At 39.3% G+C, this 72,089-nt stretch overlaps 2 protein-coding genes and 1 pseudogene across 5 annotated transcripts in view; all 3 read left to right on the top strand.

The window, feature by feature from the left end:
- Positions 1-19,373: 19,373 nt before the first annotated feature.
- On the top strand, positions 19,374-34,379 carry Clec6a (C-type lectin domain containing 6A). Of its 3 annotated transcripts, XM_032905727.1 has the most exons (6): positions 19,374-19,398; positions 19,855-19,944; positions 21,425-21,526; positions 24,668-24,819; positions 32,420-32,535; positions 34,235-34,379. In XM_032905727.1, exons 1-6 carry the CDS (start codon positions 19,374-19,376, stop codon positions 34,377-34,379), a joined length of 630 nt encoding a protein of 209 aa, XP_032761618.1. The 3 variants fall into 3 exon arrangements, with proteins under 3 accessions (XP_032761618.1, XP_032761619.1, XP_032761620.1); XM_032905728.1 differs by lacking the exon at positions 21,425-21,526; XM_032905729.1 differs by lacking the exon at positions 19,855-19,944.
- Positions 34,380-38,731: 4,352 nt separating this feature from the next.
- On the top strand, positions 38,732-39,662 carry LOC116904591 (annotated as a pseudogene).
- Positions 39,663-69,642: 29,980 nt separating this feature from the next.
- Clec4d (C-type lectin domain family 4 member D) overlaps positions 69,643-72,089 on the top strand; it is a 9,017-nt gene continuing 6,570 nt past the window's right edge. Inside the window, exon 1 of one of the 2 annotated variants that reach the window (XM_032907387.1) lies at positions 69,643-69,701. In XM_032907387.1, coding sequence (XP_032763278.1) covers positions 69,674-69,701 — 28 coding nt within the window. In that variant the 5' untranslated portion in view covers positions 69,643-69,673. The remainder of the gene's footprint in view (positions 69,702-72,089) is intronic. The other variant, XM_032907388.1, reaches the window with a different exon arrangement.

A 72,089-nucleotide genomic window follows, 5' to 3' on the forward strand; every position in this document is an offset into this window, starting at 1 on the left:
CCAATCCTACATTGGATAGAGGGCTAATATCTAAAATATTCAAAGAACTAAAGAAGTTAGACTCCAGAGAGCCAAATAGCCCTATTAAAAATGGGGTACGGAGTTAAACAAAGAATTCTCAGGTGAGGAATATCGAATGGCTGAGAAGTACCTAAAGAAATGTTCAACATCCTTAGTCATCAGGGAAATGCAGTTCAAAACAACCCTGAGGTTCTACCTCACACCAGTCAGAATGGCTAAGATAAAAATCTCAGGAGACAGCACATGCTGGCAAGGATGTGGAGAAAGAGGAACACTTGTTAATTTTTGGTGGGACTGCAAACTGGTACAACCACTCTGGAAATCAGTCTGGAATTTCCTCAGAAAATTGGACATTCCTCTACCTGAGGACCCAGCTATACCTCTCCTGGGCATATACCCAAAAGATGTTCCAACATACAACAAAGACATAAGCTCAACTATGTTCATAGCAGCCTAATTGATAACAGTCAGAAGCTGGAAAGAACCCAGATTCCTTCAACAAAGGAATTGATACAGAAAATTTGGTATATCTACACAATGGAGTACTACTCAGCTATTAAAAATAATGACTTCAGGACTGACCCTGGGCTCCAATTGTATAGCTAGCAATGAACAGCCCAGTAAGGGCACCAATGGAAGGAGAAGCCTTTGGTCCTGCCAGGGTTGGATGCCCAGTGAATGGGATTCTTGGGGGGGCAGCTGCAATGGGGGGAGGATTGGGAGGGGAACACCCATATAGAAGGGGAGAGGAAGGGGTTGAGGGATGTTGGCATGGAAACCGGGAAAGTGAATAACATTTGAAATGTAAAAAAGAAATACCCAATTTAATAAAGATGGAAAAAATAATGACTTCATGAAATTCATAGGCAAATGGATTGAACTAGAAAATGTCAACCTGAGTGCCCAACCCAATCACAGAAAAACACACAGGGTATATGCTCATTGATAAGTGGATATTAGCCCAAAAGCTTGAATTACCCAAGATACAATGCATGAACCACATGAAACTCAAGAACAATGACCAAAATGTGGACGCTTCACTCCTTCTTAAAAAGGAGAACAAAAATATCCATAGGAGGGGATATGGAGGCAAAGTTTGGAGCAGAGACTGAAGGAATGGCCATTCAGAGCCTGCCCCACATGTGACTCTTATGTATACAGCCACCAAAACTAGATAAGAAGCTAAGAAGTGCATGCAGACAGAAGCCGGATATAGCTCTCTCCTTACAGGCCCAGCCAGAGCATGTCAAATACAGAGGTTAATGGCAGCAGGAAACATTTAATTGAGAACATGATCCTCTTGGAAGAATTAGAGAAAGGATTGAAAGAGCTGAAGGGGCTTGTATTCCCATAAGAACAACAATGCCAGTCAACCGGAGCTCACAGGGACTAAACCATTACCCAAACACTATACATGAACTGACCCATAGCTCTAGCTGCATATGTAGCTTAGGATTGCCTTCTTAGGCACCAATGGAAGGAAATGTCCTTGATTCTTCCAAGGCTGGACCCCTAGGTGTAGGGGAATATTGGGGGGGGGGCGGGAACGGGGATGGTTGGTAAGGGGAACATCCTTACAGATGACGGAGAGGTGGATGGGATAGGGTGTTTATGTTTGGGAAACTGGGAAAGGGAAAACATTTGAAATGTATATAAAAAAATCCAATAAAAAAAGAAATTCGGGAGAAAGAAGGTAGAAGCCCTTAAAGAGGAAACACATACATGCCTTAAAGAAATAAAGGAAAACATTACCAAAGAGGCAAAGGAATTGAACAAAATCACCCAGGATCTAAAAATGGAAATCAAAACAAAATAAAATCACAAAGGGAGAGAACCTTGGAGATGGAAGAGCTAGGAAAGGGATCAGGAGTCGTAGATATAAACATCACCAACAGAATACAAGAGGTTAAATAGAGAATCTCATGTGTCAAAGATACCATAGAAAACATTGGTACAATAGTCAAAGAAAAGGCAAAATGCAAAATGTTTGTTTGTTTTAGCTCCTTTGTCAAAGACCATATGACCATGTGGGTTCATTTTTGGGTCTTTACTTGTATTCCATTTATCTCCCTGCCTGTCTCTGTACCAATACCATACAGTTTTTACCATTAATGCTTTGTTGTAGAGCTTGAGGTTAGGGATTGTGATTCCTCTAGAAGTTCTTTTATTGTTGAAAATAGTTTTCAAATTTATGGCTGAAAGAAATCTACAGATTGAATGCAATCCCCATCAAAATTCCAACTCAATTCTTCATAGAATTAGAAAGAACAATTTGAAAATTTATTTGGAAAAGCAAAAAACTCAGGCTAGTGAAAAATATTCTCTTGACAAAGGAGCTAAAACTATCCAATGGAAAAAAGACAGCATTTTCAACAAATCATGCTGGGTGGAACTGGAGGTCAGCATGTAGAATGCAAATTGCCCCATTCTTATCTCCTTGTACAAAGTTCAAGTCCAAGTGGAACTATTATTTTCAAAACATCATATTCTCTTTACCAAAGGCAATTTTACTCAAATCCAATGAAATATTCTGCTAGCCCTTCACATTTTGAATTCTGATGTATGAATAAAATCATGCTACAGGTTAAAATCATGAGACAATGGGTTTATAGTAAGTAGACAGTGGATACTAGTCACTTGTAGTCTCTTTAAGGCAAGACATTAAGTTCACCTTTTAATGATAGCAAATGTCACTATTGTTCAAGTGATGACCAGATTTTCCATCAGCATACCCTTCCCAGAAGATATCTTTGTGCTTAGTGACATTTGTATGAGGTGATTCAGTCCAGTGTTATACTTCCTTTCTTTCCCACAGAAGTCCTAGGCATATATGTGGTGGTATGAATATGCTTAGCCCAGAAGGTGACACTAGTTGGAGGTGTGGCCTTGTTGGAGTCAGTATGGCCTTGTTGGAGGAAGTGTGTCGCTGTGGGCATGAGCTTTAAGACCCTCATCCCAGTTGCCTGGAAACCAGTCTTCTTGCAGTCTTCAGATGAAGAGGTAGAACTCTCAGCTCCTCCTCCACCATGCCTGCCTGAACCCTGCCATGCTCCTATCTTGATGATAATGGACTTAACTATTGAATCTGTAAGCCAGCCCCAATTAAATGTTGTCTTTATAATACTTGCCTTGGTGTCTTTTTACAGCAGTAAAACCCCAAGACAGCTATTTCTAAGCAAAAATCTTCTTTCTCAATAAAACATTTATTATTATTATTGGTATTTATTATTAGTGTTTTGAAATATAGTCTTACTATGTATGTAACCTGAGAAAGCCTCACTACATAGACCAGGCTGTACTCAAACTCAAAGAGATCTACCTACCTCTACCTCATTGGTGATAGGATTAAAGGTGTGTACCAGCATGCTTTGCTAAATCCATTTTAATGAGCTTTTCTTTCACTAACACCATAAACATTACCAATTGGAAGCTGGGCTGTCTCTATAGTCCATTGGATGTTGGTATACATTGCCATGGTACCTATTTGTTGAAAGTCTTTAAAATTATGTACATGTGCTAAGTTTCTCAGATACATTTAATAATTTATCAAGTTATTTTCCTCTTTCATCCTGTTAATGTAGTTAATTGCATTGTCTGGTTTTCATGTGCAATTCATTTGCGCCTGTTAGTGATAAATCTTATCCGATCATAGAGTATAGTCTTTTAATGTCTGCTAAAATCAGTTTTCTGGTTTTTATTTATTTTTTTAAATTATTGCACTTATATCCAGCAAGGATACTAGCCTGAATTTGAAGTATGTTTCCTTATAATATATCCTTGAATCACTTTGGTATTTGTGCCATGTAAGTCTTATAAAAATGACATTGCAAGTATATTCTTCTCTTAAAAATTTCCCTTTATTTTATTTTACTATTTTATTTATTTTTCTTGCAGTCTTTACTAAGCAGGCAACCAGAAAGTGTACCTTATGGGAATACAGAAATTCACTGTCTGGAATTACACAGTGAGAAGAGGTACACAATCCCGCACAGCCCCCTCTCTTGGGAAAACAAACTCAATCCAAGATATTTGTGTTGACTTTACCTTACTATTTTCTAGAATATATAATTTCTATCAGAAGTGTCCTAGAGTTGAAGAAGCCCTAGTTTTAAAGTTTTAAAAAATTTAAAATGAATGATTCTAATTCTCTTGGAAACACTTTTTAATTCATCAGTGAAATCATGCTTTAAAGCTTCCATTTTAATAGTTATTTTTAACTGATTCAAACTCCTTGCTCATTGATTTATTCTGAGTTTCTACCTATTCATGATTAAGTCTTGGAAATTATAATTTCCTTTTCCCCTCTCTCTCTTCCTTTGTCTCTTTCTTTAATTCTATCTTTCTTTTTCCTTCTGTTTTGGAATCTCCATGTAATCCAGGATAACCTTGAAGATATTAGATAGCCAAGTATGACTTGTAACTCTTGATCCACTTGCCCTAATTTTCCACATGCTGAAATTGCAAGTATGTCCCATAACACCCGGCAGTAGGTTGTATACATACATAAATTACTAATTATTTATGGATTATCCAATTTAATGTATACAGATAGTATTTCCTACTATATATTTCCATAGAAAAATATACTGTATTTCTATATATATGATAGCATTTCCTTATGAATTTTGTTTTTATTTTATTTATTATGTTTTGTTGCCTTTTGGTTTCAATCTGTGCCCCAAGCTAAGGCTGTCCCACAGCACTCCAGACCCAAAACCTGCCCCAAGAGAGCTAGTCTCCCAGGAGCACTCTCACTCCTAAGACCACAGGTGAGAACCCATTTTCACTTCACTGTCTGTCTAAAGAAAGACCTGCCAGGAGTGGACATGACACAGGAACTGAAGAGCAGTTTGGGACAGGACCCTTCCAGTTTCCATCTGCATCCAGAGCTAAGGCTGTCTGTCACTCAGACCTCTGGAACCAAAACCTGCCCCGAGAGAGCTAGTCTTTCAAGAGTGCTCTCACTTCTAAGATCACAGTCTCACAGGCCCACAGGAGGAACAAGCTCCAGTCAGAGACAGCAAGACTAACTAACTTCAGAGTTAACCAGACAGTGAGAGGCAAGTGAAAGAACCTAAGCAACAGAAACCAAGAATGCTTGGCATCACAAGAACCAAGTTCTCCCACCACAGCATCACCAAAACAAGTTCTGGATACCCCAACATACTAGAAAAGCAAGATTTGTATTTAAAATCATATCTCATGATGATGATAGAGGACTTTAAGAAGTACATAAATAACTAACTCTTTAAAGAAATACAGGAAAGCATAAGTAAACAAGTAGAGGCCCTTAAAGAGGAAACACAAAATTCCCTAAAGAGTTACAGAAAAACACAAACAAACAGGTGAATGGAACAAAACCATCCAGGTTCTAAAAATGAAAATAGAAACAATAAAGAAATAACAAAGGAAAACAACTCTGGAGATAGAAAACCTAGGAAAGAGATCAGGAGTCATAGATGTAAGTATCATCAACAGAATACAAGAGATAGGAGAGAGAATCTCAGGTGTAGAAGATACCATAGAAAATATGGACACAGCAGCCAAAGAAAATGCAAAATGCAAAAAGCTCCTAAAACAAAACATCCAAGAAATCCAGGACACAACAAGACGAACAAACCTACAAATAATAGGTATAGAAGTGAGCAAAGATTCCCAACCAAAAGGCCCAGTAAATATCTTCAACAAAATTATAGATGAAAACTTCCCTAACCTAAAGAAAGAGATGCCCATAAACATACAAAATGCCCACAGAACTCCAGATAGATTGGATCAGAAAAGAAATTTCTCCTGTCACATACTAGTGAAAACACCAAATGCACAAAACAAAGAACATTAAAAGCAGTAAGGGAAAAAGGTCAAGCAACATATAAAAGCAGACCTATCAGAATTACACTAGACTTCTCACCAGAGATTATGAAAGCCAGAAGATACTGGGCAGATGTCATACAGACCCTAAGAGAACGCAAATACCAGCCCAGGCTACTCTATCTAGCAAAAATCTCCATTACCATAGAAAGAGAAACCAAGATATTCTATGACAAAACCAAATTTACATAATATCTTTCAACAAATCCAGCCCTACAAAAAATAATGGATGGGAAACTCCAACACAAGGAATGAAACTACACCCCAGAAAAAGCAAGAAAGTAATCTCCTCACGACAAACCCAAAAGAAGAGAGCCACATAAACATAATTACACAAAATTACTGAAAACAAAAATTACTAATCCTCAATATCTCTTAACATCAATGGACTCAATTCCCCAATAAAAAGACATAGAATAACAGACAAGATATTTAAACAGGACCCAGCAGTTTGCCACATACAGGAAATGTGCACCTCAGTGACAAAGACAGACACTATTTCAGAATAAAAGATTGCAAAAAGTTTTTCCAATCAAATGGTCTCAAGAATGCTTGAAGCTGGAGTAGTCATTCCAATATTGAATAAAATGGACTTTCAAACAAAAGTTATCAAAAAAGATAAGGAAGGATACTTCATATTCATCAAAGGAAAAATCTACAAAGATGAAATCTCAATTCTGAACATCTACGCTCCAAATGCAAGGGCACCCACATTCATAAAAGACACTTTAGTAAAGCTCAAAGTATACATTGCACCTCACAGGATAATAGTGGGAGACTTCAAAACCCCACTCTCAGCAATGGGTAGATCATGGAAACAAACTAAACAGAGACACAGGGAAACTAGCAGAAGTTATGAACCAAATGAATTTAACAGATATCTATAGAACATTTCATCTTAAAACAAAAGAATATACCTTCTTATCAGTACTTCAGGGTACCTTCTCCAAAACTGACCATATAATTGGTCACAAAACAAGCCTCAACAGATACATCAGATCATCATGGACTAAAGCTAGTCTTCAATAACAACAAAAATATCATGAAGACCACCTACCCATGGAAGTTGAATAATGCTCTACTCAGTGACAACTTGGCCATGCAAAAATTAAAGAAATTAAGGATTTTTTAGACTTTAATGATAGTGAAGGCACAATGTACTCAAATTTATGGGACACAAAGAAAGCAGTGCTAAAAGGAAAACTCACAGCTCTGAGTGCCTCCCCAAAGAAACTGGAGAGAGAATACACAAACAGCTTGACAGGACACCTGAAAGTTCTAGGACACAAAGAAGCAAATATACCCAAGAGGAATAGAAGACTGGAAACAATCAAACTCAGGGCTCAAATAAATCAATTAGAAACCAAAAAGGACTATACAAAGAATCAACAAATCCAGGAGCTGGTTTTTGAGAAAATCCACAAGATAGATTAAACCCTTAGGCAGACTAACCAGAAGCCACAGAGAATGTATCTAAATTAGCAACATCAGAAATGAAAAGGGAGACATAACAACAGAAACCAAGGAAGTCCAAAAAAATTATTAGATCCTACTACAAAATCCTATTCTGAAGAAAACCAAAAAAATCTGATTTAAATGGACAATTGTTTAGACAGATACCAGGTATCAAAGTAAAATCAGGATCATATTAACCATCTAAACAGTCCCATAACCCCCAACAAAACAGAAGCAATCATTAAAAATCTCCCAACCAAAAAAATCCCAGGACCAGGTGGGTTTAGTGCAGAATTCTATAAGACTTTCAAAGAAGACCTAATACCAATACTCTTGAAACTATTCCACAAAACCAAAAAAGTAAGAACACTGCTCAATTCATTCTTTGAAGTCACAATAATACTCATACATAAACTACACAAAGACCCTATAAAGAAAGAGAACTTCAGAACAATTTCTAATATCAATGCAAAAATACTCAATAAAATTCTCACAAACCAACTTCAGGAACACGTCAAAACAATCATTCACCATGATCAGGTAGGCTTAATCCCAGGAATGCAGGGATGGTTCAGTATACAGACATCCTTCAATATAATTCAGTATATAAACAAACTCAAAGAATAAAAAAAAAATCTCATGGTCATCTCATTACATGCTGAGAAAACCTTTGACAAAATTCAGTACCCCTTCTTGATAATAGTCTTGGAAATATCAGGACCTCAAGGCCCAAACCTGAACATAGTAAAAGCCATATACACCAAACCAGTAGCCAACATCAAACTAAATGGAGAAAAACTTTTGCAATCCCACTAAAATCAGGTAATAGAGATTGCGGCTCACTCTCTCCCTACCTATTCAATATAGTACTTGAAGTCCTAGCCAGAGCAATTGGACAACAAAAAGAGTTCAAAGGGATACAAATTGGAAAGGAAGAAGTCAAAATATCACTATTTGCAGATGATATGACAGTGTACTTAAGTGGCCCCAAAAGTACCACCAGAGAACTACTATACCTAATAAAAAACTTCAGCAAATTGGCTGGATATAAAATTAAGGCTAAAAATCAGTAACATTCCTTTACTCAAAGGATAAACTGGTTGAGAAAGAAATTAGTGAAATGACACCCTTTGCAATAGTCACAAGTAATATAAATACCTTGGGGTGACTCTAACCAAGCAAGTGAAAGATCTGTATGAGAAGAATGTCAAGTCTTTGAAGAAAGAAAGTGAAGAGGATCTCAGAAGATGGAAAAATCTCTCATGCTCACGGATTGTCAGGATTAATACAGTAAAAATGGCAATCTTGCCAACAGCAATCTTCAGATTCAATCCAATCCCCATAAAAATTACAACTCAATGCTTTATAGAGTTAGAAAGAGCAATTTACAAATTCATTTGTAATAACGACAAACCCAGGCTGGTGAAAACTATTCTCAACAACAAAGAACAAGAACTTCTGGAGGAATCACCATCCCAGACCTCAATGGTATTACACAGCAATTGTGATAAATTTTTCATGGTATTGGTACAGAGACAGGAAGGTAGATCAATGGAATAGATGGAAGACACAGAAATGAACCCGCACACCTATGGTCACTTGATCTTTGAAAAAGGAGCTAAAAGCATCCAGTGGAAAAAAGACAGCTTTTTCAACAAATGATGCTGGTTCAACTGGAGGTCAGCATGTAGAAGAATGCAAATTGATCCATTCTTATCTCCCTGTACAAAGCTCAAGTCCAAGTGAATAAAATACCTCCACATAAAACCAGATATACTCAAACTAACCGAAGAGAAAGTGGGGAAGATCCTTGAACACATATGCACAGATGAAAATTTCCTGAACAGAATACCAGTAGCTTATGTTCTAAGATAAAAAAATTGACAAATGGGACCTCATAAAACTGCAAAGCTTCTGTAAGGCAAAGGACACTGTCAATAGGGCAAAATGGCAACCCAACAGATTGGGGAAATTTCTTCACTAATCCTACATCCGATAGAGGGCTAATATCTAATACAAGGAACTCAAGAAGTTAGTCTCCAAAGAACCAAATAATCTTATTAATAATGGTACACAGAGCTTAACAAAGAATTCTCAACTGAGAAACATTAAATGGCTTAGAAGCACCTAAAGAAATGTTCAACATCCTCAGTATTCAGGGAAATGTAAATCAAAACAACCCTGAGATTCCATCTCACATTATTCAGAATGGCTAAGTTCAAAAACTCAGGTGACAGCAAATGCTAGCGAGGATGTGGAGAAAGAGGAACACTCCTCCGTTGTTGTTGGGATTGCAAGCTGATAACCCATTCTGGAAATTAATCTGACAATTCTTCAGAAAATCAATACTGCACCTAGGCATATACCCTAAAGATGCTCTAGCATATAACAAGGACACATGCTCTACTATGTTCATAGCAGCCTTCTTTATAATAGCCAGAAGCTGGAAAGAATCCAGATGTCCCTCAACAAAGAAATGGATACAGAAAATGTGGTACATCTACACAATGGAGATACTACTCAGTTATTAAAAACAATAACTACATGAAATAGTTAGGTAAATGGATGGAACTAGAAAATATCATCCTGAGTGAGGTAACACAGTCACAAAGAACACAGATTATATTGCACTTACTGATAAGAGGATTGACAAATCTTTACCTGAATTTTGGTCCAGGGATGTCCAAATTTACAAAGTGTGAGATGAAAAGGGTGACATTACAACAGACAATGAAGACTTTCAGAGTCACTAAACTGTTAAATTTAAGAGGAATAGAGAAATTTCTAGATGTTTCTGACCTACCAAAGTTAAACCAAGATCAAGTAGACAATTTATAGGTTACCACAACTGATGAGACAGAAACAGCAATTAAAAATTACCTACAGAGACCTTACAACCACCACTCTGTTAAACCAGCACAGTCCCTGTCTTAGACAATGTTTTACTGCTGTGAAAAGATACCATAACCAATAGAACTAGTGTAAGAACATTTAATTGGGGCTGGCTTAGAGGTTCAAGCCATTCAATACAGTATCATCAAGGTGGGAAAATGGCAGCATCCAGGCAGGCATGGTGTAGGAGTAGCTGAGAGTTTTACATCTTCATCTGAAGACTGCTAGTATAATACTTGCATCTAGGCAGCTAGGAGTAGGGTCTTAAAGCCCATGCTCACAGTGACATATGTACTCCAAGAAGGCCACACCCTGGTGGCCATTTTCTTGGTCAAGCTTGTACAAACCATCACAGTCCCTAACTATACCCTAAATATTTGTCCTTGCACCCATAGATAAGTGAAGTCCTTACCACTTACTTCTCTTAGCATCCAATGAAAATGTAAGTTGTCGAATCCAGTCTCCAAAGATATATCTTCAACTCCTACACCCAAGGCCCAGTAATCACTGTGGAAGAGGGGTTTTGTATATATTGTAAGAGTGAGAGGAACAGGAAGTATGCTGTTAGATTGTGTCTACTAGGAATTTCAGAGGCTACACTCCATAAAGTCTTACCAACATGGCTGCTTATCATGAGCTGAACAAGGACAGCAATAGAAATGCATACAAAAAGAATTACAGTCAACTGATGAATACTGAGGTCAGTAGAAATAGTCTTCTCAGGAAAGATCAATTGGTTATCCAATACCAAATGGCCAAACAACCACCAAATATATATACAAGACCCCGTATTATGGTCCCTTAATAATTTTATGACCTCTTGGTGTATTCCAAATGAAAAACACATACTTGAAATCCAAAGCTAAAACCTACAAATGAGCAAAAATGATGCTAATTTTTCTTCCTGGTCCAGGGCAAATACAATACACTTTTGTTATCCATTTGTTATTTGATGGATATCTAGGCTGTTTGCATTTTCTGGCTTTTGTGGATAGAGCAGCAATAAACATGGATGATCAGAGTTAAAATGGAGTTAATCTACAGCAGAGTCACTGTGCCTCTACTGGACGTATAGGCTGACAAAAGCTTGGTGCCAGGAATGTGTTACCTCTTATAGAGTTGTTGGCCAACGAAGCCTGATAGACTGCCTACCAAACCCGACAAACTGTTGCAAGTCTTTTGACATTCCTCCAGGACTTAACCATAAAACCATATTACTTAAGGCACCACACACTTGAGTCATAGGTCATGGGGGAAATCATGATGGTACTCATTTGGAAACATCATCTCTACTGGATAACTCTCATATTTCTGGAAGGGGTTTTACACAGTACCAAGAGAGAAAAATAATCTATCTTATCCAGTTGTGAACACTGCATGCTAAAAGACTAATCAGGCTGGAAAGACATGTCCATTGGTACAGTGGTGGAATAAATCTTGGGGGGAGTAACCAACCATTTTCTTATAGTATTTAAAACCAAATCCATAAGTTGAAATCTATACCTGGCACCATTATCAGACCTAAGACCACATGAATAAATAGGTCACAGGTTCTAGAAGGAGAACCTACTCCTAATATTTTGTTTGAAGTAGGCTTCATCCCAGGGATGCAGGGATGGTTCAATATGTGGAAGTCCATCAACTTAATCCACTACATAAACAAACTCAAAGATAAAAGTCATATGATCATTTCATTAGATGCTAAGAAAGCATTTGACAAAATTCAACACTCCTTCATGATAAAAGTCCTGGAAAGATCAGAAATTCAAGGCCCATACCTAAATATAGTAAAAGCAATATACACCAAACCAGTAGCTAACATTAAACTAAATGGAGAGAAACTTGAAGCAATCCCACCAAGAATCAGGGACTAGACAAGGCTGCCCACTCTCTTTCTACTTATTCAACACAGTACTTGAATTCTTAGCCAGAGCAATCAGACAATGAAAATAGATCAAAGGGATACAAATTGGAAAGGAAGAAGTCAAAATATCACTATTTGCAGGTGATATGATAGTATACTTAAGTGACCCCAAAAGTCCCACCAGAGAACTACTAAGCCTGATAAACAACTTCAACAAAGTGGCTTTGTATAAAATTAACTCAAATAAATCAGCTACCTTTCTCTACTGAAAGGATAAACAGGCTGAGAAAGACATTAGGGAAATGACACCCTTTAAATTAATCCCAAATAATATAAATTACCTCATTGTGACTTTAACCAAACAAGTGAAAGGTCTGTATGACAAAAACTTCAAGTTTCTGAAGAAAGAAGTTGAAGAAGATCTCAGAAGATGGAAAGACCTCCCATGCTCATGGATTGGCAGCATTAATATAGCAAAAATTGCCATTTTGCCAAAAGCAATCTACAGATTCAATGGAATCCCCATCAAAATTTCCACTCAATTATCCATAGAGATAGAAAGAGCATTTTGCAAATTCATTAGGAATAACAAAAAAACACAGGACAGTGAAAACTATCCTCAACAATAAAAGAATTTCTGGGGGAATCATCATCCCTCATCTCAAGCAGTATTACACAGCAATAATGATAAAAACTGTATGGTATTGGTACAGAGGCAGGCAGATAGATCAGTGGAATAGAATTGAATATCCAGAAATGAATCCACACACCTATGGTTACTTGATCTTTGACAAAGGAGCTAAAACCATGCAATGAACAAGAAGATAGCATTTTCAACAAATGGTCCTAGATCAACATGAGGTCAGCATGGAAAAGAATGCTAATTGATCCATTCTTATCATCCTGTACAAAGCTTAAGTCCAAGTGGATCAAGGACCTCCACATCAAATCAGATACACTCAACCTAATAGAAGGAAAAGTGGGGAGGAGTCTCAAACACATGGGCACTGGAGAAAATTTCCTGAATAAAACACCAATGGCTTATGCTCTAAGATCAAGAATCGACAAATGGGATCTCATAAATCTGCAAAGCTTCTGTAAGGCAAAGGACACTGTGGTTAGGACAAAACGGCAAGCAACAGATTGGGAAAAGATCTTTACCAATCCTACAACAGATAGAGGCCTTATATCTAAAATATACAAAGAACTCAAGAAGTTAGACCACAGGGAGACAAATAACCCTATTAAAAAATGGGGTTCAGAGCTAAACAAAGAATTCACAGCTGAGGAATGCCGAATGGCTGAGAAACACCTAAAGAAATGTTCAACATCTTTAATCATAAGGGAAATGCAAATCAAAACAAGCCTGAGATTTCACCTCACACCAGTGAGAATGGCTAAGATCAAAAACTCAGGTCACAGCAAATGCTGGCGAGGATGCGGAGAAAGGGGAACACTCCTCCATTGTTGGTGGGGTTGCAGACTGATACAACCATTCTGGAAATCAGTCTGTAGGTTCCTCAGAAAATTGGACATTGAACTGCCTGAGGATGCAGCTATACCTCTCTTGGGCATATACCCAAAAGATGCCCCAACATATAAAAAAGACACGTGCTCCACTATGTTCATAGCAGCCTTATGTATAATAGCCAGAAGCTGGAAAGAACCCAGATGCCCTTCAACAGATGAATGGATACAGAAAATGTGGTACATCTACACAATGGAATATTACTCAGCTATCAAAAACAATGACTTTATGAAATTCGTAGGCAAATGGATGGAACTGGAAAATATCATCCTGAGTGAGGTAATCCAATCACAATAAAACACACATTCTATGCACTCACTGATAAGTGGATATTAGCCCAAATGCTTGAATTACCCTTGATGCATAGAACACATGAAACTCAAGAAGGATGACCAAACTGCGAATGATTCACTCCTTCTTTAAAAGGGGAACAAGAATGCCCTTGGGAGGGAATAGGGAGGCAAAGTTTAGAACATAGGCAGAGGGAAAACCCATTCAGAGCCTGCCCCACATGTGGCCCACAGATATAGGGCCACCAAACTAGATAAGATGGATGAAGCAAATAAGTGCAGGCAGACAGGAACTGGACGTAAATATGTCCTGAGAGACACAGCCAGAATACGACAAATACATAGGTGAATGCCATCATTAAACCACTGAACTGAGAGCGGGAGCCCCGTTGAAGGAATCAGAGAAAGGACTGAAAGAGCTTGAAGGGGCTTGAGACCCCATATGAACAACAATGCCCACCAACTAGAGCTTCCAGGGACTAAGCCACTACCTAAAGACTATACATGGACTGACCCTGGACTCTGACCTCATAGGTAGCAATGAATATTCTAGTAAGATCACCAGTGGAAGGGGAAGCCCTTGGTCCTGTCAAGACTGAACCCCCAGTGAACTAGATTGTTGGGGGGAGGGCGGCAATGGGGGGAGGATGGGGAGAGGAATACCCATAAAGAAAGGGAGAGGGAGGGATTAGGGGGATGTTTGCCCGGAAACCGGGAAAGGGAATAACACTCGAAATGTAAATAAGAAATACTCAAGTTAATAAAAAAAATGGGGTTCAGAGCTAAACAAAGAATTCACAGCTGAGGAATGCCGAATGGCTGAGAAACACCTAAAGAAATGTTCAACATCTTTAGTCCTAAGGGAAATGCAAATCAAAACAACCCTGAGATTTCACCTTACACCAGTGAGAATGGCTAAGATCAAAAACTCAGGTGACAGCAAATGCTGGTGAGGATGGGGAGAAAGAGGAACACTCCTCCATTGTTGGTGGGATTGCAGACTGGTACAACCATTCTGGAAATCAGTCTGGAACTTCCTCAGAACATTGGACATTGAACTACCTGAAGATGCAGCTATACCTCTCTTGGGCATATACCCAAAAGATGCCCTAGCATATAACAAAGACACATGCTCCACTATGTTCATAGCAGCCTTATTTATAATAGCCAGAAGCTGGAAAGAACCCTTCAACAGAGGAATGGATACAGAAAATGTGGTACATCTACACAATGGAATATTACTCAGTTATCAAAAACAATGACTTTATGAAATTCGTAGGCAAATGGATGGAACTGGAAAATATAACCTAATAGAAGGAAAAGTGAGGGAAGAGTCTCAAACACATGGGCACTGGAGAAAATTTCCTGAACAAAACACCAATGACTTATGCTCTAAGATCATGTGAGGTAACCCAATCACAGAAAAACACACTTGGTATGCACTCATTGATAAGTGGATATTAGCCCAAAAGCTGAAATCACCCAAGATGCAATGCACAGACCACAGGAAGCTCAAGAAGAAGGATGACCAAAAGGCAGATGCTTCACTCTTTAAAGGGGGGAATAAAAATAGCCATAGGAGGGGACATGGAGGCAAAGTTTAGAGCAGAGACTGAAGGAATGACCATTCAGAGTCTGCCTCGTATTTGACCCATATATATACAGCCACCAAAACTAGATAGGACTGATGAAGCTAAGAAGTGCATGCTGACAGGAACTGGATATAGATCTCTCCTGAGAGACACAACCAGAGCATGTCATATACAGTGTTGAACCCTAGCAGCAAACCACTGAAATCAGAACAGCATCTCCACTGGAGGAATTAGAGGAAGTATTGAAAGAGTTAAAGGAGCAACCCCATAAGAACAACAATGCCAACCAACCAGAGCTTCCAGGGACTAAACCACTACCCAAAGACTGTACATGGACTGAACCATGGCTCCAACAGCATATGTAGCAGAGGATGGCCTTGTTGGGCACTAGTGGAAGGAGAAGCGCTTGGTGCTGCTAAGGTTGGACCCCCAGTGCAGGGGAATATTGGGAGGTGGTGGTAAGGGGGATAGATGTGGGGGAGAAACACCCTTATTATGGAGGGGTTAGGAGAGGGTATAGGGGGCGTATGGGCAGGAAACCAGGAAAGGGAATTACATTTGAATTGTAAATAAAGAAATGTATCTAACAAAAAGAAAAAAGAAAAAAATCTGTTAAGTCAAAGCTTTCATTGAAATTTGAAATAAATTTCTGGTCCACTGGAGCATAATTGTGGGCTTATTTTCATTGTTTTCAACTTACCAAATCTTTAGCTATACTGCTTCAACAATCTGATAAAGATTAAGAAAAATCATTCAAAGTCACCAGTCAAACAGATCTACTGGCTGCAATGTCAAGTCAGCTTTATTTTAGGCTAATGCTCATGTAAAGAACAGCTGTTAGGACAAATTTTGTATCACAGCCGATGGGAAGGTATCATGAATTGAAGATTCAAGGCATACATGGTATAACTTAATTCTTAAGTAGTTATTAGATGCTTCAATCTCCTTAGTCTCTTGCCTTTGGCAAGCCCTAGTATTTTGATATTATCCCAGGTACGGAACCTCAAGCGTCATTTGTAAGGAGTTCTACTTCGCTGAGTTCAAAAGAAGTATTCTTTAAAAAAAATAACAAAAGAGATTCAGTCATAACATCACTATTTGTGTCTCCAAGTATATTCCAGGCTTCTAGTTTAATCCTTAGTGGCTATTATATATTCTGATAGTGAGATTTTGCACTTTTTCCTTGAATAGACTCAGATATTTTACATTTGTCTGCACATCTGATTGGAGCTCACCCACAACTCTGCTCACGCTTTTCCATTTTCTCTCCCAACTTTCTTTCTTCTGTTAAATGTTTTTTTATTATTTTTTATTTATCTATTTATTCATTTATTTTTTAATGTATGGATGCTCTCTCTGCATTGCATATGCCAGAAGAGGGCATCAGGTACTGTTATAGATGGTTGTGAGCCACCATGTGGTTGCTGGGAATTGAACTGAAGACCTCTGGAAGAGCAGCCAGCATTATGAACCTCTGAGCCATCTCTACAGCCCCTTTTCTGTTTGACGTTACGGTTTATTTCAGGACATTCTTCAGTTGGACTTTGTTCTATCAGTTTATCATTGTTTACTGCAAGGCATGTCAGGATAACTTGGAGATTGAAGGGAGTAGAGACTAATGGTCCACATGAAAATCAGAGATGGGTAAGGTGGAGCATATACTGGAGATGGGTAAGGGGGTGCATTGTTGGGGATGGGTAAGGAAGCAGAGAACAGTTTGCTTCTGGCCATCTTAGGGGAATGCTTTCTCCTCTTGGAAAGTCAGTCAACTCAACACTATATTTTGTGCTTCTTCATCCCTGAGGGGAACTGGAATCAGATGGTAATGCCTCAGTGGTAATCAGCACTTCCTCCTTCTCTTCTTATGATGTAGTACATCTCAAAAATGATGGAAAAATCTTTGGGTATTTTCAAAATTACTAAATCTATTCCATTATTATCTATAGTCACCACTATGCTATTATTGGAAAACCTTCCTTGTATCTAATTTAGGTTTAATGTTCCCTGCAGGTCAGTAATTTGTTACTGGTGAGTGAACTCAATTTCCAGCCCTTCTCCCTTTCTGAAGGATTGAGGGTGAGGGTTTCAACTGTCTGATCACATGGTTGGTCCCATTTTGAAACAACCTTGTGTACTGACAAGAGTTACCTCATTAGTATAATGTAAGGCCTAGCTAAAATAGAACTGTTATATATTAGAAAAGCTGTTCCTTTTATATTCATTGCCCTGGAACTTTTTCTGGAATTTAAAAAGTCTCCACAAAATTTCTACAGAATATGTCCTATGATCAAAAGACTGTTCAAAGTTCTGTGCTAGGAATTGAGAGTAGGGGCTAGATGTGTTTATGTTCTGTATTCCAGTGTCATAAATTTCCCACTGGAGATTGCTTCCTTATGAATGAGGAGGTGAGGATAGTGGAGGGAAGGTTCTAGAAAATGTGTGTGAGGAGGAAGAGAGAACAGACTCTATGGGGGCTTGCCTCTGATTGCGTAACACCTCTTCAATTCTCCTAATTGAGAGAACTCGTAAAATGTTACCAACCAACTTTTGCCCAATATGAGTCAGATTTTCTCATATTGGACCAACAAGGTCAGTCTGGTCCCTTGGCACCTGCGAACAATTTCAAGCATAAGGATAAATCCTGCCAGAGGAGTGGGCTTCAATCAAATGAGAAGACAGGACTCACATGAAAACAGGCCACAAATCAGTTTGTTTCAAGGAACACAAAGGGAGAGCATGCAAAAATAAGGGAAAGGAATATGTAAATATATATGCAAAAATAGGTCCAAGGAAATTAGTTGAGTACACAGCATTAGAAACGAATGAAATATACACTCATGAATGAAATTCTATGGATGGTTACTGAGGTCAGCCCCTTCCATGACAACAGTGGAAAAAGTCCAGAGTGCTCTCAAGGAATCAGCATTGAAGAGAAGGACTCATTTGTTCCAGTAGAGTCTCCACATCTACAGTTGAGAGAGAACTGTAGGGACAAGAGATGTGTCACACATGGCAAATCTGAATAACTGGTTCATATGGTCTAAGGAAATGTCACACCTAAAAAGCCTAGATCCCATGAGTCTCCTTTGCATATTGACCTACAGTCATCAATGTGATTGCCTATGTGTTGTCAAGATGATAGAGCAGTTATTTGCCTTAGTTACAGCTTATGTGATAAGAGGGATATCTAAATGGAGTTTTTCCCTTCAAAATATAGTCACAACAATCATAATTATAATACTAGCTTGCTTCCATTCCAAGGAGCCACAATACAGCAAAATACACACCACCACACCCTTTACATCTTACAATACCACTTCTGAATAATGCTTACATGTCTTGCTTTAATGTATGCATGTATGTGCATGTGCATACATGTGTGAAGGGGTAAGGACTGCTAGATGTCCAACCCAGGACGAACAGCTAACCATTCAGCCATTCAGACTTATTGCTTCTGAGAATTCTGTTTCATATACAAGTTTTGCCTTATATCAACAAAATAACTCACATGTAAAGAACATTTAATGTAAATACAGTTTATAGATAAATTTATTTTGATGTGGGGGAGATTTCCACATTAGGAACCATGCAAGTGATAAGAACATTCTTGTCAGAGTTTTTAGGAACAAAATTCGGTATATTTCTCAATTTCCTCTTTTCCTATGTCTTTAAATCACTGGAGAGCAGTTCGGACTCTGACTTCTTGGTTTGCAGCATTAGCCATCTCTGTGGCATTTAACTCAAGTGTGTGTGTGGAAGCTGACTCTGAACTCTGGTTGCTTTGACAGAATCCAGGTCCCTGAGTCATATTTTGGAGAGACAAACATAAGAAGCCCTTGACCTTCTGAACATAGACCTCAACAATGGTGCAGGAAAGACATCCCCAAGGTGAGATGGGCTCTCCTGTCTGGTTCCAGAGGAGAATGTAGGGTGTATAATGTGATGAAGAGCTTCCTAGGTTAATAATACAGTCAAGTAGGCAGGCTGAAGTGATGGAGTGGACCAAGACAGCAAAAACACAAGGATTTGAAGGAAGTGTAATATCTCAGAGCCAGAAGCCACGAATAAATAAGAGACCAAATATTGAATGGGGATATAAACAGATAGGACATCAATGGAAGAATTTGACATTTAAGATGAAATGAAATTTCATGTAAATTGCAGGTGCCTGAGAATAAATTATTTTAATGTGTGTGTGTGTTTCAGAGTTGATTTTTACATTTATTCTAGAGCTTTGACACCTATTTCCTGCTTCGTTTGTAAATCTTCTGAGCATTTTTACTGATTGCCAATTTCTCTAAGCTTTTGGTCCTGTGGTGAGTATATCTGCTTGCTATCTGACAGGTAAGGGAGTCTGCTGGACCCTGAGACTCTGGTCAGCTGCTGTGATTTCCATGTTACTCCTCAGCACCTGTTTCATCGCGAGCTGTATGGGTAAGTTCTTCACTGACTGGTGTCTCTTTTGGGCACTGTCTAGTCTATGTTCCATAGAGACTGTCAGAGTCCCTTTTGTTTTGTTTTGTCTTTTAAAGATAGGCTTTCTATGTGTAAGAAGTCATGGCTTTCTGGAACTCTGTAGAGCAAACTGGATCTGAAGTCACAGATATCCTACTGCCCCTGCCTCCCAAGTGCCGGGATTAAAGGCATGTGCCACAATCACCCTGGGGTTGTTATTTTAAGCCCATTATCTGGTCTGACTTTACATGTAATTACATGTTTTCCTTGCCTTCTTTTTCTTGTCCCCCCCCCATATTTTGACTAATGATTTATCTAAGGTTTCTTCACCTGCTTTGTTAGCTTATGCTATTTATAACCATTGTCTGTGACAGTGCCGTCCAGCATTGGGTTCACCAGCAATCGCAGTCTCTGCTCATACCCCTCTATTGGGAGCACAAGCCCAATTGACTTTCTAATGTCAGCAGCTTAGAGTCTTTGATTCGCATGGTTTTATTCTCAATAAAAGAGGAGAAAGTCACCAAATGAGATAGTGATGATTGAGGAAATAAAATATTTCCCACCTGTTTCATCTGCTCAGAAGGCCACGTGTGAAGTCTGTTACCTGAGAAGCTTTGATGGTGTTCTTTGCAGTCAACAGTCTGCTTCCCCATTTGTTGTGAGGGTAGTCACAGTAATTGCTGCACAGTCCAGGAAATAGTGGGGGTGACTTACACCAAGTGCTTCATGTTGGCAGTCTGCTCTGTGATGAGACAAACCCATCTTCACACTGAAGCATCATCTGCTCTAATTGGCACAGTCAAACCTAAGAGACCAGGTTGTGGCCATTAAGGATAGTTATTTCACTGGTCAAGAAGAAACAGATGGTCAGGACCCAAAACATAAACTAGAAACATTTGCTTAGGACAGTGAAAAGAGTCTCTCTTTGCTAACATTGTTTAATATGCACACTCATAAAAATGCTAATTAAAATAATTTTTATTTATTCTTTGAAACTTTCCTACTTGTAGACAACATATCTTGATCATATCCTCCACACTTAAAAGTCTCCAGATGTTTAAAGTACTCCTACCTACAATCAGGAATGTTTATGGTATGTAAACATACCCATTATTCTTGCCTCAAAGTTGTTTAAACAAAGGAGGCTGGACATTGGTGAGTCAATATTTAACTATGCAGGACTTGTGGCAATTCCTTGATTCAGGGGTTTGTGATTAATTCACATAGAAGCTTAAATTTTTATCACAGAAAATACAGCTGGCATTATAGTGGAGGAGAGAAAAAACAAGAGACAAGGTGTACCAACAAGTAATTTAATGAATATCGGGGAGCAATAATTTAGTCTGGTCTTCAGTGGGTTTGCCTGGAGAGGTACAGAGGAGAGAAAACCCTGGCCCAGGTAGAGGACATGAGGCGTCAGTGATGGTTATATGATGCTCATTGCCTTCTTTGTTTACAGTGACTTACCAGTTCATGATGGAGAAGCCCAATAGAAGACTGTCTGAACTTCACACATATAATTCCAGTCTCACCTGCTGCAGTGAAGGGGCGATGGTGTCAGGTGAAGATTTGCAATATTTCACTAGACTTGTGAGAATATTGTTATTAAGATAATGTAGTTATTAAGATAGTGTAATCATTAAGATATAGTTGTTATAGTGTGGGTGTGTCTGTGAGAAAGAGGGAAGAGGACACACACACGCAGAGAGAGAGAGAGAGAGAGAGAGAGAGAGAGAGAGAGAGAGAGAGAGAGTGAGAGAGAGAGAGAGAGATGCTTCAATTGGAAACTATTAAGCATTCTCTATACTTACATGTTCAGTTAATGTTCTGGCTATTTCCATGAAACAATTCAATTCAATTCCCAGCCATCTTGATTTTTGGGCAACACTATCAACACACAACACATAGTCTGTCAGGTAAACTCTGGAAGATATTCATAAATATTCCCATGAGTTTTACATTCAATACATACAATTCTCTTTGGCATTTAAGTTTCTCAATTAATACTATAAATTTCCATTCCAAGTACTAGCTTTATTACTGGGACAATGGACTCAGGCTGAGCCTGGCCTTGTTATCAGTGCATAAATGGCAAATTCATGTATGGAGACTCAACTTGCGCATCATATCTGCCTCACCTCTGTGTGATGATAGGCACTTGTCTTTAGTTTTCCTTATGGACTTAATATTTAACACATAGCAATGCCATCTAGACATCTGTTAGCATCTTGATCCAAGAATTGGCTTGTTCACCAGCCTTTTATTATTATTATTATTATCATTATTATTATGTAATTATTATATTTATTTATGCTCTCGTGAAGAAGTCCCTGAGAAGTGAAGACAAAGCAAAAGCCCCGTATGCATGTTGCACGGCCACACAAAGATTGCTCTGACTATGCTCTTCGTAGCATATTGGGTTCTTTGTGTCAAGCAACCGTGGGGCTGATTCTTTCTCGAGGAAAACAATTCCACGAGGATAGTCTTTTTTCTATTTTCTGGAGACATTTATACAACTGTTCACATATCTATTTCAAGACACAGTTTCACCCAGGAAACGTTGGATTCTTTAGAAAGCCTAAGCTAGTTTGTACTCACAATCCTCCTGATTCAGCCTCCTCTGTGCTGGGATTACAGATGCACATGACTTTGTGAGGCTACAATTGTTTTTTTTTGCCTTTTGGAAGCTCTGAAATGAGGCAGAAGTGGATTTTAGTTAAATTAACTTCATATCCATCCATAAACACGTTTCCTAAGTGTATTTGGTTTAAAATTATGGCCAAGCAGGCTGTTTAGCCTAATTCTTTTCTTAGATATTTTTATATGATGAAATTATTTACCTCATACCACATAAGAAAATAAAATAGCAGACATTTAACAATATATTTGAGTTAATACAATAAAAAAAGGAAGTAGGGAAATGCCAGAGTGTTGAGGTTGGAGTGAGTGGGTGGGGGTGGCAGCACCCTCATAGAAGCAGCAAGAGGGGATATGGGAGGGGGGGAAGGATATAACATTTGAGATGTAAATACATAAAATATCCAAGAAAAATAAAATTAAAAAAAGAAAAGACAAGCTTTCAGCAAAAATATTTCTATTTTGTCATTTATGGTGCATTAGATTCTGTAATTCCAGCACTTGGGAGGTTGAGGCAGGGGGATTTGTACAGATCTGATTTTAGTCTGGTCTACCTTGAGAGTTCTAGGGCTAAATAAGATTATGTCTCAAATGAAAAAAAAAATAGCTGGGTGTAGTAGTCAGGGCTGGCATCTAGGTCTCTCAGAGTGTGTAGAACATCTGTCTGGTCCTTCTGTCTCTTACAGTCTTCAATGAAAAGTCAGGTGTTATTCTAATAGGTCTACCTTTATATGTTATATGTCTTTTCCTCGAGCAGCCTTTTATATTCTTTCTTTGTTCTGTAAGTTTAGAGTTTCGATTATTGTGTGGTGTGGGGAATATCTTTTCTGATCCAGTCTACTTAGCTGTCTGTATGCTTCTTGTACCTTGGTAGTTATCTCCTTCTGCAGGTTAGAGAACCCTTCTTCTGTGATTTTGTTGCACATATTTTGTGTGCATTTGACTTGTTTTTTTTTCTTACTCTATTCCTATAGTTTTAGTCTTTTTTTAAATCCCAGATTTCCTGGATGTTTCACACCTGGATTTTGTTTTTTTAGATTTCCTTTTCTTAAATCTTGTCTTCAATGCCTTTCTTCCATTTCTTATACTCCACTGTTGATGAGACTTGCCTCTGAGGTCTTCTTTGACCTCCCAAATTATACATTTCCAGTTTCACGTCTAGGTTGTACTTAGTCATCATACTTTTATTTTCATGTCATAAATTGTTTTATTCCACCATGTGTGTTTTCAGGGATTTCTAAATCAGTGGTATTTTTGTCAATTTTTTTGGTCTCATATTGCCTTATTGAGGCATTGAAAAAAATCATACTGGTCTTTTGCTTGTATATTATGGTTTCAATTTTTTGTTTTATTAATGGGCTTTGTTTATTTCTGTGTCACTTGTGTTTCTGTGTGCTTCTTGTGCTTTTCTTCTATTTTAAATTGTGTACTGAAAAAATAGGCTATTTGTTTTCTAAAGTAAGAGAGAAAGAAGGTATGGAATTGGATATGAGGAGAGGTGGGAAGGATCTTGGAAGGGATGCAGGAGAAGAAACCATGATTATAATATATTGTGTAAAAATTATTTTCAATTAAAAAATAAAAGCAAAAAGTAAAATTATTTCATAAAGGCCACACAGATGTTCATTTTGATCACAGTTAAATAATGATTGGAAAGGACACTTCCTCTTCTCCAGTCCGTTTCTATTCAGGGAGAGTGTTAAGTTGGGATACTTGAGTCAGAGCATAAGCTATACTATATATTCTTAATCAATAATGATGAATATAATTTTTGAATGTTTGATAATTCATAAAAATTAGTAAGGAAGTGGAGCAATTATTCTGAGTTAAGTAGTGTTACAAATGCTTCAAGGCTATTATGTGATTAAATAACCCATGAGTCCAACACTACTCTCAATATTAGTTCCCTGGTCCCAAAATTATTTATTCTGAAAATGGTAAATGCTGTAATTACAATGAGAAATCAGCTCTTACAAGAAGCCTCATATCCTTGCAGTCACCTAGAACATGTCTCCTTAATCTTATTTGTCTCATATCTTGGCTACACTTCTTGTTCATGTCACAGAAAAAATGTGGGGATGCTGCCCAAATCACTGGAAGTCATTTGGCTCTAGCTGCTACCTCATTTCTACCAAGGAGAACTTCTGGAGCATCAGTGAACAGAACTGTATTCATATGGGAGCTCATCTGGTGGTGATCAATACTGAAGCTGAACAGGTATCGCTTTCTTGTTTTTCATTAGCCTTTTAATCATAGGAAAATGTAGCTACATTTTCTAAAAATGTTCATTTTTATCAGTTATTAGTCATTAGTATGTTAATCCCATTGTAGAAAAGCCCTCTAGAACTTTAACACCTTGCAAGATTGGTTCTCTTTTCCTTGAACAGACTACCCACTTCCCAATCCATAAGGTTAGGGCAATCACTCCTCTACTTCCTTTTATATTAGATTTTTTTATTTATTTACATTTCAAATGTTATTCCCTTTTCAAGTTTCCCCCTAGCCCATCTCTCCTCCTCTCCTCCCCCTTCTTCTATGGGGGTGTTCCCCCCACCCCTCCCCACCTCCCTGCCCTGACATTCCCCTACACTGGGGCTGGGGGAGCGGCATCCAGCCTTGGAAGGATCAAGGGCTTCTCCTATAGGTGCCCAATGTGGCCATCCTCTGTTTCATATGCAGCTGGAGCCATGGGTCTGTCCAAGTGTACTCTTTGAATGGTGGTTTAGTCCCTGGAAGCTCTGGTTGGTTGGTATGTTTGTTATTATGGGGTTGCAAGTCCCTTCAGCTCCTTTAATCCTTTCTCCATCTTCTCCAATAGAGACCTTGTTCTCAGTTCAATGGCTGGCTGTGAGTGTTCGACACTGTATTTGTCATGCTCTGGCAGAGCCTCTCAGGAGACAGCCATATCAGGCTCCTTTCTGCCAGCATACTCTTCTTGGCTTCAGCAACATTGTCTGGGTTTGGTGGTTGTATGTATATGGGCAGGATCCCCAAATGGTGCAGTCTCTGGATGGCCTTTCCTTCAGTATCTGCTCCAAACTTTGTCTCTGTATCTCCTCCTATGAAAATTTTTGTTTATTTTACACAATGGAGTACTACTGAGCTATTAAAAATGACTTCATGAAATTGATAGGTAAATGGATAAAACTAGAAAATATGATCCTGAGTGAGGGTAACTCAATCACACAAAAAAACCCACGCATGGTATGCACTTACCTCCTTTTTTTAAATGAGTTTGATTGGAGTCTTCATGTGATGTACTATTGTATGCGTGTGTATGCTTGTACATCCATGTGTTTGTCTAGCTGATTTTATTCAGCATGATGTCCTCAAGATTCATTCATGTTGTAACATGTGACAATTTTTTTCCATTTAACTGTGAATATTTCATTATATGTATATTTCCCATTTTATATGTTTTATATGACTTTTTAGTTATCTTAAGGTGTGACTGACAGAAAAATAGTACATATTTCCAGTGTACAATGTAACTACTTTCTACATTTATACATTGTGAACTGAAGTACTGCAATGCAATTAATGCTCAAACCCATTTCAATGTACATGTATGTGTGTACCTAAACTGCCACCTTTTCCCCATTCATGGGTGGTTTCCATACAGATTGCTTTCATTTCATGCTATTGTGAATACTGCAGTGAATATGGCTGTGTAAATTTCTTTTTTACATCTTAATGTTCACAAAAGTATTTCACAATTTTCTTGTTTCCCTCATTATTTTCTCTTGTCCCCTTCCTTTCCTGCAGAATCCCTATTCTTTCCAAGTTTCCCTCCCTATCCTATTTTGTGGATGAGACTCATATTTCAATAACTCTATGAGTGTAGGCATGTAGCTACTTATTTGAGTGAGGGCAATGCCCAGTGGCCAAACCTCTGACACAATAGATTCTACCAGCAACTGTTAACTGTCCATAGCTCCTCAGGGAGGAATGGTGTCTTTCTATCCCCTTCCACATCCATGATGGGCTGTTGATGATCTCAGTCTTGTGTGTCTTTAGTGGGTAGTCATTGCTACCTACCTCAGACAAAACACTGGGATTTTAAAAATGATTTATTTACTTGATGCATATTTATGTTTTACCTGTGCATATGTCTATGTGAAGTTGTCAGATCCCATGGACAGTTCTGTGCTGCATTGTGGGTGCTGGCAATTGAAATGTTGTCTTCTGGAAGAACAGCTAATGCTTTTAACCATTGAGCAATTTTTTGTTTAATAACTGCTAAAGCAGCTGTATTCATGGAGGTTAACTGCCTTGAAACTCTATTTTTAAAATTGTCTTTCAAGCAGGTATACAAAGCTGTAGGTATCAGTATGACTTTCCCCCACATCCTTGGTTTTGATTCAACCTCCCCCATCCATTCATCTCCCTCGTCACCCACTGAACCTCCACTCAAACCTTTACAAATCCCCATTTACATTCACTCCACCCACTTTCCTAGCACCTTGGTTCTCCTATACCTCCTCCTTTAAGGCATTCCGACCCTTCTCCAACAATGGTTCCTTTCTTGTTTCCTGGACTCTACAGATACTCTACATTAAACACACAGATCAAAGAATTCCAAAATGATCTCCACATAGATAGAACCTATGGCATTTGCCTTTCTTGGCCTCGATTAACTAATAACTTTTCCCCACTCCATTAATTTAACGCAAAATTTCATAATTTCATTTTCTTTACAATGCTATAGTATACATGGGTCACCTTTTTACTGTCCATTTTTAGTTTGCGGGCATCTAGAATGAATCCCATTTCCAAGCTACTGTGCATAGAGCAGCAATGAAGGTGGATGAATAAACACCTCTGTAATAGAATTCTTTGGGTATGTCCCCAGGAACGACATAGTTGGGTCATATGGCATTTCTAGTTTTAGTGATCTGAGAAACTGCCACATTCATCCCCATAGGGGTCACACCAGTTTATTCTCCCACCAAACAGAAGGAAATATTTCTCTTTCCCTATCCCTGTCAGTATTTGTTGTCATTTGTCTTCTTGGGAAAGCTACTCAGATTGGACTGGTTCTGAATCACAAACTAGTTTTAATATGCATTTCCCCAATGAATAATGATAACGAACACTAACCTGATAACCTCATACATGAGTACTGTATTCTCAACATTCACATCCTTTCCTGTCCCTGTCATCTTCTGTTGAACATCTTTTTAATTTTCTTGTTGACATTTATGTATTTCTTTTGAAAATGTCAGCTCAACATTTTCTCTCCCCACTTTTTTTTTTTATTAACTTGAATATTTCTTTTCTTTTTTTTTTTTTTTTATTAACTTGAGTATTTTTGTACATTTGGCAAAATGGTGTTCCCCTCCACCCTCCCCATTGCTTCCCCCCGACAGAAGTTCACTGGGGTTAGTCTTTGGGACCAGGGCCCCTTACTGGTGCTCTTACTAGGATATTCATTGCTACCTATGAGGGTCAGTCCATATAGTCTTTAGGTAGTGGCTTAGTCCTGGAAGCTCTGGTTGCTTGGGCATTGTTGTACATATGGAGTCTCAAGCCCCTTCAAGCTCTTCCAGTTCTTCTCCATTCCTTCAGCGGGGTCCCGTTCTCAGTTCAGTGGTTTGCTGCTGGCATTAGCCTCTGTATTTGTTGTATTCTGGCTGTGTCTCTCAGGTTCGATCTACATCCAGCTCCATGTGTCTGCACTTCTTTCTTCATCCATCTTTGTCTAATTGGGTGGCTCTATGTATGGGCCACATGTGGGGCAGGCTCTGAATGGGTGTTCCTTCAGTCTCTGTTTTTTAATTTGCCTCTCTCTTCCCCACCAAAATTCTTATTCCCCTTTTAAAGAAGGGTGAAGTTCACATTTTGATCATCCAAATCTTTGAGTTTCATTTGTTCTGGCCACTGTAATTCAAGCATTTTCAGTGAGTGCATTTGTCTTTCTGTGATTAGGTTAGCTCACTCAGAAATGATATTTTCAGTTCCAACCATTTGCCTCACAATTTCATAAAAGGAATGAGTAATATTCCATTGTTTTAATTTTCTGTATCCATTCCTCTGTTGAAGGGCATCTGGGTTCTTTCCAGCTTCTGGCTATTATAAATGAATGAAATATAGTGGAGCACGTGTCTTTTTTATATGTTGGGGCATCTTTTGGGTATATGCCCACTGGATCCTCAGGCAGTTCAATGTCAATTTTCTGAGAAACCTCCAGACTGATTTCCAGAATGGATTTGTACCAGTGCAACCCACCAACAATGTTCCTCTTTCTCGCATCCTCGCCAGCATTGCTGTCACCTGAGTTTTGATCTTAGCCATTCTCACTGTGAAATCTCAGGTTGTTTTTGATTTCATTTTTGACTAAAAGATGTTGAACATTTTTTGGGGTGTTTTTTCGGCATTCCTCAGCTTGAATTCTTTGTTTAGCTCTGACCCATTTTTTAATAGGGTTATTTGTCTCCCCTTTTGGTCTAACTTTTTGAGTTCTTTGTATATTTTTGGATATAAGGCCTCTATCTGTTGTAGGATTGGTAAAGATCTTTTCCCAATCTGTTGGTTGCCGTTTGTCCTGACCACAGTGTCCTTTTTTACAAGAAGCTTTGTAGTTTTTGAGATCCCATTTTGATTCTTGATCTTAGAGCATAAGCCATTGGTGTTTTGTGCAGGAAATTTTTTCCAGTGCCCATGTTTCCAGATGCTGAATATTTCTTATAACATTTGAGTGTTATTCCCTTTCCGGTTTCGGACAAACATCCCCTCCCCCTTCCTTATGGTGTTCCCTCCCACCTCCCCCTACTCTCCCACTTTTTAATTGTGCTATTTCTTTTACTCTTGTTGGCTTCTAGGCATTCTTTATTTATTTTGGATTTTACTCCTTTATCAATATATGCAATCTTTATTGCTTTTTTAACTTGGTGACTTTTTTCCTTTGTCATGCAAAAGCTTTTTGGTTTGATGTATTCCTTTTTCTATTTTTATTTTGTTGTTTGGTTTTGATTTTTGTTTGTTTGTGTGTTTTTGTTTTTGTTTTTGGTATCATGTCCGAGAATACATTGCTAATTACAATGTAATAAAGCTTGGTGTTTTTGCCAAGAGCTTACAGTTTTGGTTTTTGAAGCACTTTGAATTAACTTGTGTGTGAAGTATAAGGGAAGAAACTAATTTCGTTCTTTTCCCACAACATTTTTCCCAGCTTATTTGTTAGAGAGTTTGTCATTTTCCCATCACAAGACATTGGCACTTGATCAGAGATCATTTGGCTATACAAATGTGTTGACTTAGACATCTTAAGAAAAATAAAAGGTCTCTTCACTTACTGTGTCTCTTCGATTTCCTTAATCATTGTCTTCTAGCTTTCAGTATATATTATTTTGCTTCCCAGTTGTTTTGCTTCTCGAGTGAGTTTCTTGTCTTCTGGGTTAAGAATATTCTTAGGCATTTTATTCTTTTTGATGCTATGGAGAAGTTATCCTTTTACCTGTTTTTCAGATTGTTTTGCTGCTACTGCTGCTGCTGCTGCTGCTGCTGCTGCTGCTGCTGCTGCTGCTGCTGCTATTGTTGTTGTTGTTGGTGGTGTTGGTGTTAGTGTGAAGAAATGGCATTGATTGTTTTGTGTGTTGACTTTGTGTCCTGTAACCTTGTTGAAAACCACTGTTATATCTCCAGTCAAAGGTCTGAAACCCAGGGACCTTAGAAGACTCTCTCTCTACCCAAGGCAGGAAGCAAGATAAGATAATTGCTCTTTCCTTTGTCTTGTGTTCTATTAAGGCCCTCCCTCAAATATTTACCCAGGTGAGGATGAGCTCACAGATACTGTGGCCAATCATATCTGGAAACACATACAGATATACTCAGAAATGTTTTAATCTTGGCATTCCTTGTCCCTGTCAAGTAAGTATATCAACATTTAAACACAACATTGACATTTTAAAAGAAATTAAAAAGTATAAAAAAATAACCTCGGTCTGGAGAGCTGGCCCAGTGGTTAAGAGCACTGACTGCTCTTCCAGAGGTCCTGAGTTCAAATCCCAGCAACCACATGGTGGCTCACAACCATCTGTAATGAGATCTGATGCCCTCTTCTGGTGTGTCTGAAGACAGCGACAGTGTACTTATATATAATAAATAAATAAATCTTAAAAAAAAAGACAAAAAATACCCTCATGGAATTTGAGATCCTTTTCATTGGTAAGGAAGGAATGATGAATATATGAGCTAGGGCCTTCTGCCCTTGTGACAAAATTGTTATTTTTTTTGTGCTGTGCTATTGGTTTCAATGACCTTTCCTTTCACTTCTGCTTTCTTCTATTCCAATGGCCATGAGGCTGGAAAGAATGCTTAGTCTGTTCGATATGAAAATTGCAAGTTGTAAAGAACACTGTCATTAGGACAAAACAGCAACCAACAGGTTGTGAAAAGATCTTTACAAATCCTACATCCAATAGAGGGATATAATACATAATATAATATATTAGACTTCAGAGAGCCAAATACCCTATTATAAATGGGGTACAGAGCTAAACAAAGCATTCTCAGCTGAGGAATATTGAATGGCTGAGAAGCGCCTAAAGAAATGCTCAACATCTTTAGTCATCAGGGAAATACAAATAAAAACAACCCTGAGATTTCACCTCACCCCAGTCAGAATGGTTAAGAAACCAGGTGACAACAGATGCTGGCAAGGATGTAGAGAAAGAGGAACACTCTTCCATTGTTGGTGGGATTGCAAACTGGTACAAGCACTCTGGAAATCAGTCTGGTGGTTCCTCAGAAAGTTGGATACTGTACTACCTGATAACTCAGCTATACCAGTCCTGGGCACATACCCAAAAGATCTCCAACATACGACAAAGAAACGTGCTCCACTCTGTTCATAACAGACTTATTTATAATAGCCAGAAGCTGGAAAGAACATAGATGCCCTTTAACAGAGGAATGGATACAGAAAATGTGGTACATCTACACAATGGAATACTACTCAGATATAAAAACAATGACTTCATGAAATTCATAGGCAAGTGGATGGAACTAAAAAATATCATGCTGAGTGAGGCAACACAATCACAAAAAATTACACATGGTATGCCCTCACTGATAAGTGGATATTAGCCCCAAAGCTTGAATTACCCAAGATCCAATCCCTGGATAACATGAAGCTTAAGAAGAAGGATGACCAAAGTGTGGATGCTGCAGTCCTTGTCAAAAGGGGAAACAAAAATATTCATAAGAGTGGATATGGAGACAAAGTTTCAAACAGAGACTGAAGGAATGGCCATTCAGAGCCTACCCCATCTGGAGATTCAATATATATATATATCTCCAAACTAGACAGAAGCCTGATATAATTGTTTCCTGAGAGGCTCAGCCAGAGCATGACAAATACAGAGGCAAATGCTAGCAGCAAATCATGGAACTGAGAACCCAGTCCCCATTGAGGTGTTAGAGAAAGGATTTAAGGACATGAAGAGGCTTGCAACCCCATAAGAATAATACCAACCAACAAGAGCTCCCAGGGACTAAACCACTATCCAAAGATTCCACATGAACAGACCCATGGCTCCAGCTGCATATGTAGCAGAGGATGGCCTTGTTGGGCACCAATGGAAGGAGAAGCCCTTGGTCCTGCCAAGGCCAAACTTCCTAGTGTAGGGGAGTATTAAGGTGGGGAGGTGGAAAGGGGGGTGTTTGGAAGGGGGAACACCCTCAAAGAAGAAGGGGGAGGTGGCGAGGGCCTGTGGATGGGAAATTGGGAAAGGTTCTAACATTTGAAATATAAATTAAAAAATCCAATAGAAAAAGAATAAAATAACTATAAGTGACTAACTCCCTTTTCTCCATGCAGAATTTCATCACCCAACAGCTGAACGAGTCACTTTCTTACTTTCTGGGTCTTTCTGATCCACAAGGTAACAGCAAATGGCAATGGACTGATAATACTCCTTTCAGTCAAAACGTCAGGTGAGTGCAGTCCTGGATTAATGAACCATTGGGATTATTTACACTTAAAATTTAGGGAAATTTTGCCAGCTGTGACTATTATAATAAATGAATGTAACTAATTAAGTTCTCACTGAATGAATGCAAAATCTAGTTTTATGGAATTTCTCATTTAAATACTCACTTTACATATAAAATATTGAATGATAACTTCCTCAAGATCCATAGGTCAAATGAAATAAAAAACCTCATTTAACTCAGTGTCTACCCGACACAAAAGATGGTGTTCTCAGTCATTCCATTGTTTATTCTAGCTTTAAACATAAGTAGAGACTTAATTTAATTTATTAGTCTCTAGTAAATACAATTTAAAATAGCTGCATCAGAATTATGATGAATATATCAGAATAATTACATAGTAGTACATTTTACTATTTTAAACAGATTTATTATACCTTATTTTATCTTCATGTAATTTTGTGAGTTATTTTGAAAACTTTACTAAATTTGTTTCTTGTTTATTATCATTTCCATTTTTATACATGAAGAATTTAAAATAAAAATACACTAAATTTCTTAATCAGGGCCAAAGTGAATTAGAAGTTAAACAAGTATTTTATTTATTTTTTCTTTTTTCCCTTATATTAAGGATAGTTTTTTTTCCTCATATGGTATAATTTGAATACAGTTTCTCCTCCCTCTACTCCCCTCAGTTCTTCCATATCTCCTATCCCATCCATATCTACTACCTTTCTGGCCTCATTAGAGAAGAACAGGTTTTTAGGAGATAACAACAAAACAAAATGAAATATAATGAGATAAAATGAAAAAAACTATCACATTGAAGTTGGAAAATCCAAGCCAATAGAAAAATAAAATAGCCCCAAGAGAAGGCACAAGAGTCAGAGACCTACTTGGTACAAATTCATAAATAAATCCCATAAAGTACTACTGTAACTCCAAGCTATAATTCTGAGTTTAATTCACAAGTATAGTATATGTGCGGAGGACTTAGTGCAGACTACTGTATGCCCTGTGCATGCTGCTTCAGTCTCTGTGAGTTCATAAGAGTTTTGCTCATGTTAATTTAGAGGGTTTTGTTCTCCTGGTGTCCCTTGTCTCTGTTTCTCCCTCACTCCTTTCCCCTCTCTTTGCATTGTGGATCCCTGAGTTCTGAGGGGAGGAATTTGGTAGACACATCTTGTTTAGAGCTATGTGATCTTTTTTTTTTAAATGCAATGTCATGATGTGGGTCTCGTCCCACGAGCGCAGGAGGAAGTCTCTCTGATGATGGGGGAAGTCTCTCTGATGATGGTGGAATGTAATTAGGAATCATTTTATTTACACAGTTTTTTAGACTACTAGTCTCCTCAGGGGAGACAGATAGGTCACATTCAGGGTTAGGAAGCTGATGTAAAGAGGAAACCGCAATAAATGCCAGAAGGAAAGAAACTTTTACTAGCATGTCATGATGAGAGATCTGGGAAAAAGAGACAGTAAATATCGTGTTGAGGGGGAAAGGCAAAGTATACCACACCAGAAAAAAAATATGCAAAGCTGCCTGTATTTGGCATTTTAGAAGTAGGTTGTGAGAGAAAGGGAGAAAATGCTGGAATGTTCTCTCATCCTCAGCTCTGTTCTATTCAACATTACACTTCACCTTCCAAACAACTGCCATGCACTCACAGCATCAGTTATTTCTGCCTTTTGTCTCTTGTAGGTTCTGGCACCCCCATGAGCCCAATCTTCCGGAAGAGAGGTGTGCTTCAATAGTTTACTGGAATCTTTCAAAATGGGGCTGGAATGATGTTTTCTGTGATAGTAAACACAATTCAATATGTGAAATGAAGAAGATTTACCTATGAGTGCATGTTAATAACGTTAAAGTTCACGCCCACCAAGAAACCAAAACTTCTTGATGTGTACATCTGACTATAGCCATTTTTTCCCTAGCTGCTCCTCTCCACAGCTGACAGAATGAGTCCTTTCTTTTTCTGATGGTTAGAGTTTTGTCAACTTGACACAAACTAGAGTCACCTGAAAAGTAGGATCCTCAGCTAAGGAAATGTCTCCATCAGCTTGACCAGTCAGCATGTCTGTGGGGCATTTTCTTGATTAATGCTTGTTGTAAGAGTGTCCAGGGGGTAAGCAAAACTGCAAAAGTCGTGAAGAGCAAGCCAGGGAGAATCCTCCCTCCATTTTTGCCTTCAGGTTTCTGCCCCAGGGTCTTGCCCTGGCTTCTTTCCATAATGACTGTTGTTACTTGAAAGTATAAGATGAATAAAAATAAACAATTCCCTCCAAGTTGCTTCTATTTTTTAAAAGATCATATATATATATTGTTGTGCCCACCTCGGCCACCAAGGAAGATGCAACACGGAAGGATTCTTCTCAACAGCCTTTATTGCAGGACCACCTACATTGCTGATACGGGGACGTCGAGCTGCAAAAGCGCTCGCCTTATATACACAACAGGCTGAGGCTATGCTAATTGTCCTTCAGGGATTGGCGGAGCATGTATCACCCCTCCATCACCCCTGCTACTTGTCCTCCAAGGATTGGCGGAGCACGAATCGCCTTATTAGCATGGTACTGCCTTGGCCAGACTGATGCCAGGTGCAAAACTCGCGCATGCGCAGTACTGCTGTGTCACAGGAGGGCGCTGGATCACCTCATTATCCTACAGCTGCCCTGGATGTCGGCGCCATCTTTGCTCCACCGCGCCGCTCCCCACATCACATATATATATATATATATATATATATATATATATATATATATGAATGAATGCATAATCTAGTTTTATGGCATTTCTCATTTAGAAACTTACTTTACATATAAAATATTAAATAATAACTTCCTCAAGATCTATAGGTCAAATTAGATAAGAAACCTCATTTAACTCAGTGTCTACCTGACTCTGAAGATGGTGTTCTCAGCCATTACATTGTTTTTTCTGGCTTTAAACACAAGTAGAGAGTTAATTTAATTTATTAATCTCTAATAAATACAATTTAAAATAACTGTATGAGAATTATGATAAATATTCAGAATAATTACATAATACACACACACACACACACACACACACACACACACACACTGTAGCCGTCTTAGACACACCAGAAGAGGGCATCAGATTCCATTACAGATAGTCATGAGCCACCATGTGGCTGCTGGAAATTGAACTCAGAACCTCTAGGAAGAGCTGTAGGGAGCGGCACATATAGATAAAAAGATGGCACTGACATCCAGTGGTCGTTTGTGGTAAACACCCACAAAGCGCATGTGTTGGCATTTCTCCGGCAGCTATCAGGCTGGAGTGATATTCATGCTAATGAGGTATTTCATGCTCCACCAATCTCTAGAGGACAATTACACAGCATTAGCCTGTTTTGTATATAAGGCTAGTGCCTTTGTTGCTTGGGGTCCCCGTATCAACAATGAGGTGTTCCTGCAATAAAGGCTGTTGAGAAGAATCCAATGGTGTTGTGTCTTCCTTGCTGGACGAGGTGGGCGTTGCAACTAGTGGCTTTTACTGGGACCCGAGGACATCCTCGTGGATTCACAACTCTTCAGCATCAGGACGGCGACGTCGGTAAGTTCCCGGATGGGACAATAAAGCTCCTGGATAAGTGACAATAAAGCTCCTGGATAAGGGACAATAAAGCTCCTGGATAAGGGACAATAAAGCTCCTGGGTGAGGGACTATAAAGCTCCTGGACAAGGGACTATAAAGTTCCCAAGTAGGGACAATAAAGTTCTCTGGACTAAGCAGAGGCGATGAAAGCCTTGGTTTAGAGGCAAAAAGGTTTGTGGAACACAGCAATGTTGTTTTCCCCAATTGATCCTCTGTGGGTTGGACTAGCACTTTTGCCTTTCACCCTTGTGTGGTGGTGTTGTTACTGTTTGAATTGCCACTGTCCTGGGCATGGGTGCATTTGCTGGGAAGAGCCCACTAATGATGAGCTACAAGATTGTGTTTAAACAAACACGCCAGCTCACCCTGCTCATAAAACCGCTCATAAATAAAAGTTCTCCAGATAAGGCTTCTGGGTATGGAGCAAGTGTAGAGAGTAGGAAATTTAATTTTATGGACCGTGCTCTAGTGGCGATGTGTTGGTTGATAGCCAACGTTATTTTTTGAAACATAGTGTTTTATCTGTGCTTGTGTAGGGGGGAGCGAAACTAGCTGCGGAGCCACTACAGTGAGCATGGAGACTTATCAGTCTCACCCAATTTTTCTGGCTCTTCAAGAGCTGTTTGAAAGAAAAAGGCTTAGGATAAAAAGAAGCACTATAGAGAGATTTCTTAGTGAATGCGATGCCATTGCACCTTGGTTTGCTGTCTCTGGGAATCTCACGGTGGACAGCTGGGATAAGCTGGGGAAGGATTTAGATTTTGCTTAGAAGCAAAGAACCTTGAAGGTGGGGGTTCAGCCAGTATGGCGCTTAGTGCCTAGCTGCCTAGAAAATCAGAAATGCTGTCAGCGGGCTATAGAAAAGGGACAGGCTGCGTTAGAAATGCTATAGGAGGAACGATCTGAAAAGACTGAGAGTGAGGTGGGGAAGGACTCTAAGGAAAACAAGAACAAGAAAGGAATTTATCCATCCCTCAAAGAACAAGGTCAGAGAAAAAAAATCCAGTTGCTGCCTTTAGTGGCCTGACCTTCAACATTTGCTCACAGAAGGAGAGCGTTCATTAAGAGAAGTTCTTTAAGGGAACCTGCCTTATCTGCTGGCCTTATTCCAAGAGAGGAGTTGATCTCCAACATTAAGTTATATGGAGAGTGCCTTTGATCCTATCCCCTCAGCAGCCAGTTCCTGCCCCTATGGTCAAAATGCCCCAGGTTTGGGGACAGGGGAGCCCCTAAAATAATTTCAGAAAGAGTCTACAGCAGACTGTAAGTAACTTTGTTTTGCTAGAGAGAACAGGCTTTACTCTAGGATGATAAGAGGAGAAAGTCTTGGCACCGGCTCTTCAGCTTACTCCAACTGGAGGCCGTGGCCAAGGTCAAGATTAATGTTTTCTTTTCCATGGGCCTTTAGCCCACTGAGACAGTTTGATAAAGGGCTGCTACTGAGATCCTGAAAGGGGATTCTCAGCTTAAGTTTTTAAAAGATTTCATGATTCTTTTAATTTAATTTCTGATTCTGCTTATGTAGTTAATGCTGTGCGCTCACTTGAAATTGCAGGGCCAATTAGGTCGACTAGTACTGTATGTCAAATTCTTTTAGAATTACAAAAATTGATTTGGGCCAGAAAAAATAAATTTTTCATACAACATATTCAAGCCCATACTAATTTGCCTGGTCCCATGGCCAGCAATAACGCCCTGGTGGATGCTGGTACTCGTAGAGAGTTTATTTTTCATGCAGCTCCGGTTGATCTCGCTAGAGAGTTTCATCAAAAGTTTCATGTTCCTGCTTTCACTCTTCAACAAAAATTTAAAATCTCTAGAGCTGCAGCTCTTGATGTGGTATTACGTTGCCAGAATTGTGTTCAATTTCACCACCCTCCTCAGGTGGGAATTAAACTCTCGTGGTCTGATTCCGCTAAAACTTTGGCAGATGGATGTCACACACGTATCTCAATTTGGAAATTTAAAATATGCACATGTTTATTCAGTCTCTGGCTTTCACTGTACATTGTTTTTATAACAATATCAATGACAACAAAAAGGAGCTTATATACCAATCTCTTGTTGGTTAGATTTAATCCACGGTGTTTTGAAGCTATGGTGAATGGAATTGTTTCCCTGATTTCTCTATTAGAAGGCTTACCACTGAAATATCTAAACGCTACTGCTTTTCGTGTGCTAACTTTGTATCATTTTGCTTTGATGAGCAAGTTTATGAGCTGTAATAGCTTTGTGAGTCAATCTTTAGGACTTTAATATGTATATAATTATACCATTTACTCGAGGAGACTTTGATTTCTTTTCTTCCTTTCCCTCTTGCATTCCCTTTATTGTCTCCTTTTGGTCAAGCCCATGTTGAACAGAAATGGAGAGAGTCAACATACTAGTATCACTTTTCAGTGGAAATGCTTGGAGGTTTCTCTCTGTTGAGTGTTTGTGGGCTTTTTATATATTCTCTTTATTATGTTGAGATGTATCTGTGTTGTGTTTAGTTTCTTAAGAATTTTATAATGGCCCTTCTGTGCTGTCGCCGGGTGAGATTCTTACCACTGAGCTCTCCTTCAAACCACTGCTGCCATGGTCTGCAGACCTAGAAGCCCACTCTGTTATGGGAGTCGCTGCTAGCCCGCAGTCCCCTGCGAGATGGAGTCTCGGACCGAAGCACAGAGCAGAGGGAAGGAACCGGAAGCCTGAGGTCTTGGAGGAAGGAGAGCTCCAGAATGTGGACCATCGACTTGAAAGCTTTACAACTCCTGAAGACCGTAAGCCCCGTTCTAGATGTCCTGACTGGGCAAGCACAGTTGAAGAAGATGAAATGAGGACCAGAGTTAACAAAGAGATTGCAAGGTACAAAAGAAAGCTACTCATAAATGACTTTGGAAGAGAGGGAGAAAATCATCTTCAGGAAGTTCTGATTCAAAGGAGTCTGTGTCTTCAGTGCCTGCTGATGTGGAGACAGATCAAAGTCTCTTGATGAGAAGGCAGAAGCAGATCAACGATGGGAAGAACACTATGGCCTATGATCGATACATTAAAGAGGTGCCCAGACACCTGTGACAACCTGGAATCCATCCCAGGAGCCCCAACGAATTTAAGAAGGATAGCCGGCGGTCATAGGACCAACAGATTAAACTCTGGAAGATGGCTTTGCATTTTGGGGATCCTCCTGCTGAAGAAGGGTGTGATTTGCAAGAAATACAACCTGTAGATCTTGGGGAAATGGAGACAGAATTCACAGAAAGCAGCTTTGAGTCCCAGACAAGTTCACAGGATAACTCTGATGTATATGCTGGCACACCCACCAAAGTCAGACATGTGGACTGCCAAGTTTGATTTGGAAGTTTGTTTAACTGAACCTTTGAAAAACTTCTCTGCCATGAGTTAACTGCCCCCTGGTGGTTACTCTGAGAAATACTTGGCTCTGCCTGGCTGCCTGGAAGGCATGAGTTGCTGTGCATTTGTATTTGTTTTCTGTTAAGAGTTTATTTTCTCATGATAAATAGTTTTTCTTGCCATACATATTTTTATGTATGGTGAATGTGTTATGCATGTTTTAAATTGTAAATGAAGCTGGTCCAGCGAAGACTTAACCCTATTACCTTTCTGTCCCTTGTTAGACAACAGGATGCGTGTGGTTTTCTTCTAGAATTTGGGACTCCAGCTACCACGTTTCAAAAGGGTTGGCCACGGATTTTAACCAATTTAGAATTGGCTGCCCTTTAGATAACTGATGAAGAATTCTCAGTCAGGCACCTGCAGTGACTTTGTAAAAACTTATTTTCTGGTCTTTTATCAATGTGAATGTAGTTTTCCCTGATACCGAGCTCTGAGCAAAGATGTTAAGCTGTTATATTAATGCGCTTTATGTAAGTTATATAGTTTTAATTTGGAACTTGAAATAGCATTAGTGTGAGGTAAGTATTTTAGCAAATGCTCTGTGAGTTGATGCAGAAAAGAGGGATTTAATGATCAGTTCATTTACCATGTAATATTGCTGTAAATGATAATCTGTAGAGATAATCTGTTCATGTATTCAATTGTAAACATGTCAATATTTGCATTTCTATTGCTTTTGTATGGAATGATAATTGCAAAAATAAACACTTTAACTGATTTAAAAAAAGAATTTTATAATGAAGACCTGTCAGATTTTGTTAAAGGTCTTTTTTGCATCTAATGAAATAACTTATGGTTTCTGTCCTATTTATATAACAAGTTACATTTATTGACTAGCATATGTTGAATCATCCCTGCATCTCTGGGATAAACCCAATTGATTGTTTTATATAATATTTTTATATGATCTTTAATACTATCTTATTGAGGTAATGTTTGCAACTATGCTTATCAGGGAGATTGATGTGTAATTTTCTTTGTTGTAAACAAATTTTCTTGGAGTTAGGTATTAGTGTTGTACTGGCCACATAAGAAGATTTGAAGTCATTTTTCCTTTTCTATTTTATGGAATATTTCAAGAAGAATCAGTTTTAGTTCTTTAAATGCCAGGTGGAATTCTGCAGTAAATCTATTTGCATCTGGCTTTGTTGTTTTTGTTGGGAGATTTACTTAATTGTTAATTCAATCGCAGTGGTTTGGGTGGATCTCTTTAAACTCTTGAAAGTCTCTTCTTGGTTTAACTTTAGTGTATCACATGCACTAACAAATCATTCATATCTTTTAGATTTCTTAATTTGATGGAACAAAGCCTTTAGAAGTCTGTCCTTAGAAGCCTCTGGATTTCACTGCTATCTTCTGTGCTTCCCTTTCCTCCCTAAATTTATGAACATGGGCCTCCTCTCTCTGTTTCTTTTGGTTGATTTGGCTCAGTGTTAATCTTTTATTTTATTTTATTTAAAAAAACTAAGTCTTTGGGTTTTTTATTTCAATAAATTTTTTTGCCCTGATCTCGATTATTTATCCCTGCCTACTGTTTGGAGGCTATTGTTTGTTCTTGTTTTATACTAAAAGGAAAATATAATTGAGGACTAACTCAATAACATAAAAATTGGTCTGCTTGCCAAAGCCAACCCAACAGCCACAAACTACACCCCTGCCCTGGGTCCCATATTCTGGTCCACAACTTTGGCAGAAGACATTCTTTCCTGGCGTCCACACAGTCCTTGATACACCAGAGACCAAGCAGGTACTCAGAACCTTGGAGGCCACGAAGATACTTGGAACTATCGAGGCAAAAACCCTGAAAGTCATTTAGGCTAAAAAATAAAATCCTCAGCTGAGATACCCTACTAAACCTGAAGACTCCATGATTACCAGTACCCCAGGACACTCAGGACAGAAGACCAGAAAAAATTAAAAAAAACAAACAAACAAAAAAACAAACAAAAAAACAGAAGTCAATGGGAAAAAAATCTTTTCAAAACCTCAAACAAACAAATGAACACAACAACACAAAACATCCATCCAAAAGACCCACCCATTTAATAAAGATAAACTCAGAAATTAGCACTTAACCTATATCTCCTAACCCAGATGACTAAAGGCCAGCACAAGAACACAATCATCATCAGCCAAAGCAATATGGCATCACCAGAGCCCAGCTATTCTACTACAACAAGCCCTGGATATTTCAACATAGCTGAGTCACAAGAAAGTGTCCTTAAATCCAAACTTATGAAGATGACAGTGGCTTTTAAAGAGGAAATTAATAAGCCCCCTAAATACAGGAAAATACAAATAGATGAAGGAAATGAGTAAAACTGTTTAAGACTTAAAAAAATGGGAAATGGAAACAATAACACACACACAGAGAGAGAGGGGGGAATCCTGGAGATGGAAAATCTAGGTAAATGAACAGGAACCACTGACCCAAGTAAAGCATCACCAAGAGAATACAAGAGATAGAAAAGAGAATCTCTGTTGTAGAAGATACAATAGAAGAAATCTATCAAAGAAAGTGTTAAATCCAAAAAATTCCTGAAACAAAATATTCATGAAATTAGAGTAATTATGAAAAGCTCAAACCTAAGAATAATACGAATAAGGAGATGGGGAGAACAACAGAGGGTGAGGAATTTGAAAGGCGGTGTGTAGCAATGGAGGAGGGGGAACTGGAGGATAGCCACTAGAAAGTCCCAGATGCCAGGGACCCAAGAGGTTCCCAAGACCCACAAGTAGAACATTAGCCAAAATGGGTTTGTGGAGGGGAAACTAGGAAGAGGGATAACATTTGAAATGTCAATAAATAAAATAACCAATACAAAATGAAAAAAGAATGATAGAAATAGAAAAAGGAGAAAATTCCCAGCTCAAAGGCATGGAAAGTATTTTCAATAAAATCAGAAATTTCCCTTAACTTAAAGAAAGAGATGCCTAGAAAGACAGAAGCTTCCAGAACACTAAGTGATTGAACCAGAAAAGAAAGTCTCCCCCCTTTCCCCTCCGACAACTGATAATCAAAACACTAAATGGACAGAACAAAGGAAGAATATTAAAAGCTTCAAGGGAAAAAGGCCCAGTAACATACAAAGGCAGACCTGTCAGAATTATACCCCATTCCACAACAGACTCCATAAACCTAGACAAATGTCTTGCAGACTCTAAAAGACCACTGATGCCAATCCAGATTAATGTACCCATCAAAATTTTCAATTACCACAGATGGAGAAAACAAGATCTTCCATGACAAAACTAAAAGTAAAAATTATCTATGCATAAATCCAGCTCTATATAGGATACTAGAAGGATAACTACAAAGAAGTTAACTACACCCAAGGAAACACAGGAAATACTTCCACACCAGCAAAACCAAAACAGGGAAGCATGTGCACGCGTGCGCGCGCGCGCGCATACACACACACACACACACACACACACACACACTCACACTCACTCACAAACACACACACACACACTCATATTCACACACACTACAACACATACTACCATCATCAACACAAAAATAACAAGCTAATAATCAATGGACATTAATTAATATCACTCAACATCAAGGAAGTAAATTCCCTAATAACCAGCCCATACTTTGCAATCCATTCTATCTTCAGCACTATTGCTGATGCCAAGATGTGCTTATAGACAGGAGTCCAGTATGGTTGTCCTCTGTTAGGCTCTACCAGCAGCTGACTAAGACAGAAGCAGATACAGCCAACTACTGGACTGAGATCAAGGACCCCCATGGAAGAGTTAGGGGGACTTAAGGAGCTGAAGGGGGTTGCAACCCCATAGGAAGAACAGCAGTATAAACTATGTGAGACCCCTCAGAGCTCCTAGAGACTAAGCCACCAACCAAAGAGCATGCATAGGCCGGTCTATGGCTGCCACTACACATTTAGCAGAGGACTGCCTTGTTTGGCCTCAGTGGGAAAGGATGCACTTAATCCTGTAGCAACTTAATGCCCCAGGGAAGGGGAATGCTAGTGGGGTGAGGTAGGAGTGAATGGATGGGTGAGGGAGCACCTTCTAAGAAGCAAAGGGGAGGGGGAATGGGGTGAAGAACTTGTGGAGGGGGTCCAGTAAGGAGGGCAACATAATTAAAAAGAAAAAACAAACTAGACATCAACAAACCAAATAATCCAATAATAAGTGGGGCACAGAGCTAAGCAGAGAATTCCCAGCAGAGGAATCTCTAATGACTGAGAAGAACTTAAAGACATGTTGAACATCCTTAACCACTAAGAAAATGCAAAGCAAAGTGACTCTGAGATTCCATTAGTTACTTAGAATAAACTTACGGTATTTGTAGGTAGATAGATATTCCTTTCTTATTCTCATATACAGAAGCTGGACTTTTCAAAAAGTCTGAAAACACAAATGTATTATTTGAGGGAAAGGGGTTGAACAGTGGGGGGTGTGGTAGAAGAGAAGGCAGTGGGGGAGGAATAGAGTGAGCAGTGTCTGTGTACAGTATATTATGTAATTGCTAATTTTCCCGGTACTGTCAAAAAGAGATACACATTACAGATCTTTGACTGTGACTCACATTTTAATGTAATGGATATTAAAAGATACATAAACCAAAAGTACCATAAGCGAACACAAGCAAACTGAGACAGCAAAGTTCTCTTTCCTAGGTATATGCACAGAGAACAGATATAGAGAGAGGAATTGGGGAAAGTTGGTATTGAATGGGTGAGCATCGTAATGGCAGACTTTAACCTTCAAACTCATAAGGAGGATAAGTGGGGGATAACAGAACTTAGCTGAGCTTTGAGAAGAGTTTGTCCAGGAATTTGAGAACCACTGACCATTCTACCTTATGTTCTATATGTCTCACTAGCTCTCCAGACACCTTCCTCTTTGTTGGTGACTCATCAAAGTCATCCTGGAAAATTAACAATGTGTTTCATAATCTGCCCTAAAACACAATCTTGCTGAAAAAGTACCATCTTGCCATGAGCAGCTAAACTTCCTGTTGTGTCTGACTTCCTGCCCATCTTGCGCTCTGTTCTGAATCCCTCATATGCAATCCCACTGCTCGATGTGGAGACCTAAAGCATTTCACACTAAATGTTTTCAGATAGCACTCTGGATTTTACAAACAAAACTTTTCCTTATAGTGGTCCCTAGTAAAATAAGTAAGAAACGCACAGTATGAATCTAAAAGTCATTAGAAGTTTTTCCACAGTTTTTAAAATATATATATTTAATTTTAAAATTAAAATATACCTACTGAGTTCCTCCCCTCAATTTTTCCCACTGTTTTCATGTATTCCCTCTCTCTCAAATACATGGCTTCACTCTTTGGCTATTGTCAACTAATGTATACAAATATCTATATATAGACATAGTATTAAATGTTTCCTAAGAGCTTACCTTTATATCCATAGATTAAACCCTCATCAGAGAACCTTTTTTTACAGTAGATTAATGGAAATTCACAACTGGTCAACCAGAGAGATTAAGAGACTATGTAGTGATTGGCTCTAAATTTGAAATGTATGTGTTATACTGTCTTCCCCCAAGGCTCATGGATCATCACAGGAGGAGGAAGAAGGATGGCAAGATCCAGAGGGAATGATGTCTGTAGTTAAACCATATTTTCCAGACGTGACAATGCAGTTGCTCATATGAACTCAACAGCTAGGACTACAAGCCCAAGTCTTCCATAAGACCAAACCGGCTGGAATTCCAGCATGAAGTCCTACCCTTTGGCATTGACAATTGAGGGTAACTGGGAGAAGGAGAGCCACTTTCAGTGATGTAGATCCAAGAGGCTACTATGCTCCAGTAGATGATTTAACACCTATGCATATGCAGGCAGCACAGGTGGACTCAGCAGATATTACAGAGAGCAAAGTGTGTGTGTGTGTGTGTGTGTGTGTTTGCACACGCATGCAACAGCAGGATGAAAAGACAACAGAATATGATAATATCTTAGGTAGCTAGCTATCTGACAGAGAATTAACATCCAGGATGCATGAATAAGTCAAATAATTAAACATTAAAGAGCAAATACTACAGGCAATATATGAGCAATACATAAACGAAAAATACATGAGAAAATGTTCAACATCTTGCACCATCATATAAAGGAAAATCAAAGTAGCACTGAGAAGCCTAGCATGGTAGGGGTCCTCCCCCCTTACCCCTCCCTCTGTGTGTCTGTCTGTCTCTGTCCTTCTCTCTGTCTCTGTCTCTGTTTCTCTGTGTGGGTATGACATAAAGTCAATAATTTCATTAGAAATTTTCAGCTCCTTGTGAAGGGAGTCAAATTTAAAAATAGGAACATTTTTTTCCTTTTCTTTTATTGGATATATATTTCTTTATTTACATTTCAAATGATATTCCCTTTCCTGGTTTCCTGTCCATAAGCCCCCTATCATCTCCCCCTGCCCTATAAAGGTGTTCCCCCCACCCAATTCCCCTTACGGTCCTCAGACATTCCCTTGCACTGGGGGTCCAATCTTGGCAAGACCAAGGGCTTCCCTTTCCACTGGTGCCCCAACAAGGCTATTCTCTGCTACATATGCAGTTGGAGCCCTGAGTTAGTCCATGTATAGTCTTTGGGTAGTGGTTTAGTCCCTGGAAGCTCTGGTTGGTTGGCATTGTTTTTCTTATGGGGTTGCAAGCCTCTTCAGCTCTTTCAATCCTCCCCTTAACTCCCCCAAAGGGGGTCCCAACCCTAGACACCTTACAAGATAGTTCAAAAAGGATAGTTCAAAAAGTAGGTTTTACATGTAACTCCCACAGAAAACCAACTTCTCTCTTTTCCTTCCTGGATAGAGATTCTCTACAAGCTTTTCCTTGAAATTCAGTTATTTTAATTTCTTTACCTGTGTGGGTGTTTTGCTTGCACATGTCTGTGCACATGTTGCAGTGCCTACTGAGGTCAGAAGAGGGCATCAGACATCCTTAAACTGGCGTCACACATGGTTGTTAGCATCCATGTCAGCCCTGGGAATGAACCAGTGTCCTCTGTAAAAGCAGTCCATGCTCTTAACTGTTGACTCATCTTTCCAGTCCCTGAACTTTATCTTGCCACCATACTTAGAGTCATTCTGAAGCAATATAAACAAACAAACGAAACAAATGAAATTAAGAAAAACTGCCATTTTCTAGTTAAATTAATACTGACGAGGACTGTGTAATGTTACCAAGTTCTTCAAGATTTTATGGAATGCACAAAAATTGCAAATGTGTTTTTGGTCTAAGAACAATGAATGCGGTACCTTTTTTGAGAGGCATAGCTTACTGGAGAGTTTTAGAACCACTGCAGCACAATGGGTGTCACCTGCTGATTTCAAGATAGGAACTTGGCTCCTTTTCAAACAAAGAAGTGGCATTAATGCCTTTGTAGTGAAGAAAAGAACACTGTGGAGAAAAAGCAAGCAAAGCTGTAGCAGAGAGTACTTATCTAAAGTAGAAGGTCAACTGTAAGGGGCCTGGTATCCCGCCTTATTGCTGCTATTGAAAGAACAGTACAAGAAGGAAGTCAAAGTAGCTTTTTAGCACTGTCTTGTTTGTGTCAAATAGCTTTATCTCTCACTGTCACTGTGAAACTGAGGAAGGTGATGTCCCACAGATGAGGACATTTTGTTGGAGAGAGGGAGCGGTAAGTCAATTGTTTTGCCTTTGATTTTTCAAATGATATTATATATTTATTACACTTCAGTTGTTATCCCCCTTCAGGTATGCCCCTCTGTTCCTCATTCCATTCCTCTTCCCTAATCTCCAAGAGGATGTCCCCACCTCCTCATTCCCACCCCACCAGATCTTCCAACTTTTCCTGGGACCTTAAGTCTCTTGAGAGCAAGGTACTTCTTATTTCACTGAGGACAGACCAGGCAGCTTTCTGCTGTGTATATGTTGAGGGCCTCATATCAGCTAGTTTATGCTGCCTTGTTGATGACCCAGCATTGAGAGATCTTAGGGGTTCAGACCAGTTGAGACTGCTCATCTTCCTATACGGTTGACCTCCTCCTCAGCTTTCTCCAGCCCCTCCACAATTCAACCACAGGGGTCCCGAGCTTCCATCCATTGATTGGGTGCAAGTATCTACATCCAACTCTTCCAGCTGCCCACAGCGGCTCTCAGAGGTCACAGCCAGCTCCCATCTGTAAGCACACCACAGCATCAGCAACAGTATTAGGCCTTGGAGCCTCCCCTTGAGCTGGATCCCTATTTGGGCTGGTTGTTGAACCTTATTTTCCTCAATTTCCTCTCCATATTCAGCCCAGCAATTCTTTTTGAAAGGAATAATTCTGGATCAGGGTTTTTGACTGTGAGATGGCAATGCCATCCCTCCACATGATGCCCTGTCTTCTACTGGAGATGGACTGTACAAGTTCCCTCACCCCACTGTTGAGCATTTCATCTAAGGTTCTTCCCTTTGAATCCTGAGCATATCTCACCTCCTAGGTCCCTGGTACATTCTAGAGGGTCCCCCACCCCCTGCTTCCCAAGATTGCCTGTTTCCATTTTTTTCTGCTGGCCATCATGGCTTCATTCCTGTTTTCTTCCCATAGTTCCTAATCATGTTCCCCTTTCCTTGTTCCTATCTCTTCTACCACCCACATACTCCCTCCCTCTGCTCCCTTGATTGCTTTCTTCTCCCTCCCAAGTGGGATTGAGGCATCCTTAATTGGGCCCTTCTGCTTGTTTACATTCTTGAATTCTGTAGATTGTATCCTTGGTATTCTGTACTTTTTTTTGACTAATATCCACTTACTAGTAAATGCATACAATGCATGTCATTTTGGGTCTGGGTCACCTCATTCAGTATGATATTTTCTAGTTCTATCTACTTGCCTGTAAAACTCATGATGAACTTATTCTCAATAGCTGAGTAGTATTCCATTGTGTAAATGAATCACATTTTCTGTATCATTCTTCCGTTATGGACATCTAGGTTGTTTCCAGCTTCTGGCTATCACAAATAGGGACACTGTGAACATAGTGGAACATGTGCCCCTGTGGCATGGTGGGACATCTTTTCTATATATGCCCAAGAGTCTAGGTCTTCAGGTAGATCTATTTCCAATTTTCTGAGGAAACTACAGATTGACTTCCAGGGTCACTGTACCGTTTTGCAATCCTACCAGCAGTGGAGGAGTGTTCATCTTTTTCCACATCCTCACCAACCTGAAGTTTTGATCTTAGCCATTCTGATTAGTGTAAGGTGAAATCTCAGGGTCATTTTGACTTGCATTTCTCTGATGACTAAGGACTTCAAACATTTCTTTAAGTGCTTCTCAGCCATTCAAGATTCTTCTGTTGTGAATTCTGTTTAGTTCTATACCCAATTTATTGTTTGGGTTGTTTGGGTGTTTGGAGGTTAGCTTCTTGAGTTCTTTATATATTTTGACTTATCCCTCTATTGGATATGCAGTTAGTGAAAATTTTTCTGTAGGTTGTTGATTTGTCCTATAGAATATATCATTTGCCTTACAGAAGCTTTCCAGTTTAATGAGGTCCCATTTATCAATTCTTGATCTTAAAGCCTGAGCCATTTTGGAGATTCCAGCCCCCTTTCCATGCCAATTAATTTGAGGCTCTTTTCCACTTTCTCTTCTGTTAGATTCAGTGTATCTGGTTTTATGTTGAGGTCCTTGATCCACCTGTACTTGAGCTTTGTGTCAGGTGACAAATATGGATCTATTTTAATTTTCTACATATAGACTTCCAGTTAGACCAGCACCATTTATTAAAGATGCTTTCTTTTTTTCCACTGTATATTTTTGGCTTATTAGTCAAAGATCAAGTGTCTGTAAGTGGGTGGTTTTATTTCTGGGTTTCGGTTCTATTTTATTGATCAACCTGTCTGTCTCTGTACCAATACCACACACTATTGCTCTCTAGTATAGTTTGAGGTCAGGGCTGGTGATTCCACCTGAAGTTCTTTTATTGTTAAGAATTGTTTTCTCTATTCTGGGTTTTTTGTTTTTCCATATGAAGTTGAGAGTTGCTCTTTCCATGTATTTGAAGAATTATGTTTGAATTTTAATGGGGATTGCTTTGAATCTATAGGTTGCTTTTGAATATCTATGCAAAAATACTCAATAAAATTCTCAGAAACCAAATCCAAGAACAGATCAAAACCATCATTCACCATGATCAAGTAGGCTTCATCTCAGGGATGTACAATTGGTTCAATATACAAAAATCTATAACATAATTTACTATATAAACAAACTCAAAGAAAAAATCACATCTTTTTAGATGCTGAAAACCATTTGACAAAATACAACAAGCCTTCATTTTAAAAGTATTGGGGAGATCAGGAATTCAAGGACCATACCTAAACATAATAAACACAATTTACTTCAAACCAACAGCCAATATCAAATTAAATTGAGAGAGACTTGAAGCAATCCCACTAAAACCAGGGAAAAGACTACAATTCCAACTCTCCCTGTATCTATTCAATATAGTATTCAAAGTTCTAACTATAGCAATAAGACAGTAATAGGAGACCAAGGGGAAACAAATTGGCACAAAAGAAGTCAAGGTATCACTATTTGCAGATGATATGATAGTATATACCAGCAACTCAAAAAATTATACCAGAAACTTCTTCAACTAATAAACAACTTCAGCAAAGTAGCCAGATAGAAAATTAATTGAAATAAATCGGTAGCCTTCCTTTATACAAATGATAAATGGGCTGAGAAAGAAATTAGGGAAACAACACTTTTCATAGTAGTCACAAATAAAATATCTTACTGTAACTCTAGCCAAACAAGTGAAAAGTTTGTATGACAAAAACTTCAAGTCTCTCAAGAAAGAAATAGAAGAAAACCTCAGAAAATGGAGAGATCTTTCATGTGTATGGATTGGTAGAATCAACATAGTAAAAATGTCTCTGATAGTGCATCTGGGGACAGAAAGATGGGGAAGTCAAGCTGCAGGAGCCCTGCAGTCCAGACTGCACCTGGATCTGAACAGGACCCGGTCAAACAGCTTCCTGCACCCAAGTCCCATGGGAGGGAGAGCTAGACCTTCAGAGGGGCCTGGGGAACGAGAGGAGGCTACTCTCTGCCTACATTTCTGACTCTAGAGGAAAACGTCTAGCGCCATCTGTGCCCCCTGTGCACGGGGACCCAGGAGAAGTAGGGGCAGGCCCTTCTGGTTGCTGCCCTCAAGGAGAGCTGAAACCTATCCCCGAGGAGTGACTTCACGCCCAAGACCAGAGGTAAGACCAACTTTTCTGCTCCATGTGACCTGCCTGGTGGATTCAGGACACACAAAGGCAAAATTGGACAAGAAACGAAACTCCTCCCATCACATAATAGGCAAACCACCAAATGCACAAAACAAAGAAAGAATATTAAAAGCAGTAAGGGAAAAAGTTTAACTAACATATAAAGGCAGACCTACAAAATTACACCAGACTTCTCACCAGAGACTATGAAAGCCAGAAGATCCTGGACAGATGTCGTACAGACCCTAAGAGAACACAAATGCCAGCCCAGGTTACTGTATCCAGCAAAACTCTCAGTTAATGTAGATGGAGAAACCAAGATATTCCATGACAAAAGCAAATTTACACAATACCTTTCTACAAATCAAGCCAGACAAAGGATAATAATGGTAAAGCCAAACACAAGGAAGCAAGCTACACCCTAGATAAAGCAAGAAACTTCGTTTTGCAACAAAACAAAGAGAAGACAAGCACACAAACACAATCTCACCTCCAAATACGAAGATAACAGGAAGTAACAATCACTATTCCTTAATATCTCTCAACATCAATGGACTCAATTCCCCAATAAAAGGAGACAGAATAACAAAATGGATATGTAATGAGGACCCAGCATTGAGCTGCCTACAGGAAATAAACCTCAGAGACAAAGACAGACACTACCTCAGAGTAAAAGACTGGAAAACAACTTTCCAAGCAAATGGTCTGAAGAAGCAAGCTGGATTAGCCATTCTAATATCAAATAAAATCGATTTTCAACAAAAAGTCATCAAAAAAAATAGGGAAGGACATTCATATTCATCAAAGGAAAAATCCACCAAGATGAACTCTCAATCCTAAATATCTGTGCTCCAAATACAAGGGCACCTACATGCATAAAAGAAACCTTACTAAAGCTCAAAGCACACATTGCACCTCACACAATAATGGTAGGAGATTTCAACACCCCACTCTCATCAATGGACAGATCATGGAAACAGAAATTAAACAGACATAGACAGACTAACAGAAATTATGAACCAAATTGACTTAACAGATACTTATAGGACATTCTATCCTAAAACAAAAGGATATACATTCTTCTCACCACCTCATGGAACTTTCTCCAAAATTGACCATATAATCAGTCATAAAACAGGCCTCACAGGTACAGAAAGATAGAAATAATCCCATGTGTCCTATCAGACCACCATGGGGTAAAGCTGGTCTTCAATAACAATATGGAAAGAACGCACACATAAATATGGAAGTTGAAAAATGCTCTACTCAATGATAACCTGGTCAAGGAAGAAATAAAGAAAGAAATTAAAGACTTCTTAGAATTTAATGAAACTGAAGGTACGACATACCCAAACTTATGGGACACAATGACAGCTGTGCTAAGAGGAAAACACATAGCTCTGAGTGCCTCAGAAAGAAACAGGAGAGAGCATATATCAGTAGCTTGGCAGCAATCCTAAAAGCCCTAGAACAAAAAGAAGCAAATACACCCAGGAGGAGTAGAAGGTAGGAAATAATCAAACTCATAGCTGAAATAAATCTAGTAGAAACGAAAAGGACTATTCAAAGGATCAACAGAATCAAAAGTTGGTTCTTTGAGAAAATCAACAAGATAGATAAACCCTTAGCTAAACTAACCAGAGAACACAGAAAATGTGTCAAAATTAACAAAATCAGAAATGAAAAGGGAGACATAACTACAGAATCAGAGGAAATTCAAAAAATCATTAGATCTTACTATAAAAGCCTATATTCAACAATACTTGAAAATCTGCAGGAAATGGACAATTTCCTAGACAGGTACCAGGTACTGAAGTTAAATCAGGAGCAGATATACCATTTAAACATCCCCATAACTCCTAAAGAAATAGAAGCAGTCATTCAAGGTCTCCCACCAAAAAGAGCCCAGGTCCAGATGAGTTCAGTGAAGAATTCTTTCAGACCTTCATAGAAGACCTTATACCAATGGCATCCAAACTATTCGACAAAATTGAAACAGAGTGCTACCGAATTCCTTCTACAAAGCCACAATTACTGTTATCCCTAAACCACGCAAAGAAAGAGAACTTCAGACCAATTTCCCTTATGAATATTGACACAAAAATACTCAATGAAATTCTTGCAAACCTAATCCTAGAACACATTAAAACAATCATCTATCATGATCAAGTAGGCTTCATCCCAGATATGCAGGGATCATTTAATATACGGAAAACCATCAACGTAATCCACTATATAAACAAACTGAAAGATAAAAACCACATGATCATTTCATTAGATGCTGAGAAAACATTTGACAAAATTCAACACCTCTTCATGATAAAAGTCCTGGAAAGAACAGGAATTCAAGGCCCATACCTAAACATAGTAAAAGCCATATATAGCAAACCAGTAGCTAACATTAAACTAAATGGAGAGAAACTTGATGCAATCCCACTAAAATCAGGGACTAGACAAGGCTGCCAACTCTCTTCCTACTTATACAATACAGTTCTGGAAGTCCTAGACAGAGGAATCAGACAACAAAAGGAGATCAAAGGGGTACAGATTGGAAAGGAAGAAGTCAAAATATCACTATTAGCAGATGATATGATAGGTTAAGTGATCCCAAAAGTTCCACCAGAGAACTACTAAAGCTGATAAACAACTTCAGTAAAGTAGCTGGGTATAAAATTAACTCAAATAAATCAGTAGCCTTCCTCTATACAGAAGAGAAACAAGCTGAGAAAGAAATTAGGGAAATGACACCCTTCATAATAGTCCCAAATAATATAAAATACCTCGGTCTCACTTTAACCAAGCAAGTGAAAGATCTGTATGATAAGAATTTCCAGCCTCTGAAGAAAGAAATTGAAGAAGATCTCAGAAGATGGAAAGATCTCCCATGCTCATGGATTGGCAGGATTAATATAGTAAAAATGGCCATTTTACCAAAAGCTATCTACAGATTCAATGCAATCCCCATCAAAATTCCAATCCAAGTCTTCATGGAGTTAGACAGAACAATTTGCAAGATAATCTGGAATAACAAAAAACCCAGGATAGCTAAAACTATCCTCAACAATAAAAGGACTTCCGAGGGAATCACTATCCCTGAACTCAAGCAGTATTACAGAGCAATAGTGATAAAAACTGCATGGTATTGGTACAGAGACAGGCAGATAGACCAATGGAATAGAATTGAAGACCCAGAAATGAACCGACACACCTATGGTCACTTTATCTTTGACAAAGGAGCCAAAACCATCCAATGGCAAAAAGAAAGCATTTTCAGCAAATGGTGCTGGTCCAACTGGAGGTCAACATGTAGAAGAATGCAGATCGATCCATGCTTATCATCCTTCCTGTACAGAGCTTAAGTTCAGGTGGATCAAGGACCTCCACATCAAACCAGATACATTCAAACTAATCGAAGAAAAAGTGGGGAAGCATCTCAAACACATGCGCACTGGAGAAAATTTCCTGGATAAAACACCAATGGCTTTTCTCTGAGATCAAGAATCGAAAATTGGGATCTCATAAAACTGCAAAGCTTCAAAAGGCATTGAACAGCAGCACCAACAACAATATTAAAACAAAAACTTCTGTGACTGTGGAGTGCTGCCTTGTAAGTGGTTGCAGGTTACATAAATGAAGCAGTGATAGGAAACTCACAGTATTCACCAGGAGAATTTCTTTCCTAGATGCATCCTGATGAATAGTTTTTATACTTGTTTATGAAAATTAGTCTGTAGATTTTAATCTATGTCCACTACACAGAGCAATATTGGATTTTCCCCTAGAGCTTATGACCTATCTAGTTTTATGATCTTGAGCCCTTTAATAGTTCCTGTTATGGGTTCCATGACTTATTGTTGCTATGCCTACATATAAGAGTATCATTTTTCCCATCAATGGTTACACATAAGAACATGTAATAGAGTATAATAGTTATATTTTACAGGTATAAGTAGTAAGCCAGGATAAAGCTGAAATACAGTAATTTTTAGCTTTTGTTCAATATACAGTTATGTATATAACTGTTCAACATTCATTTTTATAATAGGATTGTACAAGGGAAACGGCTGTAGCCTAATGAAGCTTGGGATAATCCACATTTAGTTATCTATAAATTTTGAATGTCAGGTTATTTACAGGTTATGGCTGATTTTGTTCACAGGAATCCTTCTGCTATGGCCTGTCAGGGTAAGTGGCCCTATGCACACATATCATTAGCACAGCTAGGACACTTGTGTTGTTCGCCAATTTACCACTACAGATGAAGTAGGGAATTTCACAGGGACTTAGAATAGTTATTTTATGAACCCTACTGTTATCGTATCTTTTAGATTATATTTTCATAAGTTGACTACATGTTTGCTTATCTTATATATTCAAAGAATGCTGCCCTTTTTTTTTTTTTTTTTTTTTTTTTTTTTTTTTAAGATTTTGTTCTATTCTGTTTCATTTTGTTTCTTTTTTTTTTTTTTTTTATTTTTTTTTTATATACATTTCGAGTGTTATTCCCTTTCCCGGTTTCCGGGCAAACATCCTCCTCCCCCCTCCCCTTCCTTATGGGTGTTCCCCTCCCCACCCTCCCCCCATTGCCCCCTCCCCCGACAGTCTAGTTCACTGGGGGTTTCAGGACCCAGGGCTTCTCCTTCAACTGGTGCTCTTTTAGGATATTCATTGCTACCTATGGTCAGAGTCCAGGGTCAGAAGTCTTTAGGTAGTGGCTTAGTCCTGGAAGCTCTGGTTGCTTGGCATTGTTGTACATATGGAGTCTCAAGCCCCTTCAAGCTCTTCCAGTTCATTCTCTGATTCCTTCAACGGGGGTCCCGTTCTCAGTTCAGTGGTTTGCTGCTGGCATTCGCCTCTGTATTTGCTGTATTCTGGCTGTGTCTCTCAGGTTCGATCTACATCCGGCTCCTGTCGGTCTGCACTTCTTTGCTTCATCCATCTTGTCTAATTGGGTGGCTCTATATGTATGGGCCACATGTGGGGCAGGCTCTGAATGGGTGTTCCTTCAGTCTCTGTTTTAATCTTTAGAATGCTGCCCTTTTAAGTGAAATATTTATTGTTAACATTATGTCCAAGCTCCACCCCCACAGTTACCTGGCAACTGAAGGTTAAGGAATCTGTTTAAAGTTCAGGTTGTTCAATGCCTTTTGATCATCCTGGCAGGAACTTTTGATTTCAAGATCTCTCTCTCTCTCTCTCTCTCTCTCTCTCTCTCTCTCTCTCTCTCTCTCTCTCTGTGTGTGTGTGTGTGTGTGTGTGTGTGTGCATGTGTGCGTGTGTGTGCATGTGTGTGTGTGTGTGCATGTGCGTGCGTGTGTATGTGTGTGTGTGTGTGTGTGTGTGTGTGTGTCTGTGCCATATGTCTGTGGGTGCCAGGGGTCAGATTGCCTGGAGCAGAAGTTACAGGTGGCTGTGCGTCATCTGGCATGGGTACTGAGAACTGAACTTGGATCCTCTGGAATTGCACCAAGAGCTTTCAACCACGGAGCACCTCTTTAAGTCTCACTTATAGAAACTGTATAAAGACAACAATTATCTTTCCTTTTTCCTTTCTTTCTTTCAGATAGTCCTTTTCTGAATTCACTGCTATGTGCAGACACAGAAAACTAAGTGTTAGCTTTTTATTGGTTATTTTATTTACATTTCAAAAGTTATCCCCCCTTCCCAGTTTTCCCTCTGCAAACCCCCTATTCCCTCCCACTCCCCCTGCTTCTTTGGGGGAACTCCTCCACTCATGCACCCACTCCTCCCTCAATGTACTAGCTTTCCCCTACCCTGGGTCATTGAGCCTCCACAGGACCAAGGGTCTCCCCTTCCACTGATGCCAGAGAAGGCCATCCTCTATTACGTAAGCAGCTGGAGCCATGGGTCTTCCGGTGTATTCTTGGTTGGTGTTTTAGTCTCTGGTGTCTGGCTGGTTGATATCGTTGTTCTTCCTATGGGGTTGCATAGAACTGATCCTGTTTAAAGGAAATGAAGGGACAAAGAGTGGATCAGAGACTGAAGGAAAGGACATCCACAGTTTCCGCCAATTAGGGATCCATCCCATCTGCAGACACCAAACCCAGACACTGTTGCTGATGCAAAGAAATGCTTGCTGAAAGGAGCCTGGTATGTCTGTCTCCTGAGAAGCTCTGCCAAATCCTGACCAATACAGATGCAGATGCTCACAGCCAACCATCAGACTGAACACGGGGACCTCAAATGGAAGACTTAAGGGAAGGACTGAAGGAGCTGAATATTTGCAAAAATTATCTTTTCATGTGATTGCTAATTATTTGTACGTACTTTTGGTACAGGGAATTTTCCATTTCTTCTGTCAATTTTTATTAAGTTTTCTATATTTATTATTGAATGCTTAAATTCTAAACCCTTAAATATTATTTTGCTACCTTTCTTTTGTTTGTTTTCAGGTCAATTACTGTGTAGTCTTACATCACCTGTGCTGTAAATCCTTTGGCATTTTTAAATATTTGTCATTGAAGCATTATTTATATAGCATGTCATTTGCTTTATCTATCATTTTGTGTGTACTTGAAAAGATGTGAATTTTATACTTAATGAAATGTTCTAAAAAGTAACTCAGTTATCTATTATTGAGGATGGAGTGACAGCTTAGCAGTTAAGAGGACTAGCTCCTCTTCCAGAGACCCTGAGTCTAATTCTTAGTACCCAATTGGGAGCTCATAACTGATCATAATTCCTGTTCCAGGGAATCTGATATTCCCTTCTGGCTTTTGTGAGGACAAGGCATGAACGTGATACCTAAACATATATGTTAGCAAAGTACTCATAAACATAACATTTAAAAATAATAAAAATAAAATTTAAAATTTACTATTATTACAATCTTCTACATCAGTGCTTGTTTCTGTATGCTCCTCTGTCCTTTAATAAGAACAAATTATTAAAATATCTAATCATGTAGGAATATTTAATTTCTGTCCTTATGTTTGTCAAATGATATTATGTTTGGGGAGAATATTAAAGGTCACAAACTTTCAAAACAAAAACAAACAAAAAACTGCAAAGCTTCTCTAAGGCAAAGGACACTGTTGTTAGGACAAAATGGCAAGCAAAACGGTAAAGGATCTTTACCAATCCTACAACTGTTAGAGGGCTTATATCCAAAATATACAAAGAACTCACAAAGTTAGACTGCAGGGAGACAAACAACCCTATTAAAAATGGGGTTCAGATCTAAACAAAGAATTCACAGCTGAGGAACATCTAATGGCTGAGAAGCACCTAAAGAAATGTTCAACATCTTCAGTCATAAGGTAAATACAAATCAAAACAACCCTGAGTTTCCACCTCATACCAGTCACAATGGCTAAGGTCAAAATCCCCTGCAACAGTAGATGCTGGTGAGGATGTGGAGAAAGAGGAACACTCCTCCATTGTTGGTGGGATTGCAGACTGGTATAACCGTTCTGGAAATCAGTCTGGAGGTTCCTCAGAAAATTCAACATTGCATTACCTGAGAACCCAGCTATACCTCTCTTGGGCATATACCCAAAAGATGCTCCAACATACAACAAAGACACATGATCCACTATGTTCATAGCAGCCTTATTTATAATAGCCAGAAGCTGGAACGAACCCAGATGCCCTTCCACAGAGGAATGGATACATAAAATGTGGTACATCTACACAGTGGAATACTACTCAGTTATCAAAAACAGTGACTTCGTCAAGTTCATAGCCAAATGCATGAAACTGGAAAATATCATCCTGAGTGAGGTAACCCAATCACAGAAATACACACATGGTATGCAGTCATTGGTAAGTGGTTATTAGCCCAAATGCTCGAATTACCTTAGATGCACAGAACACATGAACCTCAAGAATGATGAGCAAAATGCGGTTGCTTCATTCCTTCTTTAAAAGGGCAACAAGAATACCCTTAGGAAATGATAGAGAGGCAAAATTTAGACCAGAGACTGAAGGAACACCCATTCATAACCTTCCCTACATGTGGCCCATACATATGCAGCCATCAAACTAGATAAGATGGATGAAGCAAGAAGTGCAGGTTGACAGGAACCGGATGTAGATCTCTCCTGAGAGACACAGCCAGAATACATCAAATGCATAAGCAAACCACTGAACTGAGAATGCAACCCTTGTTGAAGGAATCAGAGAAAGGACTGAAAGAGCTGAAGGTGCTTGAGACCCCATAAGAACAACAATGCCAACCAACCAGGGCTTCCAGGGACTAAGCCACTACCCAAAGACTATACATGGACTGACCCTGGACTCCAACTGCATATGTAGCAATGAATAGCCTAGTGAGAGCACCAGTGGAAGGGGAAGCCTTTGGTTCTGCCAAGACAGGACCCCCAGTGAACTGGATTGTTGGGGGAAGGGCAGTAATTGGGGGAGGATGGGCAGGGGAGCACCCATGTAGAAGGGGAGTGGGAGGGGCTAGGGAATGTTGGCCTGGAAACCAGGAAAGGAAATAACATTTGAAATGTAAATAAGAAATACCCAATTTAATAAAGGTGGAAAAAAATTAAAAAATTAAAAAATAATACCTGATTCTTGGGCTTGTATTCGGTACATTTAAAATAGCATGTTTTCAAAACTGAAACAGGCTATCTGCCTCACTTCCTGCAAACCATTGCATTTGAATTTCACAAAACATTTATTTTATTAACCAATAAATGTGTTTACTTATTTATTGTTGTGTCAATGGTGTACACATGTACATGTGCATAGAGTCCTCCTCTATGACTCTCTTGTCTGTTCTTTTAAGACAGCACTGAATTAGGACTTTGGCATCCAGTCCTAATTGGTGCCCAGAGGTTCCAAGCACGATCCTCCTGTCTCCCACACTGTGCTCCTCCAGCACCGAAGTTCATGGGTCCCCATATGGTGCGAAGGATCTGAGCTCAATGTCTTTGAGCTATCTGTCTCAGCCTTTTGAGAAACCCTTTTAAATTTAACACTGAATATCCAGGTAGGGTGGAACTGGTGGCCGGACCTTAATATCTGAGGTGATGCCGAAGAGGTGAAGCTTGTGTTTTTGCATTCTCTCATAAAGGCCAATCTTTTCACATTGCATTTTCTCTGCGAAATTGTGTGTAGGTAGCTTATAGCTATTGCTAGTATTTTTAGTTTACTAAAAATTATATGTACTTTAAGATCTGAATGTGATAGGACATGCATATAATCCAGCACTCAGGAGGTAAGGACATGTATATCATAAATTAAACCAGCTTGGGCTTCATCTTGGGCACAGAGAAACTCTGTGTCAAAAAACCAAACTTCTAAACCAAACAACCAAACCAGGCTGAAACAGCACCTCCCCAAACACCAACACATACAGTACACTAATTTAATGATTACATTGCATTCAAAGTTTTATAAAGTGCTGATATCACATGATCAATTTTAATTCATGAATGAAACAATTTTGAATTAACTTCAAAATATGTATTTACTTTTCTATTTATTTAACAGAAAAGCAACAAACATATCTCATACTGGCTTGCCTCTATTCCCGCAAATGGTAGAGAAACTTTTACACTACAGAATTTAAACACACACACACACACACACACACACACACACACACACACACACACACCCATCAGTCTCCATGTTCCTCTCCATGAAACTCACAATAACAGCTTGCTTGAATGTATTTTTCTCCCCAAAGCCAACCTGTAGTAATTTGTCTGTAGTTATTCCTGCCCTACCCTAGCACCACCTGTATCATTTCCCAGCTCTCTCTAAAAACATATTCTACATGGAGCTTGTGACCACTATCCTCAATAGCTTACCAAATAATGTAGGTATGATACAACCAAACATTTCTCAGATGGCTTCTCGGTTATTGTCTCTTCCACAATGATGTGCTTGTGATAGTATATATGTCTGGCTAGTGTTATCTGCTTCACCAATTTTCTATCTCCCAAACCATATGGCACGTGTATCATCACAACCTGGAGGGTCATGTTGGTGTTTTGTCTTCTGGAGGGAAGCCTGCTTTGTTGGCTCTTCTGATTAATGCATTTGAGTCTCTTTTGTTGTACATTAGGAACCTTCACTAGGTGTGGGTACCTGGCTTCCTCCTCCTCCTGTTATTAGGTGTAACAGCTTACACATGTTGGACTTTTCTGTTCTGGGTATAGAATGGACTCCTTTGCCCATGATCATTTGCCTTATAGTATCTTTTATCTGTCATTTAATTTTACAAAACAAAACAATAAATTTCTATACAGAAAAATGTATGTAGTCTTCATTTAAGAAAACAATACATATTTTACCATACATAATAATAACTATTTGTTCACTAAGATCCATTGAAAACAGGTGAAATCAATAATATTTATTTATATTTTATGACATGTAAATTATTTCCCTTCTGAATAATTGTGAACACCTGGTGAGTCTTTTTTTTTTTTTTTTTTTATTAACTTGAATATTTCTTATATACATTTTGAAAGTGTTATTCCCTTTCCCGGTTTCGGGCAAACATCCCCCCCCTCCCCTTCCTTATAGGGTGTTCCCTCCTCACCCCTCCCCCCATTGCCGCCCTCCCCCGACAGTCTAGTTCACTGGGGTGCAGTATTAGCAGGACCCAGGGCTTCCCCTTCCACTGGTGCTCTTACTAGGATATTCATTGCTACCTATGAGGTCAGAGTCCAGGGTCAGTCCATGTATAGTCTTTAGGTAGTGGCTTAGTCCCTGGAAGCTCTGGTTGCTTGGCATTGTTGTACATATGGGGTCTCCAGCCCCTTCAAGCTCTTCCAGTTCTTTCTCTGATTCCTTCAACGGGGGTCCTATTCTCAGTTCAGTGGTTTGCTGCTGACATTCGCCTCTGTATTTGCTGTATTCTGGCTGTGTCTCTCAGGAGCGATCTACACTTCTGCACTTCTTTGCTTCATCCATCTTGTCTAATTGGGTGGCTGTATATATATGGGCCATATGTGGGGCAGGCTCTGAATGGGTGTTCCTTCAGTCTCTGTTTTAATCTTTGCCTCTCTCTTCCCTGCCAAGGGTATTCTTGTTCCCCTTTTAAAGAAGGAGTGAAGCATTCACATTTTGATCATCCGTCTTGAGTTTCATTTGTTCTAGGCATCAAGGGTAATTCAAGCATTTGGGCTAATAGCCACTTATCAGTGAGTGCACACCATGTATGTCTTTCTGTGATTGGGTTAGCTCACTCAGGATGATATTTTCCAGTTCCAACCATTTGCCTACGAATTTCATAAACTCGTTGTTTTTGATAGCTGAGTAATATTCCATTGTGTAGATGTACCACATTTTCTGTATCCATTCCTCTGTTGAAGGGCATCTGGGTTCTTTCCAGCTTCTGGCTATTATAAATAAGGCTGCGATGAGCATAGTGGACACGGTGTCTTTTTTTATATGTTGGGGCATCTTTTGGGTATATGCCCAAGAGAGGTATAGCTGGATCCTCAGGCAGTTCAATGTCCAATTTTCTGAGGAACCTCCAGACTGATTTCCAGAATGGTTGTACCAGTCTGCAACCCCACCAACAATGGAGGAGTGTTCCTCTTTCTCCACATCCTCGCCAGCATTTGCTGTCACCTGAGTTTTGATCTTAGCCATTCTCACTGGTGTGAGGTGAAATCTCAGGGTTGTTTTGATTTGCATTTCCCTGATGACTAAAGATGTTTAACATTTCTTAGGTGTTTCTCAGCCATTCGGCATTCCTCAGCTGTGAATTCTTTGTTTAGGTCTGAACCCCATTTTTTAATAGGGTTATTTGTTTCCCTCGGTCCTAACTTCTTGAGTTCTTTGTATATTTTGGATATAAGGCCTCTATCTGTTGTAGGATTGGTAAAGATCTTTTCCCAATCTGTTGGTTGCTTTTTGTCCTAACCACAGTGTCCTTTTGCCTTACAGAAGCTTTGCAGTTTATGAGATCCCATTTGTGGATTCTTGATCTTAGAGCATAAGCCATTGGTGTTTTGTTCAGGAAATTTTTTCCAGTGCCCATGTGTTCCAGATGCTTCCCTAGTTTTTCTTCTATTAGTTTGAGTGTGTCTGGTTTGATGTGGAGGTCCTTGATCCACTTGGACTTAAGCTTTGTACAGGGTGATAAGCATGGATCGATCTGCATTCTTCTACATGTTGACCTCCAGTTGAACCAGCACCATTTGCTGAAAATGCTATCTTTTTTCCATTGGATGGATTTGGCTCCTTTGTCAAAAATCAAGTGACCATAGGTGTGTGGGTTCATTTCTGGGTCTTCAATTCTGTTCCATTGGTCTATCTGTCTGTCTCTGTACCAATACCATGCAGTTTTTATCACTATTGCTCTGTAATACTGCTTGAGTTCAGGGATAGTGATTCCCCCTGAAGTCCTTTTATTGTTGAGGATAGTTTTAGCTATCCTGGGTTTTTTGTTATTCCAGATGAATTTGCAAATTGTTCTGTCTAACTCTTTGAAGAATTGGATTGGTATTTTGATGGGGATTGCATTGAATCTGTAGATCGCTTTTGGTAAAATGGCCATTTTTACTATATTAATCCTGCCAATCCATGAGCATGGGAGATCTTTCCACCTTCTGAGGTCTTCTTCAATTTCTTTCTTCAGTGTCTTGAAGTTCTTATTGTACAGATCTTTTACTTGCTTGGTTAAAGTCACACGAGGTATTTTATATTATTTAGGTCTATTATGAAGGGTGTCGTTTCCCTAATTTCTTTCTCTGCTTGTTTCTCTTTTGTGTAGAGGAAGGCTACTGATTTATTTGAGTTAATTTTATACCCAGCCACTTTGCTGAAGTTGTTTATCAGCTTTAGTAGTTCTCTGGTGGAACTTTTGGGATCACTTAAATATACTATCATATCATCTGCAAATAGTGATATTTTGACTTCTTCTTTTCCGATCTGTATCCCCTTGACCTCCTTTTTGTTGTTTGATTGCTCTGGCTAGAACTTCCAAGAACTATATTGAATAAGTAGGGAGAGAGTGGGCAGCCTTGTCTAGTCCCTGATTTTAGTGGGATTGCTTCAAGTTTCTCTCCATTTAGTTTAATGTTAGCCACTGGTTTTTGCTGTATATGGCTTTTACTATGTTTAGGTATGGGCCTTGAATTCCTGTTCTTTCAGGACTTTTATCATGAAGGGTGTTGAATTTTGTCAAATGCTTTCTCAGCATCTAATGAAATGATCATGTGGTTTTGTTCTTTCAGTTTGTTTATATAATGGATCCGTTGATGGTTTTCAGTATATTAAACCATCCCTGCATGCCTGGGATGAAGCCTACTTGATCATGGTGGATGATTGTTTTGATGTGCTCTTGGATTCGGTTTGCCAGAATTTTGTTGAGTATTTTTGCGTCAATGTTCATAAGGGAAATTGGTCTGAAGTTCTCTTTCTTTGTTGGGTCTTTGTGTGGTTTAGGTATAAGAGTAATTGTGGCTTCATAGAAGGAATTGGGTAGTGCTCCATCTGTTTCAATTTTGTGGAATAGTTTGGATAATATTGGTATGAGGTCTTCTATGAAGGTCTGATAGAATTCTGCACTAAACCCGTCTGGACCTAGGCTCTTTTGGTTGGGAGACCTTTAATGACTGCTTCTATTTCCTTAGGTGTTATGGGGTTGTTTAACTGGTTTATCTGTTCCTGATTTAACTTCGGTACCTGGTATCTGTCTAGGAAATTGTCCATTTCCTGTAGATTTTAAAGTTTTGTTGAATATAGGCTTTTATAGTAAGATCTGATGATTTTTTGAATTTCCTCTGAATCTGTAGTTATGTCTCCCTTTTCATTTCTGATTTTGTTAATTTGGACACACTCTCTGTGTCCTCTCGTTAGTCTGGCTAGGGGTTTATCTATCTTGTTGATTTTCTCAAAGAACCAACTTTTGGTTCTGTTGATTCTTTCTATGGTCCTTTTTGTTTCTACTTGGTTGATTTCAGCTCTGAGTTTGATTATTTCCTGCCTTCTACTCCTCCTGGGTGTATTTGCTTCTTTTTGTTCTAGAGCTTTTAGGTGTGCTGTCAAGCTGGTGCCATATGCTCTTTCCTGTTTCTTTCTGCAGGCACTCAGCGCTATGAATTTTCCTCTTAGCACAGCTTTCATTGTGTCCCATAAGTTTGGGTATGTTGTACCTTCATTTTCATTAAATTCTAAAAAGTTTTTAATTTCTTTCTTTATTTTTTCCTTGACCAGGTTATCATTGAGTAGAGCATTGTTCAATTTCCACGTATATGTGGGCATTCTTCCCTTATTGTTATTGAAGACCAGCTTTAGGCCGTGGTGGTCTGATAGCACGCATGGGATTATTTCTATCTTTCTGTACCTGTTGAGGCCCGTTTTTTGACCAATTATATGGTCAATTTTGGAGAAAGTACCATGAGGAGCTGAGAAGAAGGTATATCCTTTTGCTTTAGGGTAGAATGTTCTATAAATATCCATTAAGTCCATTTGGCTCTTGACTTCTCTTAGTCTGTCTACATCTCTGTTTAATTTCTGTTTCCATGATCTGTCCATTGATGAGAGTGGGGTGTTGAAATCTCCTACTATTATTGTGTGAGGTGCAATGTGTGTTTTGAGCTTTAGTAAGGTTTCTTTTACGTATGTAGGTGCCCTTGTATTTGGGGCATAGATATTTAGGATTGAGAGTTCATCTTGGTGGATTTTTCCTTTGATGAATATAAAGTGTCCTTCCTTATATTTTTTGATGACTTTTAGTTGGAAATTGATTTTATTTGATATTAGAATGGCTACTCAGCTTGCTTCTTCGATCCATTTGCTTGGAAAGTTGTTTCCCAGCCTTTCACTCTGAGGTAGTGTCTGTCTTTGTCTCTGAGATGTTTCCTGTAGGCAGCAGAATGCAGGGTCCTCGTTCATTATCCAGTTTGTTAATCTATGTCTTTTTTATTGGGAGTTGAGGCCATTGATGTTGAGAGATATTAAGGAATAGTGATTATTGCTTCCTGTTATATTCATATTTGGATGTGAGGTTGTGTTTCTGTGCTTTTCTTCTCTTTGTTTGTTGCCAAGACGATTAGTTTCTTGCCTCTTCTTGGGTATAGCTTGCCTCCTTATGTTGGGCTTTACCATTTATTATCCTTTGTAGTGCTGGATTGGTAGAAAGATATTGTGTAAATTTGGTTTTGTCATGGAATATCTTGGTTTCTCCATCTATGTTAATTGAGAGTTTTGCAGGATACAGTAGCCTGGGCTGGCATTTGTGTTCTCTTAGGGTCTGTATGACATCAGTCCAGGATCTTCTGGCCTTCATAGTTTCTGGCAAAAAGTCTGGTGTGATTCTGATAGGTCTGCCTTTATATGTTACTTGACCTTTTTCCCTTACTGCTTTTAATATTCTTTCTTTATTTTGTTCGTTTGGTGTTTTGACTATTATGTGACGGGAGGTGTTTCTTTTCTGGTCCAATCTATTTGGAGTTCTGTAGGCTTCTTGTATGCCTATGGGTATCTTTTTTTAGGTTAGGGAAGTTTTCTTCTATGATTTTGTTGAAGATATTTACTGGTCCTTTGAGCTGGGAGTCTTCACTCTCTTCTATACCTATTATCCTTAGGTTTGATCTTCTCATTGAGTCCTGGATTTCCTGTATGTTTTGGATCAGTAGCTTTTTCCGCTTTACATTATCTTTGACAGTTGAGTCAATGATTTCTATGGAATCTTCTGCTCCTGAGATTCTCTCTTCCATCTCTTGTATTCTGTTGGTGAAGCTTGTATCTACAGCTCCTTGTCTCTTCTTTTGGTTTTCTATATCCAGGGTTATTTCCATGTGTTCTTTCTTGATTGCTTCTATTTCCATTTTTAATTCCTTCAACTGTTTGATTGTGTTTTCCTGGAATTCTTTCAGGGATTTTTGCGATTCCTCTCTGTAGGCTTCTACTTGTTCTCTAAGGGAGTTCTTCACGTCTTTCTTGAAGTCCTCCAGCATCATGATCAAATCTGATTTTGAAACTAGATCTTGCTTTTCTGGTGTGTTTGGATATTCCATGTTTGTTTTGGTGGGAGAATTGGGCTCCGATGATGCCATGTAGTCTTGGTTTCTGTTGCTTTGTTCCTGCGCTTGCCTCTCGCCATCAGATTATCTCTAGTGTTACTTTGTTCTGCTAATTCTGACAGTGGCTAGACTGTCCTATAAGCCTGTGTGTCAGGAGTGCTGTAGACCTGTTTTCCTGTTTTCTTTCAGCCTGTTATGGGGACAGAGTGTTCTGCTTTCGTGTGTGTAGTTTTGCCCTCTACAGGTCTTCAGCTGTTCCTGTGGGCCTGTGTCTTGAGTTCACCAGGCAGGTCACTGCAGCAGAAAAGTTGGTCTTACCTGTGGTCCCGAGGCTCAAAAGCTTGGGGTGCTGCCCACGGTTCTCTGCAGTGGCAGCAACCGGGAAGATCTGTGTCGCCACTTCCCGGGAGCCTCCGTGCCAGGGTTCAGATGGCCTCCGGTGTTTTTCCTCTGGAATCAGTAATGTGTGCAGAGAGGCAGTCTCTTCTGGTTCTGTGGGGTGTCTGAAGGTTTAGCTCTCCCCTCCACGGGATTTGGGTGCAGAGAACTCCGGTCTGTTTCCTTCAGGTTTCTTCAGGCAGGGGTCCTGCAGCTCCCTGGAGCCCTCTCCCACCGGGGCCCAGAATATATACAGTTTCCTCTTGGGCCAGGGATGTGGGCAGGGGGTGGGCAGTGTTGGTGGTCTCTTCGCTCTGCAACCTCAGTGCCCACCTGACCAGGCGGTGAGGTCTCTCTCTCCCGCATTTTGGGAGCAGAGAAGGCTGCCGGGCAGGATCTCAGGTGTGGGATTTCGGTAAACACAGGGCGTGCCCGGTCCAGAATTCTGGTGTCAGATGGCTTTCTTCAGAAAAGTTGTCTTACCTTGGTCCCAGGGCTCAAGTTTGTGGGGTGCACCTTGCGGGCTCTCTCTTGATGCAACAACCGGGGGAAGATCTGGTCCCTTCTAGGAGCCTCCGTGCACCAGGGTTCCAGATGGCCTCTGTTTTCCTCTGGAATCAATGTGTGCAGAGCAGTCTCTTCTGGTTTCATGGGTGTGTCTGCCTCTCTGAAGGTTTAGCTCTCCCTCCCAGGATTTGGGTGCAGAAACTGTTTATCCGGTCTGTTTCCTTCAGGTTCGGCGGTGTTTCAGGCAGGGTCCTGCCTCTCCTGGGCCCTCTCCACGGGAGCCCAGAGGCCTTATACAGTTTCCTCTTGGGCCAGGGATGTGGGCAGGGGGGCAGTGTTGGTGGTCTCTTCCGCTCTGCAGCCTCAGGGTGCCCACCTGACCAGGCGGTGAGGTCTCTCTCCCACGGGTTTTTCCTGGTGAGTCTTATAAATTAAAATAGTATTCAAATATTTTATCATCATAATGAAATAAATTATTTTATTACTGAAGTTAAATTTGTCTTTGGAGGCCTGTCCCCAGGGGCATTTTGCTTTTCAACATTTATGAAGATTTCTTCACATTTCCAGTTTTATCTCTGACTTTGTTGCTGTTTCCCCACTTTGACAAACTTGCTGTCTATCATCTAGGAAAATTATAGAATTTAGTCAACAGGCCCATCACTTCACTGATTTTGAAACAAGGATAATATACAACAAGAACTGTGATTTTCTTCTTTCAAACCTCCAATGATGCTAAGAAAAAATCCAGAAAGGTGTTATATGCTGTACAATAGAATTAAAATTTTTTAACTTGCTGGCATTAATGTGAAAAGTCTTCAGCCACAACAACAGTGTTATAGATGCAAGGTATATATTTATTCTCAAGATTATAAGTAGGCTATATGTACAAGGTCAGCAGATCCCTTTGTGATGGGAGCCCTTCTCCAAGCTTGGAGAATGCTGTTCTCTTGCTGTGTCCCAGCATTCTAGGAGGGTTTGGGGAAAGAAAGGAAAAGGAGTAAGGGGAAGAAAGAGGAGAGAAGGGATTAGGAAGCAAGGGAGGGAGAGAGGAGAGGGAGGAGAGGGGAGAGGGGAGGAGGGGAGAGGAGAGAGGAGAGGGAAAGTTGAGAGGGGGAGGGGAGAGGGGGAGGAGGAGAGGGAGAGGAGAGGGGAAAGGGAGAGGGGGAGGGAGGGGGAGGGTGAGGGGGGGAGGAGGAGAGAGGAGAGAGGAGAGGAGAAAGAGGAGAGAGGAGAGAGAGGAGAGAGAGGAGGAGAGAGGAGAGAGAGGAGAGAGGAAGGGAGTAGGAAGAGAGAAGACAGATTTCTAAGGTGCTAATTTCATCAGAAGGACCCCCTTACAAACTTAGCTAACTATAATGACCTCCTTGGGTTCCACATTTAAACACCAACAGAAGTGTTTATAACTTCAACAAATACATTTTGGAAGATTGCAAATATTCATTCTTTAATAATCCTGTAGGCGGATCCAGGAATCACAATGCTATCTATCATACAACCCTTTTTCCTTTGTCTTAAAATGCCTATTTTCTCTTTCCTGAGAAATCTAATCAACAGCTTCACCGATCTCTTCCTCAGTTCTAAAGCAAAGGATGTCATGTCTCTTCATGGACCATGTGCACAAAATCTGTCAAAAACTGTGTTCATTGCACCTGGACACATCTCATTGAGCTAGAGAACTTTCTAAGCCTTAGTTTACCTCAAACTACCTTTGAAAACATGATATATGAGTAACAAAAACACATTGAGAAATCTTACATGACACACTTCTGGAAGTTTCTACTGACTGTTCTGGGGTTGCTTTCTCAATTTCCTTTTCCTCTTTGCTCCATCTGTTGGAGTACATTAGAGGAAACTCCTTTTTCTAAGATTTCTTCTTTTTTCACTTAGCTTTCTTGTACTTACTGATCTTGCACTTACTGATCTTAGCAAAATAAGCCAGATATATTGGTGTCCAGTCTTAAATGTTTCTGAAGAGACACCTGTGATGGAAATCTACACCCTGGACAAGAAGTAAAGAGGAACCTGGAATCTCCTGACATATAGACATACATAATGTGGCTGGAAGAATCCCAAATGAAATGTGAGTTTCTCTATTCTCTCTCTCTCTCTCTCTCTCTCTCTCTCTCTCTCTCTCCCTTTCTCTGTCTCTGTCTCTGTCTCTCTCTCTGTCTCTCTCTGTCATATATATATGTATATATGTATATATATATCCATCCTTCCCTCCCTTCTGTTCTATTTCTCCTCTCTTGTTCCTCTTTCACTCTCTGCTCCTCCTCTTCCTTCTCCTCATTTTTCTCCTCATTCTCTTCTTCTTCCCTTTACTCCTTCTTCAAGACAAAGTCTTGTTAGTAGCACAGGCTAGTCTTGAATTTTCTGTGCAGCCTGGGACTGCCTCAAACTTGATTTCCTTTCCTCCAACTTCTGAGGTCTGAGTTGATAGTTGATGTGTGATCATGCTCAGACCTTTTCACACTTACCTAGTTGAAGTATTTGTGATGATGACTTTAAAATGTGAATTAATGGCAGTGCAAAGATTTAAGATGGGAAGGATGACAACACAATGATGATGGCCTTGATCCCAGTAATCTGTATAACATTCTAAAAATCAAGGAAAGGACATGGCTGAATCCTAGTAAGCTGTATAACATATTCTAAGACCAAGGAAAAGAGATATTAAAGTCAGATAGAAGCAGGAGGGGAGATAAAGTATATTTTAAAAGAAATGAGATAAAAACGAGAATTAAATACTTTGGAAGATTCCTTTGACAGGAAGGGAGAGAAATAATATATAGGACGCATAGTCATAGGCTCATAGTACGCCAGAGTCTCTCTCTGGTCTCCTGATTGATTTAAAGGATGCTACTGTGAGACTATTAAACAATACTTGGTTATAGTAATTATATTATGTTATTATAAGCAAGCTATTGATGCCTCTGCTGGATATGACATGGCCACTGTAGCTGTGAACTCCGAGCAGCTGTGGTCCCCTGCACAGGACTTGGCACAAGATTAAACCAACAGGATCAGTCAGCATTCCAGCAGATAGCACTTAGTGGACTCTGGATTACAGAGACAAGGCAACAAAGGAGAGAAAATGAAAGGGGAAGTGGGAATGCGTCAGGGATGCCTGGGTATGGGAGAAGGAGGGTGAAATGAGGGGCAGAGCTTAGGGATACATATGATCAAGGTACAGTGCTTAGATGTATGAAATTATCAGAGAATAAATAAAGGATGTTCTAACAATAAATATATTGGAAAAATGGTAAACTATGCTTGCAATTTAAATCTTGCTTAATCTCATCAGTCTGCTATAGCTAACTTCACCAGGACCACACTGTATCAGAAACCTGGTTGTTTTGTTTTTGGTTTTGTTTTTGTTTTGGTTGAATTTTCATTTTGTTCTCTCTCTCTCTCTCTCTCTCTCTCTCTCTCTCTCACACACACACACACACACACACACACACAGCTATGAATGAATAAATGCTGCTCATTGATGCTTTTTAGGCTTTTTTCCCCTTGCTACTCTCAGCAACACAGCCATCTATCCCCTCCTTGTGTACTTTCTCTCAGCCAAGTCAACACTGCATGCTTTCAATTTACCTTTTGAATAGATATGAAAAATCTTGCCACAATATTTTAGGTCATAGTTATTGGATAATGCATACTTTCATTTGTTTGATGGTCTCTTACAATTTCAACAGATTAAACTTATTGCTCACTAGCCAGACCACCCTGTGCACCCAGGGACCAGACCACCAACCAAAGAGTGTACAGGGAGGGATCCATGGCTCCAGCTACATATGTAGCAGAGGATGGCCTTGCCTGACATCAGTGAGGTGGGCGGGGCTTTGGTCCTGTGGAGATTTGATGCCCCAGCATAGGGTGATGCTACAGAATTTGGGAAGGTGTGGGTGAGTGGATAGGGGAGCACCCTCATAGAGGCAAAGGAGAGGGAGGAAAGGGCAGATGGGATGGGGTGGTTGTGAAGGGGTAACCTAGAAGGGGGATATCATTTGAAATGTAAATGACAGGAATGATTAATTAAAAATAAGTCACCAAAAATATAAAAAATAAGTAAATAAATAAATAATGCAGTAGAAATTACTGCTCATAATTTTGCTCAGTGTTTTAATTGATTTTAGAAACCATATGTATGCAATAATGATATTACAATAAGGGCTTTCTTCATGCACTTGAGTGTGTGTGTGTGTGTGTGTGTGTGTGCATGTGTGTGTGCGTACAATGTGTGTGTTACACTATGTTATATAGAAGCTTTGATTTTTATGACTTTTTGTATTCTGATGTTCTGTTTATAAATACCTGTTTATAAAAAACAATCTTTATAAAAACAAGTTTATGTTTTTCATTGTTATTATTCACTAGCAGGCTCTAATGTTGGTTTATTCACAGGAAATATTTAAGTCTCCTGAACTCCTAAAACACTTTACACACTGTCATATTTAGCCTG

The sequence above is a fragment of the Rattus rattus genome, chromosome 6 (assembly GCF_011064425.1).
Source record: "Rattus rattus isolate New Zealand chromosome 6, Rrattus_CSIRO_v1, whole genome shotgun sequence".
Classification (NCBI taxonomy): Eukaryota; Metazoa; Chordata; class Mammalia; order Rodentia; family Muridae; genus Rattus; species Rattus rattus.

What these genes read in the sequence shown, in the direction of transcription:
- Clec6a (XM_032905727.1), top strand. Translation starts at nt 19,374, where the DNA reads ATGGTGCAGGAAAGACATCCCCAAG. An exon ending in TTTCATCGCGAGCTGTATGG is followed by an intron (nt 19,945 to 21,424) that starts GTAAGTTCTTCA and finishes CTTTGTTTACAG; the next exon opens with TGACTTACCAGTTCATGATG. An exon ending in TCAATACTGAAGCTGAACAG is followed by an intron (nt 24,820 to 32,419) that starts GTATCGCTTTCT and finishes TTCTCCATGCAG; the next exon opens with AATTTCATCACCCAACAGCT.